Source organism: Erigeron canadensis, chromosome 6 (genome assembly GCF_010389155.1).
Source record: "Erigeron canadensis isolate Cc75 chromosome 6, C_canadensis_v1, whole genome shotgun sequence".
Classification (NCBI taxonomy): domain Eukaryota; kingdom Viridiplantae; phylum Streptophyta; class Magnoliopsida; order Asterales; family Asteraceae; genus Erigeron; species Erigeron canadensis.
In genome coordinates this window covers 37,670,841-37,742,929 of record NC_057766.1, presented here as the reverse complement: position 1 = coordinate 37,742,929, position 72,089 = coordinate 37,670,841, and the positions used below count along the sequence as shown (strand labels likewise).

Sequence of the window (72,089 nt, the reverse complement as noted above, 5' to 3'; positions counted from 1 at the left end):
TGAGTTGCTTTTTCCTCCGTTAACCATTTCCCTGGTTTATTCCAAGTGAGAATGACTTTATGATCATTTAAATTATCTGCAAAACTTAAGAGAGTGCAGTATTACCTGAAAGCAAGTTCTGCAACACGAGGACTTGGAGCCCCAAATGGTGCTCCTTTGTATTGTTCCATTATGTGACCATCATACAAGTGAGGCAAACTTTGAAACATCGCCTGTATAAGTCTGCCGCAGTGTCAGGGTAGGTTACGTAAAACTCCAGGCTCATGCAAATAAGAAAAGCCTGGTCATGTCATCAACCATGCGACCCACAAACTCGATAAGTTATTGATTGGTGATCAAAGCATGGTGATATGCTTCTTGTCCTTGCCAAAAACGCTCCTCCCATAGCCAAAGTATGGGTCGCGTTTGGGATCACAATTAGGAAACTCAGCTTTCCAAAGCTTTTGAAGAGTGGCAAGAGCAGCAGCATCCTCCTCTCCTAAGATGACTCGATATCATCCCCAAAGTATGGGTCGGGTTTGGGATCACAATTAGGAAACTCGTCGTCCTCCTCCTCCTCATCAGACGTCTGGCCGTTTTCTCCTAAGATGCTTTTTCCTTCTTCAAAGGGAGTTCCCTCCATCAACTCTTCAACGGTAATCCCGAACTGAAGCATCATTAATCCGACATAGGATACGAATGGATAATCAGGTCTATTGAATGATCCCGGCCTCAGAAGGTTTGGATCTATCCCTGTGTTCATCAGATGACTCGATATCATCCCCTTTATTTCGGCGCGCTCGTCCTCCCAATGTTCCATCTTTCGATCTTCGTCTCGATTTTGATCTAGGGTTTTCCATCTTTCGATCTTCGCGCTCGTCCTCCATCAATTCTCCGCCTCGTTTTATTTGATCTAGGGTTTTACTCCTATCGATTTTGATCTAGGGTTTTACTCCTAGATTTGTACGTGGTTGACCATCACCTTCAAATCTGACTCTCTGTCATATACAAATCTTCAAAACCGCTTCTCTCTTAAAATAAACCCAGATTCCAGCAAAAGAAAACCCAAAAATTATACTCGTATTTTTATATATATATATATATATATATAAAAACCCACAGTTAATCTAATTAATCTAATGAGAACGATTAAAACTAGATCCCTCTTGAATCATGTATCTTCAAACATAAACATACAATCTAAACCCATTCATCAACTACAACAATCTAAACATATAAAATCAAACACACTTTTAAAATTTTATCTAATCAAATTTCAAAATTCAAAAGTTAAGTAAGAACAAACCACAGAGATTCGCATGGTGGTGGGGGCCAGAATGGTGGTGATCGTCGTTCACTAACGTACACACCATAGTAAATTTTTATTACTAAAAATAGTAAATTGAATTTTGAACCATAGTAAATTAAATCTAATATTGATAGTGTCGTTAACCCGTCTATTGGAAACGAGCCTAAAATCTAGTACTATAACTAAAAGAGGAAGTTAGAGGTACACTTGACACCCCTTAAAACTCTTTTTAGGCCTAAAATTTTTCCTACTTATTCCATAGCTCTCTCGTTTTTCTAGATTTTTTATTTTTTATACTTATTAAATAGATATTTATATTTAAAAATTTGTCATAAATTTTCTTCTATCAAAACAAATCTTTATCCTTAAAACTCTCCCAATAAATAAATTATTATATAAACAACCTACGGTTTTTTATATCACTTTAATTTTACTTTTGGTATTTTATTCGTGTTTGTTTATTATTTGATTACTTGATATGTTATTGTTATATTTCATCTTTTGTACTTGAGTTGTTAATTCCTTTTAAATTAGATTTGCAAGACTTTTCGCCCCTTTGAAACATTTTTAGAATACCAAAAAATTTCCATGTGGTTTATCTCTTATTTCTTCTTACCACAAAAGAGTTTCTTCTTTTAAATTGTTTTATTTATGTTTTGTTATTTTTCACATGTTTTGTTATTTAGAATTTTTTTTATATATACACACATATATATTTTAGTTTTCAGGTCCATTCGATAGACAAATAGTTTCTCAATTTTAAATATATGAAATTTAAATATCAAAATAATAAATAACAAAACGAATGAAAAATAACAAAACATGAACAAAATAAATTTAAAAGACTAAACCTTTTATGGTAGAAGAAGAGTCACAATCAAACTAAAATTGAAACTAAATTAAAAAAGATGAAAAATCCCAATAACATTACAATTCAATATTAAATAATAAACATACACGAACAAAATATGAAAATAAAATTAAAGTGATATAAAAAAGGGAAAAATCCATAAAAAGGTAACCTATTTACACAAATTTCATATTAAGGTAACCTATTTTGTTTTCGTCTATTTAAAGGACCATATTTCTAAAAAATTTCTAATAAAGGGTATCTCGTTAATTTTTGACAGACGACGCCCGTTAAGTGCCACGTCAGCGATACCACTCATCAAGATTTGCTGACATGGCAGTTGACTTTGACTAACATATACATATATATATATATATATATATAAGCATGATTTCTTTTTTCTTTTTCTCTCTTTCCGCCTTATTTCTTCCCCCTTTTCTATTTTACCCCCAAAACTAGGGGTGTTCGTTAATTGGTTAGACCCGAAAAAACGTCCAATCCAAATTGATTTGGGTTAATTGGTTTTGGGTTATTTGGATTTGAGTCGGTTATTGGATCAAACTGAATTGTTTAAGTGGTTTGTGGTTTGGATATGGGTATAAAAATATAATTTCGGGGATCACCCGAAACCCGATATACTAGTACGCTAACGAGGAATCACTAATCAACACATTAATTCTAGTTTTTTATTCTTTTATATATTATATATCTATATCTATATTGCTATTGGTTAGTGAATTAAACTTTCAATAGTGACTGTAAGATGTTAATCCTATTAAATCTTAGCCATGTAAATTACTCCATTTAAGGCGGGTTGTTTGTTATCATTTTATTAACCATGTGACATTATCTATACGATAAGGTTAGCTTTTAAAATGTTGGGAACGGAGATATTGTTACACTGATAATAGAAATGGAAAGTGATAACTTATTTATGGGTAGAATGGGTCTAAGTGTCTAACCCACTTTCCACATCAATACTGTAAATTACTCTTTCAATCCCCTAAATTATTCTTCCAGCTACATGCATATATCTGTAACTGGTGTATTATATATACGTATCAATGCCTTGAATATGAACGTAGCTACATACACATATATTCAGATATACTATACAATACAAACACATATTTATGCCCTCTATCTTTTGTGTATTCTTCTTTATACTATTTATATATCATTGATTGAAAATGGTTGATTCTTGTATTATTGATCCACGCATATAACCCTTACAGTATTTTACAAATAAAGAATATGTGATAAAGCAAATAAAGCAATCAAAGCCTCTGAGCTGTCGGAATGTTGAAATTGTGCTATGAATCTGATCGAAATGTCATAATCTTGCTTTGAATCTGGTCTGAAGGTAGCAGTCGTGAATGATCGAAAATCTCATTTTCGTCGTGTATGTGATCTGAAACGTTCTGTCTTGTATCTGATCGACAAGATGGCCAGAAAACCTTCCTCGTTGTCACGGTAGATCTGGCGAGAATTTTAATGTTTAACTGCCGCCTTGTATAATTTACAGTTTTAGATCGAGTGATAAAAATTAAGAGAGATGGTGAATTGGTATTCTCAAAACAAGTATTATACTAATTTGTCGTAGGGGTAGGATCGCTGGGCTTTGCAACAATAGTGATGTGTATTGAATCAGCCCATTCATTTTTACTTCCACTTTTAATTAATTTTATTAGTTTTTATTTATTTGTTACTGCAATACATAGATTAAAATATGTTAGATAGCAAAGCATCTAAATAATACATATATATTATTTTATATTAATATAAGCTGATGTCACACCCGTCAAATTTTTAGTCATCACGTCTGTCCTAGAACCTCTCGTGTTTGTACCTGAAGCCGAACGACTGATCACATGTCTTAAAAAAATGCCAAATTAATATCCAAATAATGAAACAATTTATGCCAAAAGTATTCATTGGCAAAAGCTTCCTATTTTGCTAAATACCATTTTATTATGACAAACCTTAACTAATAAACATTTCATATTGTACATGCACTAAATTTTAGTACATCCGATAAACAACATAAACAAATAGTTATATCATATCAAATTTTATTAGTATTAGTACATGTAAAAGATAAGCACTAAATAACACTACAATAAAATATAAATAATACTAAGTATAAAATTATATATGTAATGCGATTTACAATAGAAAATGTAAATGACAAACAAATCCTAAAACCAAAATTTCAATACTTTGATTTATATCTAAACTAGATTATTTTCCCGCGTAATACGCGAGATAAATATGTTAAATATTTGTAATAACATACGGAGTAATTAATAATTAGAAGTTAACATGTAAAATTAACTATATTACCGTAATCTCATTTCTTTTAACTATAATACTCATAATACTTTTTTTCACATAAATTTATTTTAAATATTTTTTACAAAAAGCAATATTTCTACAGTTACATGTCACATTTACTATGAACATTTATTTGGGATAGATGGGGTAAATCTATCCACCTTAGACATTATAATGTAAACTTTGTTGTGACATTGTTTTATATTAGATAAATACATGGGATGATACGTTTTTTGAGAATTTCATTAATACATTAGATAAACATTTTTTTTATCTATATTTAATTTTATATCGTGATTAATACAAAATTATAACAAACATATATGTTGTTGGGCCATTGGTAAGGTCTTAGATTTTGTAGAAATCGATCAAGGTTCGAATTACATTTCCTACATTTATAGGAGTGGATTATTAGGGGGATAAGGTCTTAAATCTTGGAAAAATCGATCGGGGTTCGCATAATGCCCAATTAAATGTCACTGTGGTATCTCGAATGCTAATTATTAACTACTAACTCGTTTTTGGAAATATATATATATATATATGTTACAGGGGGACAATCAAACAAGAACAGTTCCCTTAACGTGATTTTTTTGATTTTGACAGATCAATGTGTTGTTAAACACTTAAATAATGATAATTAGTTATATACTATGTCAGTTTTATGGACTTTAATGCATCAAAATTTAGTTTTTAGGTGTTCTCACCGTTCTTATTTTAAGAGTGTAATTACTGAGTGTTATTCATATGTTACATATATAAATACATACACTATAAAAACTATTTTCAAACTGTATTATCATCACTTTTGTAGCTGGTGGTATCTCATTTTAAATGTTTTGAACGACATAACTCAACGGCATTATCTCTTTATATAATCAACTCTAATTTCAAAGGAAACCCAATTTATGCCAAGAAAACTCATGTCTTCCGCCCAAAGAGCATTTTGTACATACCTAAATTTGAACCCGTTCTTAAGCCCTCTCGAGTACCAATCTGCCTTCTCGAGTACCAATCTGTATATTATGTTATATTTATTGTAACATAATAATGAAATTATTTTTCTTCGTAATACGCGAGCTAAACATACGAGTATTAAGTTTTTATTATAGCATAATTAGTAGTTATAGTTAAGACATGTTGAAATATGATGATATTATCATTCAAAAGTTTTTATGTGTCAAAGTTGTTTAACAGGATATACATGTTGAGTACTAGTGTAATTGATTAGATTTTGTTAATAACAAAAAGTGTAAAAAATATTTAAGTCTTTAGTTGTAAGCCGGGTGAGTTTATGCTCCTTTAAGTTAGTCTAACTTTGATGTCTTTAGCTGAATGTTTAGGACAATATTTGTTTATTTAAAATAGAATATTAATGTTAACTTTGAGGGGACTAATATATACAAATACATACATTATATGTTAAACTTAGTTATTATTCCAACTTTATATAATTTTAATATGTATATGTCGAACTTAGTTATTTTTTATATGTATATGTCCAACTTAGTTATTTTATGTAAATTAAAAAGACTAATTTTGTTATAAAAATAGATTTTTAATGGTCCTTGGCAAATAATACTCATGAGTCAAAGATGGTAGGACAAATAAATATATCAACTAATACATTGCGTAAGATATATAATAAGGCATTTATATATATTAAGTTAAATACATAATGGTTAATTATCTAAAGTAGAAGGACTAATGTTGTCTACATTTAATAATAAATTTGGTAATAATGTCATTATTTTGATCTAAGGGTTGTGATTAAAATTTTGAACTCATCTAACGGTCTTTGCTTCTCCATAAAAGAATTTAGGACCTTGTTATATGTATATAGTAAATTATATTCCCGCGTAATACGCGAAATAAACATATTATATTTTCATATAAAAAATGTTGAAATTCAATAATATTATTATTCAAAAAAACATTTTGCATCGAAGATCGTATATCTTTATATAGTGATGATGTATGTGAACATAAATGTAGATACTACATGTCGAAGATTGATGTTATTACGATTTGAAAATGGCTTTTTATTGTATATTGTTTGAAAGATATGTTTTTTTTTTTAATCTTTTTATAATTATGATTTAAAGTTAAAACATGTTCATTTAGTGTAATACTTCATCCGTTTTAATTTAGATGTTTTAGTTTTTCTTTTCCTAACTTTAACGGTATATATTTGTGTGAGTTTATATATTTTTCATCAATTAATATAATTTGAGTATCTTATTTTAATTTTAATCTTATTTTTAATATATAAAACAACTAGCTAACCAATCACAACTCTTGATTTTTTTAAATTAAGTTACTAAATATGTGACTACATATTACTCCATTCATCATATTAGAAGTGTCATATTTTGAATATTTAAAGTCTTAAATATTAAACTTTGACTTTAGATATATATGTATTCTTTGTTATATAAAACTTGATAATAATTATACCATTACAACAATTTTAAAACACAATCAATTCATATAACTTTTAACAAATATTATCGAACACAAATATTATTATTTAAGGTCAAAGTTATAAAATTTAACTTTGAAAATTCAAAACATGATACCCTTAGAGGCACTCCCGGTTTTACTCAAGGTCTTGAGTTCGATTCTTATGGATGACAAACTTTGGGGTTTTTCCCTCTAAACACTTGTAACGGCCCATAGTCAATATCTCATTCTCTAGGGTATGTGCAAGGCTTCACCATTATACGGTGAGGTTTCCCTGATGTCGCATACCGATTGAATGTTCGAAAATAAAAAGTATTAATTATAAATTATAAATAAGAAAATCTTAATTTTATTTTAATCTTAATATATATTAAAAGACAACTGACTTAACCTCAATTCTGTAATCACAGTTCTTTATTTATCTAATTTAAGTTATTAAATATGTGACTAAATATAATTAAATATGAATTATAAGTTCTAATTTAAGTTATTAAATATGTGACTAAATATAATTAAATATGAATTATAAGTTAAATATATGGGTCCATAAAAAACTTTAAAAGTTAATTATATTGATAATCATAAAAGAATCTCATTAATTTATAATGTTTTGTTTCGCGTAACTAATTTGTTCTTTTTTCTCTTATGATAAATCTTATTAAATAATTTTTAGATACAATTAAAACATTTTAGTTTCTAATGATTATCAATAAGGAAAATTGAAATATAAGGTTGTCATATATTTAAATTTAGGTATAGAACCTCTGACATCTTAATATTTTTATTCATAAAATACATGAAGGCCCGATCATTTTTTTAAATATTAAAAAATTAGTACACGTGAGAGTTTTATACATAAGCTTAGATAAATCAAGCTCAATAATTAATTATTCTTTACATGATGATTGTTTTTTGAGTTATTTAGGTGCAATATTGGATTTTAGAATTATGTATAGACATGGATTATCATCTGTTATACGATTATGAAGAGATGTGAATTGTATGATCATATGTAGGTTGATCATACGTATCCAAGTATTTTGTAATTAAATTTTTCCATGAGACATGTTATGATCAAACGTACATAGATAGTTATATGAACATTTGTAACCAATTATATAGTCATATAAAATGTGTAAACAATCATATTAATTGTTAATTATAACTTAAAGAAGGTTCTTAAATATTTGTGTAATTTTTAGGGTGAGCATATGTATAATATTCGATCACATGTATGAAAGTATTTTTTTTAGATATATATATATTTTCATGATATAGGTGATAATAAAATATATGTATATATATAGTCATATGAACATTTATAAGCAGTTATAAATAGTACATGTGTTACAGTATACAATAAACGTAATGCTTCACGAGACAACTCCCGAATGACAAATATTGTTAAATTGAATTTATGAATATGAATCGAACTCAAGATTTCGGGTAAAACCATGAGTGCCTTTGACCAGCTGACTGGCCATCATTATCAAATTTTATTAAACTAAATAAAAATAGATAGTATAATACATACCAAACTATGTACATACATTTAATATGATAGAAGTTCTATAATCTTTAATCTATACTACCTAATAAAGTAAATCTCTCTCCCCCCATTAATTATTTCTAACTTTGAAATACCTTATTTGACTTTGGACATTTTTTATTCCCATAATAAAAGTTTAACATTTCATTAATTATATATTTTTCTTGTGTATTACACGGGTAATAATCTAGTTAGATTGTATGAAAAAAAGAAACACATACGTTGTATTTGTATCAAGCTTCGTCTACATAATATATAATGTTAACTTATTAATTAATTACATTAGATTGATAAAATATTATATTGTCATTTAAGGAAATATAATATATATATTAGAGATTGTACGAAAAAAAGCAAAGTATACATATACTTTTATTCTTTATATTAAATTAATATTTTTTAATACATAAGGTTTTACTTTGATTAGTTATACCAAGTAGAAGGACTAATGTCGTGTAAACTTAATAATAAATTTGGTAATGATCTAATTATTTTAATCTAAGGGTTATAGATAAAAGTTTGAACTCATCTAACGATCCTTATTTCTTCATAAAAGAATTTAGGACCTTGTTATATATATATTGGTAGAGATAGATTGGTAGAAATGTAGTAATGATCCTTATTTCTTCATAAAAGAATTTAGAACCTTGTTATATATATATTGGTAGAGATAGATTGGTAGAAATGTAGTAATCGACAATCAGTAAACCATTGATATTCTCTATTTTGGTAATTTTTATTTTTGTAATAAAGATAATACTTGTCATGCTATCAACAAGCCTAGGACAGATGTCATCTCTTAAACCAACCTTATTAGTTAGTCATTATCCACTAAAAATACTAACTATTAAGAAAATGCTTTTTATCTCATTACAACCATAAAAAGATAGTATATACTCCGTATAACACTTTTATCATCTTCTTGTGAGGAACTAGCACCGCGAAACATTCATTTAGTTCACTTAATGGATCAAACAGACGACGTTTGATCGCAGAGTAAAAAACTGAAAAAATTGACTAACATCCAGGTTTTTTTTTAAATTAATTCACTTAAGGGCAATAACTGAAAATTCTGCCAACTTGAGGGACTAAAAATGTAATTTTCTCTTTGGTCTTTTATATTCACTGAATCTGCCTATTCTTTCAGTTTAGGGTTTTTTTTTTGCAGGGATTGGAAGTAGAGAGAAACTGAATTGTTGGGAGAATCAGTTTATGGTCCCTCTCTCTCTTTCCTTTTTTTAGTGTTATTTTAGTTTAACACTAGATTATTGTCCCGCGTAATACGCGAGTAAATATAGTTTTATAGTCACATACATCAAAAATATAATTTTTTTAAAGTAATAATTAACGAATTAAAATATTTATTTTCCCTTTATTAACATTTGATTTTTTGATTTTGAAAATTTCACAAACATTTATTGTATTGTTCATTAAGTCTTACTGATTCAATAAATTATTCAATGCCAAAAGTTATTGCTTATCCATGTCATCATAAATATCTCGATGTCATTCGGATTTTCATGTCATGTCATGAAAAATGTGACACATGACACATTCTTTCGATAGTGCCAAGACATACAACCTTCTAAATTGAGTTGCAAGGTTGCCACCATTAAGCCAATGATCATTCTAGAATGTTTTCCTATTTTCACTCCTTCTTTAATAACATCTTAAGGGGTTAGCAATCGAGTGTGCCTCAAGGAATGAGGAACATATATTTGTCCATGTATTATTACCATTTGTTTTACATAGGAACGCAAACTTAAAAACATGAATCACATGGATGATTTTAAACCTCATGGCATCTAAGTTTTGAACCACATGTCATATTCATGATATATAAGCATGGATGGAGTCCGACTCCAATTTGGTACAATGTAATCTTTTTTAATGGTATATTTGTATTTTTTTTTCCTACAAAATATTAATAAATAAAGAATACATACAAACGTTGACTTTCTTGTCATAAGCCTCTTATTTAAAAGTGCATCACTTGGTTGAAAACATTAGTCTTGAGATAAACCTCTCTATTGGTAGAGTAAAAATTTTGAAAGTTTTGATTTTTAATAGAATAGGGAAAAAAATGTTTTTTTTTTGGTAAATGTACACTACATTGATAATATAGTTGTATGTAAAAACGTTATATTTTTTTCAAATTCTTTTATAGCAGTATTCACAATAGTCATGCATATTTACAAGTTAAATCATACATCATTAATTTCGATAATTTATTTTACTTTGTTAAAAAGAGCTCAATTTCTCCGTCACCACATGCTCCAAAATTGTTGATCAATGTTAAAAGTTGATATTTCCAAAGTTTTCACTCACCTAAGCAAAAATTGGCCGTCTCAACACTGTCGTTGATAATTTGACTAACCTGGACATTAGATATCAGGTGTTACGACATTATTAATATTCAATTTTACTTTATTATGGTTTGAAATATAGCATACTATTTTTATTAGTAGAAAATTAATCTGTATACTTTAAATGAAACATATCTTAGATATTTCAATTAAAATATGCTTTGTTATATATATATATATAGGTTTTAGGTAAAATAAAACAAATATTAATGTAAAACAAATAAAACAATAAGTTTTTCTATAGTGATAATCACCGTGCATCATAAAAATCATAGTACATCAATTGTTTTGTGAATCTTCGTGCATCAATTTAACCATGATCTAAGGGTCAAGATCTTGTCCTATTTGTTTTACTTTAATACTTGTTTTACAATACCCAACCCCTATATATACATATATATATATATATAGGGGAAGCTTACTTTAGGACTTGATGTGCAAAATCGAGCTTTAAATTTATAAACTAAAATTACCAAAGAACTCACTACTACGCACTCACGGGCAGTGGACTCGATCGTTTGTAATATAGTTGAGAGGTAAGTTTGAGTTCGTTCTCAGGGACCGTGAAATGATTAGTTGCTTGTTAAATGGTTTGGAAAACAGGTGTTGCTTCGAAATTCCCCTTTGACAATTAAATAAGTTGATTTGCAAGATGATTGCATAAATTTAAAAGACAAGTTCAGATAATGTAATTAAAAGTCATCCACTTGACTTCCCTTGACTTCAAATGTGATTGCATTTGATGAAGAACAAATTCTCTAGAGTTTAAAAGATAGTCGTGACAAGATTACACTACTCACGTGGTACCACCAACCGTGAACAATTATCGAATCACTTAACTACTATTCGAATTACCCAAGCCGGTACCACCAAGACCAAGACAATCCTCCTAATAATCAGTTTTATTGACTCTCAAATTATCAATTGAACCTATGCGACAATAACGTGGTACCACCAACCGATATTAATCACGTTGACAAATTTAATCTTTTCTTAAAATGATATTCACTATCATACTATGAACTAGTGATAATTACTTATAGACAAGTAACCGTCTTAAAATCACATACACATTCAACTGGTACCACCAACGAAGAATCATATGCAACCAATATCGAAGTTAATTAATTGAAAAGAATTAAAATCATCAAGATCACGGAACAACGGTAATTAAATAAACCCTTTTGAATTAAAAATATAGCAATCACATTATCCGTCTCGTTTCATCAAGGTGGATGATTAAACAGTTAGCCACTCATGATCAATTCAAAATAATCAATGAAATAGAAAAGAAACATAATGTACCAATTGTTTGAAGAAAATAAATTGCAAGACAATAATGTAGATACGATCTAGATGGGTGCTCGTAATATCTTCGATGAATCCGCCTAAGTGAAACACTTGATTGGAGAAGGAAGAATCCCGATAGAGCAGCTCCTAGAAAGAGTTTGAATGCCTAATTTTCGAGTTAGGGTTTCCTATTTATACCCCTTCAAAATCTGATGCAGAAACAAGTCAGGATCTGTTCTCCCGTGCACCCACTGCGGCGCAGTGGGGCTTAACTTCTCCTCACTGCGGCGCAGTGAGGTGTTGGTCAACTTTGACTTCGGCTGACTGCGACGTAGTGGTTCGTGTGATCACCACTGCGGCGCAGTCTTTCTGTTGCCATCCCCACTGTGGTGCAGTGGGGGTTTTCCTTTTATTTCCGTGGATCAGGACTGCGGCACAGTGGGCTTGTGCCTCCCTACTGCGGCGCAGTCCAGAGCTTGTACAGGACCAACTTGTTTCGGTCTCGATTACTTGCTAAGCTCTGCCGCCTCGTCCATTCAAATCGACTTTCATTACCATAATGTATTTCCTGGCCAATAATCAACCGAAAATGTACCAAATGAACGCGTAACCTGTTCAGAACTTGAAAACACTAACAAACACCATAAACGCGCCAAATGCATACAAAAACGACTTAAAACATCTACTAAAATGGCCAATAATGATGTGGGTAATGGGTATAAATTAGTCACATCAAATCCCCCCACACTTGAGCATTGCTTGTCCTCAAGCAAATCCAGAATTTAAGAAAAAGTAATCCTTGACAACCAAACTATCAAACACATGACAAGTATCAAAAAGAAACAACACCCAGCATGTCAAATGACAGAAAATGGGTGAAGCAGTTTTAATCTTAAATGAAACCTCGAAATGTTTGACAATAACTGAACAATCCACAAGCCACGATAATCAACTAAGCATAAAAGAAAACAAACGATCCTATCAATATCATTCTACTCCAACAAACTTACTTTCGGGGTCGAATATATGAAGAATCACTCATAGCTCAGTTGTGATGTATACTCTTTTACTATAGGCTTGAACCAGGATCGTCACTCCACCATTACGGCGCAAGGATCAAGCACATTGTCAAAATAGGCATTAAGGGTGGGTGTATAGTTAAACTAAGGCTATGTATATGATTATGTAAAATGGAATTTAGGAATGAAGGTTGATGAGAATTGTGGAAAAATGAAAAAGGATATAATGTATATGTTAAGTGTACAAAATAGTCTAATACAAACCCATACCATTGATTGTCATCAAACCACCAACCCAAAGCTGCCATCCGCGAACACCACCCCAAATTAGCCAAGCAAAACCCGACACCATTGTGGTGTATCAATTTCAAACAACTTACAAACAACCAAATCTTCCAAAATAATACAACACACTTTCTAGACATTTAGAAATGAGAAATATCTACTAGTAGCCCGAGTTCTCTCTCTGTTTTTTTTTATTTATATTTTTCTGTTTTTCCATTCTCTTTATTCTCTTTTTTTTTTTTGAACCATTTTTACTCTACTAGCAAATATCCTCTTACAATGATAAACATGTCTATAACACTTCACTTTCTTTGTTTAAACAATCCAAGATAATCTTCAATAACTTAACCCGTTTACGTATTCTCATAGACAAGAATATTCCACAAGATAATTAGTTTACATGTCTTGTAATTGTTGTTTTTTCGAACGTCACATATCCATTTTGCTTTTCGATTTGGAAGAAAATCACCAATATAGTTTGTTCACAATTGAACGAGTCATTCTAGAACCTTAATTATGATGTATTCACATTTGAACATCTCACTATTAAAATGTGTACAAATGAACATTAAATTTCTTACTATTCTAGACTATGTGCATATATGAACATTTTGGATTTTTCCTAGACCTGCATACATGAACATGTTGGAATTTCTTCATCTAGAATTTTGCTACGTTTGTTGTTAAGGTATGCATGTGTGAACAACTCAAGTTTTCACGTTCGGAAACTTACGGTCAACACACTTCGATCACTTTTTTTTTCCAGGATGAGATTAGTGATACGAATTATATTATATGAACATTTTCTTATAGCAAAACACATTTGATCATCTTAACCCGCATCTTGAATAGTTCATCATCATCATCTTCTTCGCGTGTTCGCTTATGATCAACACATCCATCCCCTTTTTTAAAACAAGATTTGGGATACGAGTTGCATACATGAACATTTTCTTATTCCGAATTGAAATACATGTGATCACCTAAAACCGCATCTTGAATAGTTCGTCATCATATTGTATTCATGTGTTCAAGTGTGAACGAATCTGCTCCTCTCGCCTCCTTCCCCATTGCATCATGATGAGATCCTTTCCTTCTTCAAATCCATCCTTGATCTACATTCACATAAACACTTAACATTTATACACTAGCATCTTTAAAGTCAAAAGGATCAATTTCATTGACTGTTCATCCACAATCATCATCACTTATATAATTGATTTGAATAAGAAATTACTTTGAGTCTTCATAACACCACGAGAAATAAAACTAAAGCATGATTGTAAACATGCGATAAAATGGTTATTGAGTAAATAGTGAATGATGACCTGTTCTATCTCTTTGTAATTAACTGTCCATGAATTAATATCTAACTAAAAGAGAAATTAACGGAATATTTTAATTTAAATATAAGAGAATTATTTAGATACTAAATGTTAAGTACAGATCTACCTCATGTATAAATTAAATGAAAAATGGTTCTCAAGGTTCTTGCAATTTTTTTGGTTCTTAATTTAGGAATCCCTATATATATAATATTAACTATTATTCTATTGGATAAGATATAAGATAAAAAGTATTATTTTATTATTATCTTTAAAAATATATTAAAGAGAAACCTTAATTCATTTTTGAAGAAGTATGGACCATTATATGAATTTTAACTTTTGATTTACATCTATTAGATCAAATGATGATGATGATGTATACCTTATTTAATCCTTTGATTTAATTTTATTTTATTAAATTTAAGTTATTATTACTTCCTTATATAAGTTGTAGACATTAATAATTAATGTTTTTAATGATGTAATTATGAGAACTAATATTTTTGTATTTTACATCATTTTTTTATCTTTAAATTTAATTTTTAATGTTATTTCAATAAAAAATTTTTTTTTTTAATGTAATACGTTTCTATTAAGTTATATTTTGTATAGGATTTTTATCATATAACGAATAAAATTTGGTTATAAGGACTTTTGTATAAGATTTTTATCATATAACGTTTTTATTAAATCAATGTTTTAAAAAGTGGACCGGAGTCAAACCAGCCTTCTTAATAAAAAAACTAAAAAACAAATATTGATTCTATAGTAAGCTATCACAATTATATATCAGGAAAATAGTTTTATGAAAACTGCAATGATATTATGAATAATTTTAAGTTTGATTAACACAACATGCGATATATAAATTGATAATTAATTTGCTAAGTAATTTTAGTGTATAACTAAATTATCCGGATGAATGAAAGATATTCAAAGGAACGAAAACCTTATTTAGCGAGACCTCTAATAAATGTTGTATCCAATTTTCAAAACTGTGGTTAAATAACGCATAAATATATATGAGAAACAATGACTAAGGTTTGTTACAAAAGTGAACTTTATGCCTAAAAACGAACTGTCTGATAACTGTTAACCAGAATTTAATCGAAGACTAAAATAACTTCATGTTTTCTAGTTGTTTAATTCTTACCTAGTTAAATATTTGTCAACTTATGATATTTTCAAATTTTAACATGTCATTTATTATATATGTTTCCCGCGTATTATTCGGGTATTAATCTAGTTTGGATATATATTAGCTATTAATATATTAATATATTGAATATATAATAATTAAAATTATTGGGTAAAAAGTGTAAATTTGTGATGGAAAACCAAAAAATATAAAATTAAATTTAAAGGGGTATTTTTTGTATAATCGTAAAAAGTATAAGTATTAATATTGTCATTTAAGAAAGATAAAATAATTAAATTTGATCTAATGGTTCTAAATTAAAGATGGAATTCATCCAAGGGTTCTTGTTTATTTAGGAATGAATTTATCACCTTGTTATATATATATTGGTAGATTCATTTTTATAGGTGATAGATGAAATCGAGATTCACTTTTTTTGTGGTTGCTGTGAATTTTTTTTTTTTTTTTGCCCCAATATACAGATTAAGGTCATATGTTTCCGTTTTCTCAATTCTTTACAAAGTTAGTCATAGGCTGAATATGCTTACAAGACATTCTATAGGTATTGTGTTACCAAGTAACAATGACTGGATGGGGAAGCTAACCTAAGCTCAGTAATGTTTAATATACTACCATGTCATTTGTAAGATTTCAGAGCTGTTTTATTCGAATCAATCTCTGTATATGTATAGACCAACATGAAACCGAACGCCCTATGAAAACTAAATTGTGAGAGTTTTTCAAGTTTAAGCTTGAACTTGAGAAAACCTCAACTCAAGTGACTTCAAACTTTAGCGGATCTCAAGTTACTCGATAAAAGCTTGACTTGTTTGCTATCCATGTTGATGCAAGCCGACCGTCATTATATTTGGTTGGTTTGATAGTCTATTAATTGGACGTCTGTTATACCATTTTCAAATTAATTGGACCGAACCAAATCAAATTGTATGATAGGTAAGTTTATATGATTTGAGAAGGCCATAAATTCTGTCCCCCCAGTACTTCTTTGGTTACTTTAATTTACATATTAAGAAGATAATTGATCATTATCAGTTTATCACTAAGGTTTTTGATATTCTGGCAGGATTTAACGAATCATCAGTGGATGAATTATATAGTTACTCATCGTTTTATATGTTTAATTAAAATGCTAAGGGATTTCTTTCGATTAAGGGAAACAACTACACATGCATATTATGTCAATAAGGTAGCTAGGATTACGTGATGGGCGGAACTTAAAAGAGGAATTGGAGACTATTGTGCCCCAAAAAAGGATTGTGACTTGCAACAATATGAATTAGATGTATAGGTCATTAAGAGAAATGTCATCTCATACTAGTATTTGTCACTGTCGGTTGACAGAAGAGACTAATAATTAGTTCATACAATTGCCAATGTCAATTTAAAGAGCTAAAAGTAATATTTGTCTAAGACTTGTGTTAGAAAGTATGTTTAAAATTGTCCGCATCAGAGTGTTCTTCCAACAAACATCCTAATTAGCATGCCATGTCAGCTTTCCTTTCCACAAACAACTTTTTATCCACAACGATAATATATCCATACTTCTTACAAACAACCAAATAATCATCAAAGTTAATTTTGTCATTTACATTCATTTCTCTCCATTCTTCTCCATCCTTTCATCACAAACATCCAAGGATGAACATCCTCCATGTTACCACTCATATTAATACTCTTCTCACAAACACCCTCCATGTTACTACAAATCTCGTATGGATATCCTTGTTGTGGATAGTCTAAGTTGTCTAACAATGCAATTAATAGACACATGTAAGATCAAAGATGAATTTATGATGAAGATATACAAGATGAATGGGTTAAATCTGTATTTACGAAGTATACATATTTTTGAGCTCAAATTGGTTATGCTAAGACTTGAACTCAATTCCTCCTATTATCTTCGAGGTGCATAAGTGATACATTATTATAGCCACAAACCAAATAAGATAAATTGTTACAGCTTGAATTTTTACTATGATCAGTTGATGCCTTTACATATTCTGTTTGTAAGTATTCTTGTAATATGAGAGTTACTCGTTTCTAGAGAAGCCTCTGGGTCAAAAAAATTTGTAGATATGAAATGATTTCACTCACCATTTTCAATATTGCATGCAGATAGCTATAAAAATGAATACATGAGACATATGTCCAACATATCAAATTAATGTTTTAAATAAATATATCCAAACAATAATTAATGGTAACATCCATCCAATTCCCTTGGTATCAAAATTAAGTACTATTTAAATATTCATTAAGATGAACATTTTTTACTATGCAATCCCTTGATTCCCAGCCAACATCAAATACTTATCTCTTCTAGTAAGATTTGTGCATTCAAACCCCAAAGAGTCAGCAAGTTTTTTCTGAATGTAGTTAGCCACATCATGGCTAGACTTTCCACCAACACCACAAGTGAACTCCTTTGCCAACTTTCCAAGCACCTTTACATGGTAACTTGGTCTTGGGTTCATTAAGAAGAAAATTGGGTCTAAACACTTGAGCCCGCTAGCCGTTGTGCCATAAAACATGGTTACGTGTGTGTCCATAGCAACGGGCACTATCTCATCGGTTAGCTCAGCAAACAACGAGCTAAATCTCAACAAATACGGCTCCCTACAAGTTGTCCCTTCAGGACACACAACCAAATCTCCTTCACTTAATAACTTGTGCATGGTTTCACCATCTTGTTTCCTGTCTCGTGTGAGCCTGACCGTTTTTAAAGGCGCAATAACCTCTGACATCTTACTAAGACTATAAGTCACCGCGGTCATTGACTTCCCGACGGTCATAGTTAAAAAGACAGGGTCCAAAAGGGTCCGATGTGTGCAAACAAATAGTACACCGGTGCGTTTGTTTTTGTTCTCCCATGAGTAATCACACCCTTCTATTGTGATATTCACGCCAGTTAGACCACCCACGATACGCGAAAGAGGATAAGGCAAGCAGATACCGACACCTAGCCTTATAATTGCTAGCAAAATCCCAGGAGGAAACCATAAAAACATGCATAAGGTAACTAAGGGTGTTGGGTAGAAAGCTAGTCTTCCATCATGGAAAACTAATGGTTTTGGGTACTTGTCTCTTGGCATAATCGTTGCATCTTCTTTGCTCACCTCATAACCTTCCTGTGATCAATACATATATCAATAAAGGGAAAATGAGATTAATTTGGACTTGTGATCTGCAGAGGTTCATAGTTAAATCATGAAGTTTATTGTTACATTACATAGTATTAAGTTAATTCAGTTTTTTGAAGGTCTAAAATATACCCAAATGGGAAAACAAGAAAGTTCAAAAGAATCCATATTTAAAGCATCCCAAATGGGAATTGTTGTGTGATTCGGACTTTTGATATTTAAGAGATAGTCGGTTAAAAGCATGTGTTTTACCAACATCCACCAATATCATTAATTAAATACGAAATGAGATTCAACCGCTAGCCTTTGGTCTGTTATAAATTTTTTTAACGACATCTATTGCATAAATACTATTCCCCATCATTTTAAGGTGAAAGCCTGCTCAAATGAGAATAGAGGGTCGTTTTAACCGGATCTGTTTAAATTCACGCTCAGTAAACATCCGAGAAATATATATCCACTTTAATTAGGTCCCCACTTTCGATGAGGGATCGAAACCCCAACTTCTAGTTTCAAAACCTGGTGACTCAATCAACCGAGCTGATATCATTTTTAATTGGTCTGTACGTTATACCAATTTGAATATTTCAATCCAATGAGTATGGGATCAAAGACTCAGAAATAGGAAGACGATCTAATGAAGATGCAAACTTTTTTTTTATTATTATTTTTGTTTTAAACTTATATACATATAGTACTGGTTAAAATGAGATAAACATATAGATACATTGAAGAATGGGTCAAATTAAATGATCACACATACCTTGCATTGAGAGACAAACAGTTGATCATGAAGACCACAACTTCCAACACCAATATCTGGTTTTCTATCATTTCCAAACCATTCTTTTACTGCTTTATGTTTCACAAGTACACCTGAACTTGACACAAAACCACTAAAATACCCCCCAACACTATGCAACTCAGTCCCCACCACATCATCCACACTCAAATATTCCTTACAAAATCCTTCAACCATCACTCTAGGCACTCTTGTAAAGACCATAACTTTAATCCCATGATTATTCTTCTTAGCAGATGCAAGAAATTCATGAACTTGAAGGTTTAGATTCTCAAGATAAAACTTGGGCAGAACAGCCCTGCCTACATTTTTCATGTCCTTTAACTTAAGCCCACAAAAGGTGATGAAAATCATCAACCTTAAACTTAGCTCATAGTCAAGAACAAGTAAAAGAGGATAAGATAACAATAGGAAAAATGCTCTAAATATACTACCACCTTCAAATGAAACTAACATGAAGTACGGAAAGAAAGATTTTGAGTTTAACAATAAGGTGTTTTGGATGTCACAAACTAAGGTTTCTTGATCTTTGTGTAAACAACATTTTTTGAAACTAGGGAATAATAATGGAAATTGGGCATGTTGGTGTGGTGATTTTTGAGATGGATGGTTTCTTAACAAGAAAAAGCCATGGTTTTTCACTTTCATTGCAGCTTTGTAACATGATTTTGCTAGCAGCTGGCATACTAGCCAGTATGCTAACTTGAGAAACACCATTAGGAAATCCATGTGTGTGTATGTTGTTGAGAAAATTAAGGAGGTATGGAGTGAAGCACATATATATATAGGAAGAGATATAAAGGGTATAGAAGAAAATTAATTGAAGGGTTAATTAAAAAAAGAAGTTGACGTAAACGAAATTGGTTTTGTGTTTTCTTGTTATTCTTTTCTTCTTAATTCAAATTAATAAAGGATTAAGGATTACACCACTTGGTTACCAACACGTACCTGTGGAATTTACTACATACTCATAAATCTTGTCTTTTGTTTTTTTAACATTAATTAAAATCTTGTCTTACAATCAAAATGGTTGACTTTAGATACACCATTAATGATGTATATGTTATACATATTACATATGCCATCCCTAATTATAAAATGTTAATACTATATTGAAAATTAGTAAGAGTATAACAAAATTTCGAAAATCAATAAGTAATGAAGACACCAAGGAAATGATTCGTATGATCATATCATCATTGGTAGAGTCTAAAATTGATCGATAACTCAATACTTAACTTGTTAATTTAACGACTTAACGCGCGACAATTAAACTTAATTTGAAGTTACATTTCTATATATATTTTGAAAAACTAAAATTAATTCGTTCTCTCTTGTCGATCTATTGAAACACTGATTATGATATATAAATTAAATAAATTTTTTTTTATGATGTAGATCCAATTCCCTTCCATTTTATAATAAAAAATTATTGTGAACAATGAAAATCCTGATCGAACGTACGTATAAACCTTATTTGTTAGTTAATCTCGGTCGATCGACGACGTACTATTATCGAGGTCAAATTAAGAACACAGATCGACTGATTAAATGATCACTAAGTATAGTTCTTAGGTTGCCAACTTGTTAACTTAGGTCAATTTATTAGTAGCCACCCTGTATGTAAACTTAAATCTCAAAGTGTATTTGATTTTATTTATTTTTAATGGTGGGTAGTTAATATTTGTCACTATGCGGAGCTCGAATCACGATTTACGATCCTTCGATACGACCCCAAAAAAACCTTAGGATTATTATTCTGAAATAGTTGTCCTGAGAGAGACTCGGACCTCAGACCTCGATCTCTTGAGGAAAATCTCCCCCAATCGAACATGTTTAATATTAATATTATCTAATTATATCTCAACAAATATTAAATAAAGTACCCATGTAATTAAGTATAGATGTAATGTTAAATTAGCGTTTTGAGACGTTTAATTTTTCTAAAAAAATATCATTATACTTCTCTAACTCCTACCTGTAAAAGATTATTGAAATAACAACTTAACTATTTTAAATTCATTTTGTAAGAAAAATAGATTATTGAAAAAATATCATTATACTTCTCTAACTCCTACCTGTATAGATTATTGAACTAAAGGGGTAAATCATTGCTAATTCCACTATGATCATAGAGTTTCTTCTTTGGAAGTTCCTTATATAAAGGTCAAAGGGTTCAAACTCCGTAAGATACACTAATGATATTGATGAATTATTAAGTTATTAGCAAACAACTAACTAAACCTACTATGCGGGGCCTCAGGGGAGTTACTCAAAGGTCTCGAATTCGAATCTTGGTAGGTTCTCCTCGACGGTATTTTCTAATTAAGGAGGTGATATACTGAGAAAGACTATTTAAGATCCGCTTAGTGCGGGACCCTTTCATTGTGTGATTATCACACATCATACGCATTTAAAATAAAATTTACTTTGTAAAAAAAAAAAAATCAACTAAGATTAAAAAGAAAGGAGTAAATTGATAGTAGTTCCACATATATTCTGCATAAAAGGAACTAATTAAAGTTCAGACCATAGGAGAAATAAATGAAAGAAATAACTTCACTATTGTAAACAATTAATATCATTTATATTATTTTTATCTTACCTTTATATACTCGTATTAAATTAAATATTCAATGTGGAAACTTGGTGAAACTATAAATTTCATTGATTGATCATTTAATATTAGTTAATATGTATATCGTATATGTATATACGTACAATCTACGTTATATAAAAAAAAAGGGTTTGCTAAATACAGCTTTTAGGGCTGTGTTTAAGGTGCATAAATTGTTTGTACATTTACCATGAAAATCAGGAGACGAGCTTTTAATATGAAAGGTACAAGTTTTATAAGACACGTTAAATAAGGGCTGTATTTAGCATTTTCCTAAAAGAAATGAGAAACAAGATATAATTCTTGGTCGATATTACCCATATATTGAAAATCCATTTCTATCGTTGTTCAGTACGGCGGCTAAATTGGTCATCTGCTCCTAAGTTTTAATTTAAGCCACCCAAGCTTGTTATTTCTTATTGTTTAACCCTCAGCCATTTGGTATTACCCATATATTAGATCGAAATCGTATAATTACCCTTTTGGTATTGCATAACTTTGGATTTTTATAATTTGTTACTCAACCTTTCACCGTTTTTTCATTTCTTATCGAATTTTATTTTTTGCGTACTTGGAATTTTGGTTTCGTGAAATATGTTTTTCTTTATCCGTCTTCTTAACGGTGTCAAATACGATATTTCACATAATTTATTTATTTCATCAATCCATTTTTTAACGATGTTAGATGATGCAAATACACGTTTCGAAATTTCAAAATTCTTTTATCCATTCTAATCTTTCATTCTTGAGGTTTTTTATAAAAGAAAGGAAATGGAATGATAGGAAAACTTAAGGATTTTTGGTCTTAAAAATTTTCTTGCCAAAATGGCATCATTTGAAAAGAAAAGAAAGAATAATTATATAAAAATACTATTTCACCCTTCAATCTATTTTTAATACTCTAATTTATATAAGAAGGGTATATTTGTAAAATTATATGTTTTTTTTCTTTCCCCTTTCCTTTTCATTTAAACTCAAGTAATTAATCCTTTTGATTATTTTCTTTTCTTTCATTTTTTCTTAAACTCAAGAATGTATTTATGCATATAATTTTTTTTCTTCTCCTTCGCTATCAAATCTTATCATCTCTTTTCTTTTAATTAAAATCTCGAGAATGCATTGTAAGTGGTTTTAATTTTTAGTCCTTGATTTTTACGCGTTAGTTTTTATTACCATATATATATATATTTGTTACCTTTTCATATTAACGGTATCAAATATTAATTTCGCTATATTAGCATTGTTACGCGCCAGTTATAACGGTTATGAAGCACGAGCACGATCTACCATGAGAAAAGAAAAAAAAAACTATGGGCTTCAAGAAAACCGGTCTTGCAACAACAAAGTATATATTTCTTCATATTTAATACTCGAGATCAATAAAGATAGATATATAGTAATTATCTCATTGGAGACACGCATGTTGAAAGAATTTAGTTGTTTTCATCATTTAGTTGCTTGAATTCAAAATTGTTTCAAACTAATAGCAAATATACCAAGATCATGATCTCCATCAATACGTACGACTAGAGCACATGATGACATGATCAACATGTAAACAATAACACTCTAATCATCAAAAACGTAGCTAACTAGCTAATCCAAGAACCAAGACTACCATTAGAAAATTGCAATAAAAGTTTCAAAAAATAACCCCACAATATTTGAAGTCTTAATTTGGATCAACAGAATACATAAGACCACTGAGAACAAATTTCCAGACGAAAAGTTAATTAATGACAAACATCCATTAAAGATGAGCCAAAAACTTAATTAATATATATAAGGTCATCATCGATAGATGTTTGAAACCAAATTCTTATCTAAAGTGTATATTATTCTTCTAATACTATACTGTACAACAAATGTTACACAACTTATATATATTTAATTATAATCCAATATATTACTAATTAAATCCACCAATGTTAGGAATTGAATCTTGGAATTTATCCTAAAAAAGCAAATGTCAGGCATATACATTAGATTTCTTAATCATCAATACAAATGCCACTATATGTTTTGACAAATGAAATCAAACACTCATTTAGTACTTGAGCTTATTTAAAATGAGAAACATTGAATTGATCGAAGAAACGAAAGTTGTTCGAAGAAGTATAATATAAGGGGGAGAGGAGTGGTGGGTGGCATGAGAAACGGCATGCCATGCCGCTGGGTCAACACCGGCGCCGTTATCACGGCATGAAGCCGGCATGAGAGTCGACGGGCTTTAAGCCCTGGAGGCATGGGAAGGAATATGACCATTAGGAGCGTGGGAGGTGGGTCCATTTGATCGTTTTTGACCGTTTCAACATGAAAAAAAAAAGTTCCCTCCACTAGTCACTGGTAACCAGATTTTTCAAAAAAAAAAATATACTCCTAGTAGTCGGCCAAGAAAGGGCCGAAAGAATGTGGGGCCGTCGTCGTCAAAGGGGAGGTTATTTTTCAGCTTTTACGCAGGAGTACGCGGAGAAGAAAAGTCAAAATATGGAGGAAGCGAACATAAAGAAGCAAGCATTGTTGGACTTACAACTCGAGCATCAAGGTACCAAGACCAAGAGGAGTGACTATAAGTTTTTCAACACCCCACACGCAACATCCGATCCAAAAAGCAGAGAGTGGGCGATTGAGCAAAAGCGGGAGATTGCGGCGAAGTATGGATGGGAGTTTAATGAGTGATTATTATGTTGTTTAATCTATCGTTTATGTTGTTTATGTGTCGAACATTTTAATTTTTATTTATCTAAATTTGTAATGAACTTTGTTTAATTTTAATATGTATGGTTTATGTTTTAATTTTAATGAAATATTGAAAATATGTTTTTATTAAAAAAGAAAAAGTTTGATTAAATTAAATGAAAAAGAAAAAAAAAATTTGGGAGGGATGGGAAAGTCATGAATGCCATTAAAAATGGTTAGGAGGGATGAAAAGGAAAATTGAGTTGGATGAAAATGATTGGTGGAATTTGAGATGGATGGAGAATTCAACCACATCACTCCCTTCCCCCTAAAGCAATGTACAATATTAGAATGTGTGAGGTCAAGAAAGAATTTATATATATATATATATATATATATATATGTGGAGTATTCATGATGGAGGAAGATTCCTTCAAGTTTCTCCAACTTGACTAGTCAAGTTGGGAGGATCTTGACCCTTTGATGAAAATCAAGGGCCAAAATTCAATGATACTTATTTAATCTTAACCCTTGATTTTCAATCAAGAGTCAAGATCCTCTCAATTTGACGGAGAAACTTGAGGGATCTCATTCCATTCATGATTGGAGAAAGATTCTCTCAAGCTTGCTCTGGCAAGGCATTTGACTTATTGCTATTTATCTATAAATCTAACTACAAACGTATGGATGTGAACAGGTTTCACGCCACAAATAAATACACTAGCTATAGCCTCTTCCAACATATGCGATCTTCCGGCCACTTGGTGTATATATATATATATATATGGATCGAAAACAGAGCTAGGGAGAAGAAACTAATCGATCGCAGAGCAAATTGTTTTCTTTTGTTAATTCATTTTTCATATCTAGTCATTAATTTATTAAGAGGTGACAAATTGACGAGGTGCATGGTTTAATTCAGTAACGAGTGGAATAGAAAAGTTAACATTATGTCAAAAATGATGTGCTCAATTCACTAGTTTGCCATATATATGTAAATTCGTTAATGAATTGATTTTTCCACGTGTATATTTTTATTTGTTTTTTTTTTTAATTTGATGATAAAAAACGGACTAACTAGATGCCAGAACAAGCGGTACAACATAAATAGAATTTAAAGAAATTACACCAACCAAACATATCAAAAACACCGACTTGAGAACGACTCCAAGTTACCTATTTTCCCTTTTGTGTTATAAGATCAGATGTTTTGAAAAAAAAGTCTCTCTCTTTTGACAAGAATACGAGTGTTTACATATTATCTCTTCCACGTAATGTGAAGTTATTTATTTGTGTTTGTTCGTTCAGATGTATGATTTGTTGGTACGTATCGATAATTGTAGGCCGGGTGGCTGAAAATGCTTTACTACTCCTTGAAAAAGGTCTGTTCACAATTACTGTACTAGTGTTTCTGAGACGAGCATGAATTTGACTTTTTTCCATCTTTCATACTTAAATGCTTCTTTTTCTCTTTGTCATTCACCAGTTAGTTGACTGTTCATTAATTATAGTAACTGTGTACATCTTTGATGCGGCTCAAGTCCCAAGTTTATAATTTTATGCTACTTACTTAATTGAGTAACTATACTATTTGACTTACATTCGTTCCATTTTAATTGTGATTTTGATTAACTTTGACCGTAAATAACTTTGTTTGTGTCATGTAATACTTGATATAAAATATATGAATAGATTGAGTTTTTAATGTACTTTTCGTCCATATAAGTTTTATCAACTAACATATAGTACAAACAAAGTTATTTACGGTCAAAATTAGTTTTAAAATATTAACTTTTTATAAGAAAGATTAATTATCCATCAAAATGTACTATGCAACTTTTTCTATTTTTTAAAATAATTGTTTTTAATATTTTAAAGTTCAACATTTAAATTTTTTTGATACATAAAACGAATAACTGTCAAACTCAAATCATTAAAGGCAAGTGTTAAATGAGTCATTTTCATGTTTTAAAGCTGAGAATTTTGTACGCACCGAACTTGTTAAGACACGATTTGTCACACCACCATTCAAAAATGATCTTCACGACCGTAAAGCAAACAAGATCGTCACCTAAAAGAAAAAATGATGTAGCAAAAACAACACAGTTGCGGTCTTCCCCTATTTAAACACACACACATATATATAGGGTAACACTCCGGTGAAAACACTTTTAAAATAAGAACGGTGAAAACACTTAAAAACATCATTTTGATGCATTAAAAGTCCATAAAACTAACATAGTGCATAACTAATTATCATTATTTAAGTGTTTAACAACACATTGATCTTTCAAAATCGAAAAAATCACGTTTTTGGTTTTGTGTATCCATCTTGGATGCATATTATCAAAATGATGCATCTGACAAAAAGAAGTATTTTTTTCAATTTTGACGGATCCATGTGTTGTTAAACACTTAAATAATGATAATTAGTTATGCACTATGTCAGTTTTATGGACTTTTAATGCATCAAAATGTAGTTTTTAAGTGTTCTCATTTGTTCTCATTTTAAGTTGGTTCTCATTTGATTGCCACCCTATATATATATATATATATAAGGTCTTTTTTTCCGTGCGATGCGCGACTATTTAAAAATATATATAGTTAAGTGTTGGTTGTTTGAAAATATAGGTAAGTGTTGGCTAAAAGTTTATAATTTAGACGTCTAACAATCATTAAGTCTCATCGTAAGTAATTGGCCAAACAATATACTAATCTGAAGAATAGAATTTTGTCAAAGCTCAAAACGATCGTTAGTATATAGTAGCAATAGATTTAGTCAATAGTGTAGTGTTGTTATTGAAAAAAAAGACACTCCGATGTTTAGCATGGGTCAAAGTTAAAGGGCCCAACATAGGAACTTATAAAACCCCACTTCAAAATAAGAAGGAAAAAATACAAAACAAAAATACTTTTAAAAAAATGCATAAAAAATGTTTCGGTATGAGGACACTTGTTCTGCCATGTTAACCAAATGTTCATGATCAATTCTACCATAACTCTTCACCTGAAAGAGGCTCTTTATGATCTTACTTCGACTCCATCATCACACAAAACAACGGACATTTGGTTTAATTTTGACCATGTTGACTTTTTTAACTCATCTAGCTAATGTCTACTTTTGACCATTTGCGATATTGATGGTTACCTAGACGATATTAACCTAGTAGTTAGGATTACAGGAAGTAAAATGATGATAAATAACCGAGAACCGTACTAAAAAGTGAAATAGATGGACGCAAAATGATGATAAATAAACCGAGAACCGTACAAAAGCTCATTATTAACCTATAAAAATTAAATCACAAATATAAAACAGTTAATCACAAAGGCGTAGTGATGATAAATGCAGGCATGAGTTAAGGCATAAGTCCGTAAACTAAAATTACTTCAAAATTTAAATAAGCAACTAAAAAACAAAGATACACTAAAATCTTGAACCATATACCTAACCGCGTGCATTAGAATCACGCCGAAGCTTCATATTTTCACCACGTATTAATACATGAAGGCTATTAAAAATTACATTGAATAATATATACTTTTAAAATAACTAAAAAGATACATACAACTCATTACACTAAATAATCACCCCCATGAAGCTTTTGTAGATGGCCAAATATAACCTATGCACATCGGAATGCCCTTCATCATCCTAAAGCTGTTTTGCAAATATCTATGTTTCAAAATAATGCTTCAAAAAAAGAGCTTTACATTAATCTATCTACATTAATATATAAATTTTTTTAATGTTTAAACAAATAATAAACGAAATCTGAAGACTATCTTAGATAACGTGAATGAATATCTTATAAATAAGGCCAAAACTACTACCTTTAGTATTATAATGTTCGTAGTTTACTAATGGAATAACTGGGTGTCATATACTTATTGTATATGGACTCCCATTGTCGTAATGTAGCCATGGTAATAAAATCGTGCAAAATTAACCGTGAATGATTTAGTTTTTTGTATATCCTAAATAGAGTTTTAGTGACGATTACATGTTCCTCAAAGGCTCAAACAATTAAAAATAATAATTAATCAATCAAAAAACTTTTAGATTTATATGAAATCCTTTAATATAAATAAAATCGTCAAAGAATAATAATTTAGTTCTATCAAAAAGCAATTCATAAGAACTTACAGATTTAATTATAATGTGTCCAGCAAAGAAGAAATATGAGAGAAAAAGATAATCTCAAAAACTCTTGATCGGTATAGATAGGATACATATAAACATTGTTGTGTTTTTTGGATAAATGATATCATGTTTCTAATTATAAAGATTTAAATTCCTATAATATAATTATATGATTATTATTATTATTGTTAGAGACAAAGGAAAGAATAATTGCCAAAAAATTAAATATAATGTACACAGTATATTCACTTTCTTTCGTTTGTGTCCTACGATTTGTTTCAACTTTTTTTTCTTTTCTATATTTCATATTTTATTATTATATAATCATATTTCTTTCTATTCTATTATTAGAATTTATTCCATATGAGTTAAAATATTGAAAAAATGTATGAGAATGTCACATAAGTTATAATTCTAGGTGGCAATATTATAAATTAGGTTTGAGTTTTTAGAAGCCCTAGCTAGAATCGTCCGGATTCCTACTGTTTTAATAATTATATAGATAGTTAATCGGCCTCACATACTACATATGTTAGTTTCATTCGACATTTGCTATGTATTTTAGGAAATATGGACTTGCTCAACATTATTTGTTTAGTTAATACTCATCAACATATTATTATGCAATATATATATATATATATATATATATATAGAATCAACTATTTATATCTTTACTAGAAAACAGTAGTACTACTATTTAATCCAGAGAAATGCTGAATGTTTCAGGCATGAGAAACGCTGATTATTTTGGTCAAAAAGTAACAAAAAAAGGTTAGCAAGATCTCAACGGTATTCACCAACACAAAGGGAGCTGGCCCTTATCTAATACTTGTAGTGCTAGTTAAGAAGAAAATTAATTCGACAGAAAAAAGTAGTGCCACCTCTTTTGTACCTATAACCTGCCACAATCTATATTTTGTGTTATTTGAAAGTTTCTTTGGATTCTATATTATGGTCCAAATTAAGTGGTTCAAGTTGGATCATGCATATCTTGTTATTGGTTGGTGAACCTTCTTCCTCTTCTTCTTCAATCATAATTTCATGTGGATATATATGCAAAAATAAGCTATATATATAAGTACACGTTTTAATTCAGCTCAAGTTTGAATAGTCTATATATGGACTCACCTACTTCATTACCTTCGCGTTTAATTTCATGCTTTTCTTGTACACTTCTTCATCAAAAACACAATCGTGACATTTATTTTAATTTGGTTATATTATTTACTTGGCCTCTTTAGTTAAATAACGGTTTTTGGAACACTTTGAGATGTTATCCGAAATTATTCAGTGGAAGACTCGGTGGCCATTGGGTTATACTATATTACTATACCTTAATTTGATATGATCATACTCAAAATTACATATATGGTTATTATATATAGAAAGAAAAATAACGAAGACAGTTTTAAACTTGTTCAACCGGTCATCAATTGTCACATGTATCATTTGTACGTGTATAAAATCATTGGACCGGACAATTAAACTGATAAGACAATCGTGCTATTTAGGTCCATTTAAAGTTAACGGTACTATAATATTATTTATTATCTTTGATAAATAAAAGACATTTTTCTTATAAATGATGATGACACTTAAGACTTCATTGGCCTTCACTTTTTTGAGTATTCACAAGTATAATGTGTCCTCTTATGCCGTGCATTTCATCCACCTGTTTGATTCAAATTTGTACATGTTAGTTAGGTTACTTGTTCATCACCAACAAAGTGGTTTTATGATTTGTTTCACTTTATAAGATTCAGTGTTGCGTAAACGCTTTCATACCATTTTTTTCTTCCTTTTTTGGACAATGGACTTAAACGAACAATTGCACATTTTTTGCCCTTTTTATTTTAGATGTATGTGGTTGTAGGTGAGGAGTTTGTTAACAATTGATATAGAAAATAAAGGTTAGACTATAGGCTTATACAGCCTTTGGTAAGAGGGAAATAAAAGACTACATTGTGAATGATTATTGTGATAATTGTTACAATGAATCGTAGCCCCTATTTATACATGAATTTTATACGTTAATTATGGAAATAAAATCAAGCAATGATCTTGCAACGATTCTTGGTTTGCTGCCTAAGATGAGATCTTCTTATTTTGGGAAATAATGATTTGTTTTGATCCAAAATACTTTCTTCTTTCCAACACTCCCCCTCAAGTTGAATAGTGGGATCACCAATATTCAACTTTGGATTAGTTTTGAGTTTGATTTGAACTACCGCCTTTTTCAGACATGGTAGCTTTGATTTGATCTACCGCCTTCTTCAGACATGGTAGATTTTGGTTTGGACTACCGCCTTTTTCAGACATGGTAGTTTTGATTTGATCTACCGCCTTTTTCAGACATGGTAGATTTTGGTTTGGACTACCGCCTTTTTCAGACATGGTAGTTTTGGTTTGATCTACCGCCTTTTTTAGACATGGTAGATTTTGGTCTTGATCTACCGCCTTCTTCAGACATGGTAAATTTTGGTTTGAGTTACCGCTTTTTTTTCAGACATAGTAACTTTGATTTGAGCTGCCGCCTTTAGACATGATAGTCGTTTTTTTTTTGAGCTGCCGTCTTAAGACATGGTAGCTTTTTGATTTGAGTTACCTTCTTCACTTCTTTATATACCTATATCTCCCCCTAAAAAAATACAGGTATATTTTTTATTTTTTTTAACACTGCCTCTCAAGTTGAAGTGTTTATTTTTCTTGCGGATTCAAAACAAACCATCTCAGCTGCTACTTCACGAAATCCAAAGTAGAGAACGAAACCAACTTTTGTCTTTTGCGGCTAAATAAAACCCACTGAGCTCCTCTAAATTATATCGATGGATAGATTGATTATATCCTCTTCTACGAATAAATTGTGATCCCCTACTAACCGACCTTTTGCTCCCAATTCATCCTCTCTAGCCGACTTTTTTTTTTCTTTTTGATGTTCCTCACGAAAGAACAACAACACCACATGACAATCAATTGCCAAGTACCACAATATTAATTGTGATCTTTCCAATTGATTCCTTCCACTAGCCGATTTTTCCTTCAAATCTCTTTTATTTTCTTATTCGATAGATTGATATGCTCCTTGTTTTTATGACTGATTTTTGGTTTGTGTTTTTATGTTTTATTGAAAATTGTTTATAAGGTTTTGTGGCTCTGATACCATGTTAACAATTGATATAGAAAATAAAGGTTAGACTATAGGCTTATACAGCCTTTGGTAAGAGGGAAATAAAAGACTACATTGTGAATAATTATTGTGATAATTGTTACAATGAATCGTAGCCCCTATTTATACATGAATTTTATACGTTAATTATGGAAATAAAATCAAACAATGATCTTGCAACGATTCTTGATTTGCTGCCTAAGATGAGTTTTTCTGGAAAATGATGATTTATTTTGATCCAAAATACTTTCTTCTTTCCAACAGAGGGTTGTTGTGGTCATGGCTTTACGACGGTGCCTACTTTTATGTACGATCTATTGACCATATCAAAACTAAGAATATTAACTGTACATTTCCCTCTAGTTTATGCATGGAAATATTTTTGAAGTCTTGTACTACATTCATTACCTAATAGTTTGGAATATATCATTGTATCATTCTCTCTTTTTTCATCATACGTCTTTATGACAATATTAAGTATCATCGTTATAGTCATAATCATTTACCATATTAAGAAGTTCATAATTTCAAATTTGACAATGTTCAATAGTTTATAGTCATTATTTATTTTTTCCTTTCTTTTGTAAGAAAAAAAACACATCTATAGTTAAACGATCTATGTAGCTAGGCTTAAAGATGTATACATACACATGAGAGGGTGCCTAGACCAATTGATCATCCCCAAGGTTGGCGTAACCTTTTTAGAAATTTTAGACGAGATTGATTTTGAGGCTTAATTTTAAGTCTACAAATTAAATGTAGCGGAAGTTCAAGATTCAAAGGTGTAATGAATTTCATTTCATAAACACATTAGGACAAGAAAAAAACACGAACATTTTTTTTTTAATTAAAAACAATAGCTCTAAAATTGGAAAATAATCAACAAAATAATCGACAAAAAATAACCTTCAATATGATAATCTGAGAATGACACGATACAAATCAACGAAAATAACTCTTTAATTGGATAATAGTTGATTAAAAGTTCAAAAACTAAAAAAGAAAAAGCTATATGTGAGAATTTGAATGTTGGAGAACGGGAAAAAAAAAAAAACTTATTAATTACCTTCAATCATATTTTCTCGGCTTAAAAGGGAAAAAGAGAGTTGGAAATATAATTGAACATTGGAGAGTAGAGAGATTTTTTGAAATTTTCGTGTTAATTAGAATATGGAGGGACTTTTGAGAGATAATGTAAAAATTGTTTGAAAGATTGAAAAAGTATTGACATGCAACAGCGATACATCTAGTCTCATATTCTAAGATTTTTTTTAGCCCAAACTTAAGCTTTTTAGGCCCAATATTCTGAAAATAAAGGTCTTTTATCACTTGGGGGCTCTAAGCCATGGCCTAATCCACTTCAACTCTAAAGCCGGCTTCCCCAACATGATAAAACCCCATATTTTTTAGTACCTAACTATGGAACGACGACTAAACCAACTAAGCAATTAATTAGATCCATCCTAAATTCCTGCACCTTAAACTCCAGTGTCCTAATTAAGTTCGTTCAACAGACATTCGACTACATAAACAAAACACCTTATTATTCTTATTGTTATCTAATTATCTTTAAGTGTGTATCATAAAATAATTAAGTTCTGCTTGAACCAAAAAAACGATACAACATATATCTCAGTGGTTCAGTATGTATGAAAATCACATAGCCGCGCGACCACTTTAGTCTTAAGACTTAGCTCTTTAAATTCTTTCGTTTTATGTAGGTAATCATAAGGATTAGTAAATTAATTAAGGTGGCATGTAAATCAACCCCTAATAACACATGCATGATAGATTATGTCATATATCGTATGGTGTAAGAGAATCGATTTACCAAAACAGGCTCAAATTTCCCTATTTTATAAAAACCTTATCGAATTTATTTTAAAATCATATAAACATTTGAGTTTCTAAATTGGCCCAGATCCATTGGACACGCTCACTTTATTTTTTTTTTAGTTAATTTCAAAAATCGTTCTTGTTGTTTTATCAAAAAATCATGTTTCATCCTTTAAATTTCAAAATAACACTGGTAATCCTTTATAAGCGGATAATGGTCATGTTTCGTCCTTTAGTCGACCGTATAAAGGACTAAACGTGACCATCATCCGTTAGATTAAAGGATCAAACGTGACCATCGTCCGTTAGATTAAAGGACGAAACGTGACCATTATCCGCGTTTAAAAGACTACCAGTGTCATCTTGAAGTTTAAAGGATGAAACGTGATTTTTTGGTAAAACCACAAGGACGATTTGTGAAATTAACTCTTTTATTTTTGTATAAAAGTTTAGGAGCCAACTATCCATCAGTAAATATCAAATCCATTGATATTCTAGGGAAAATATCATATATGCCATTGGTAAGTCACAAAATGGAATATATGATATTTTAAAATTTAATTGGGCAAATATGATATTTTGTGACTTAAGAATGACATGTATGAAATTTTTATGATATTCTATTTATATACTAAAAGAGGCGACTAGCAACAATTAATACACCAAAGAAATGTGTGCGACTAGTATATGTAATTTACAGAATAATATTATCTAACAAGCTACAGCCTGCAGCAACTTAATTGCTATGGAAACATGTCCATTTAGCAACTATCAAAAATATGATAGTATTTTGACAGAACACAACCAACATGTCATTTCTACCGGTACATGTAAGATGTGTGTCATTCTTTTGATTTAAACTTAAGGTTAATAGGAGCAAGGTTTTATGAGGAAACCCCTTATACGGGCATCTTTTGACAAGTGGAAATCCACTCATTAAGGGGCTTCTTCTCATTTTATTTTGGAGCAAGGCTTCACAAAGAAAGTCTTTCTTGTGGGCCAGACTTGTATTTTTTATATTTTGTTTTCTGTTTTGTTTAATAAAATTTTGTTTTTTACAATTCTTTACCCTTGAGTTTTTACGTTTGCAAAAAAGAATCATCAAAATTTTAGATTGGAGATGTTATATAATTTAGTGCAAAACTTTAGAGCATATATCCGAAATGTCAAAATAAATTAACAAGAAAAGTTGTAAAGCTACTTAAGACTACTTTGGGAGAAGAAAAATATATTCACAAGTGGCTACAATGTTGTAAAAAGGCCATATCAAGTTACATAGAAAATATATTGGATAGCCATAGATGAAAGATAAGGTAAATAATTGTGTGTAAATTGTATAAAAATTTGTAAGAAAGATAGATAGATAGATAGATAGATAGTTGTGAAAATATGGTTGTGAAATATTAAATATGTGTATATATAGGAAACAAGAGGGGTTAAAGTGAAAAAAAAAACATTAAAAAACATAGATAGCTGTTTGGAATCTGCACTGTCGCACGTCTCTTTTTTTTAAGCGCCTTGGAATCCACGCCTAGAAGTTTTTTTATCAATAAAGCTTCTTAGGGCAATGTACATGGCTTCTTGAGGCTTTATAGGGCTTCTTGTAGCAAAAAGATATAAAAAAAACGTCTTAATTCGGAAAGCCTAAGTTCAAATAATATGGTTGAGGTCAATATGGTTGAGGTCAACGTCTTAATCCGGAAAGCTTCGTTGATCGCTGGATTTATAAGGTGTGGTACTATGATACTTGGATAAGATTAGAAGATTTATGCTAGAAGTTACATGTAATCTAGAAATCTCATCTGTTTTTGTCATATATGTTAACTTTTTTAAATAATAATTTTTGAAAGATTACTTTATAGTAGTGTTAGTTAATAGTGAAATTAATATATAAGTCAAACAAGTCAAATAATTTATTAGCCAAAAAAGTGGCCGTATATGACATAAAAAGTATCCGATTAATAGGTATGTATATGAGTATATCAATACTAGCTTATGTAAACATTGATCAGCAACCATAATAACGGAAATTTAGTATGCTTATCGAAATACTTTGAACAATAATTGAAATCGATATATCTATAATCAATGTCTATATCTATACTATATTATAAATCAAAAAGTCTCTGTCTAAATTTAAGTTTCAACATTTTACTTTCCCAAAATGCCCCATATGTATTATATATTTACCTAAAATAATTATATTACTCATTCCCTCTCCTCAAATCTCAACCAATCATTTTTTTCTCTCTCCTCCATAAATCATTTATTCTCCCAATTCATTCAAAATCTTTCTTCTCCATAAATCATTTATTCTTTCAATTCCTAAGGCATTTGGCTATCACATTCTATGACCTATTACTCTTTATGACCTATCACCCTCACCATCTCACTGCTACAATGTGTGGGTACTTAATCTCGTTAATATTAATACGTTAAGTGCCTAAGTGGTGCTTCACCAGCCCATTGCCCCATTGTGACGAACTGACGATTATTTACCAGATCTAGGCATTTGGCCCAGATTCGTGAAAGCCCAACTTCTTTTTGATCAAAGAACCAGCCACGTTCATCTTAGCCCATAGTTTAAAAATGAAAACCAAACCAAAAACCAAAAAATCAAAAAAAACTTAAAAGCAATGGTGGTTTGTATGTACTTATTTTTAGTGGACACAAAAAACCAATTGTATGATTTCAGCGAAAAGAAACAACAAGAGCAATTCGGTTTAATAATATGGATATGCAACTAACGCCTAAAAAATAAAATTTGTTAATCAAAACCTTTTTAAATATAATATACTGTATTTAGATAAAACTTAATTATATTATCCTATGTCCATCTATACCTTATACGAACATAACACTCACATGATGAAGATTGCGTTCTTATATTGGTACTTATATAACCAAAAATATTTATAAAACGTAAAAAGGTATTACATAACCTATCATATAGTTGTTTTAACGAGAAAAATGTTGTCACTTATAACTATTTTGCAACATTTTTTGTAAAATAATGGACAATAGCTGATACAGTACATTATTGTAATAAGTTTTTAGAGATAGTTTAGTAACTATAATCTACTTAAATATTTTAACATGTAAGACTTTTAGCAAATTTATCATAATTCATAAGATAGTTTAGTAAAAAAAAAAAAAAATTTCTTTAGAATGGAGACCAATATTATAGTAGTTGGACTTGACTAGTCATATAGAGGAGAAGTAAAAGGCCACATTTCTTCTTCATTCTTGAAAATCCAAGATTCAGATTCACATCACACCCCAAAAAAATGCAAACATCTTGTACTACAACCAACAATTACACTTGTTCATCTTCTTCATCATCAATCACTCACCATTCAGCCATTGCGTCATCTACAGCTTCTTCTTCATCATCATCTTCATCATCATTCTTTCCATCATCATCACCTTCTTCTTCACGGTGTATAGGTCTGAATCTACTTGTGAAAGCAATCCATCAAGTTACAGCCGGATCAATCATTGGTGTTCCGTACATTCAGCACAGAATTCTTACCAGAAGAAAAAGACCCATCCATTTCGACAATCTCATCATCACTTCCAAAAAGATTTCGAAATCCAAAGGGAAAAGACAGAGTGGAATGCCTTCCAAGTTTAAAGACTCTGTTTTTCAGCCCAAAAGACGATCACAGAGAATTTCTTCTTCTTCTTCTTCTCCAGTTCAGATCACTGCTAATGGTGAATGATTCTTTTTCTAAGAGTATGGATCTGTCTTATAGTATAATGATATCATATATATAGATATAGTGGTAGTAATTTTTTTGGTGAAAGTATTTTTACTACCCTGATCTGGTTTAGACCATTTATGATGGATGTGATAAATCTTGGATTTTTGTTTGTAGTTTCAATTAATTTTGTATCAAATTGTACTGTAATATTAGTCAACAAGTTGTGATTTTTGGCTATGTAAGATTTTTACTTGATGAAATTTAGTATCTTTGGGTTGGAATTGGAAACTCTCATCACATGTGTTCTGTTCTCAGTGTTAGACCATGATTAGTACAGTATTTGTTATTCGAGTGTTGGAAACTCGCAGCTAACAAGGTCGGAATTTGGCGATCCATGGTCCATGGATGTTCTTACTTGCCTTCAGTCATTGAAGGTTAGGAGTTTCGGGTTTGTTGGATTTTATAAAGTTTGGATTATAGGCATTTTCAAGTGTGTGATCTTGTGTTTTTCCAAAGCCAAAACCAAGTTTCAAGTGTTTGATTACTAGCTGCATTTTATTTATTTTAGCCAGAAAACACACATGAAGTTTTTAAGTCAGAAAAGTGTTGGTTATTTTGAGCACAATTTTTAAGTCATGAATAAAGTATGCAATCGCAAACACAGTCTAGATTTCTGGTAATAATTATGCTTTCTCTTTTCATAAGCATAAGGATGATGATGTTGGTGATTGTAGTGAATTTCTTCATAGTAGTTGCTTATGTTTCTCATAACCTTTGCCTTGATTGTGTTTAGTCCTCCTAAGTAAAGGCATAGGTCTTTTTACTCCCATTTAAAGTTGGCTTTGTCGAATGCAAATTTCTTGTACTCTTAAAACTTTTTTATAGAGAATTTACCTGGTTATGCACATTCCAGGCATTTGTGACATCCTTTTTAGTTTACTTTATGATGATACATTATAAGGAATATCTTATTAAATACTGTGATTCCTTGACAAGTTATACCAATATTACATATATATATTAATCTCCCACAACAGCGGATGTAAGCACCAAATATACAAGCTATTATGCATTAAGATATCAGTTGTTGCATACTCTAGCAAGAAGTTGCAGAGAAGTTCACAAATTTCAACCAGAACTATTGATACATAAAGGTAACCAACTATATCACAATACCATTGATAGTAATACAACCACTATGTGATGAATAAATTATGCAGCAATGCATTTTTATCAGTTATACCCATTAAATTGACACCTACCATATAAAAAAACAGAACTAGCAGCCATGTCCTTTTAAGAGTTAATATAGCCAGAATACAGATGAATTGTAGAATATATAATCCCAACAATCTGTCACACAATCAATTTGGTAATGCTGAAGACAACTCCAGTAATGTGGTATAATAATGTGTATGGTCATGAAGAGTATCACTACGTGTTTGATTAATCTTCTTGTAGAAGGCTGCATTTGAAAAGCTTATGAAAGTTTAGCAACCACATTATGTCACTGTGTATTTAGCATTAATGATAGTTAGAGTTCCTAAACGAAGCAAAAACGGCGAATTCAGCATTTTACTTTCTGTCCATCTTATGAAGAGATTTTGGTGGATGTCGAACCAAATATCAATTCATTACATCCGGAGAGGTCCTAATTTTAACATTGACAAGTATAATGAAGCAATATAACTTTGCATACATAGATATTGGTTGATATTACAAAGACTTGTCAACTTTAATATAAATTATCCAAAAAGCAAAATGGATTCAAAATGAGATTACATATAAACCAGCTTCTAGTATTCACAAGCATAAAAAAAGGGAATGTAAGACTAGAGATGAAAACACTGTCATCCCGTTTATTTAATCATCATGCTCAAAAAACAACAGAAAATTACTGTACTTTTAAAGCCGCCCAAACACATTTTATAAGGTAACCTAAACAGCAGTCCTGTCAAATGTTCTATCCAACCGTCTCTTATAGGGAGTAGAGTGACAGCTTGATGCTTTCTTCTACATAAGATGATATACTTGATCAGAAGAAATACATTTAAAGTTCACTTAATGTGGATTATGTAGAGGTGGCAATTCTGACCCATATACTTAAAATTGATAGAGAATGGGTCAAGCAGGTAGGAAAAGTAATCCGTAATGTATTCAAATGCATTAAGTTTTGAGTTACCATTGCAATAATATATTTCTGTGATTAAACTTAACAAGTTAGTTCTTTATAGATTTTTAAGATCAAAAAGTGTTTACTGATTTGGCCTTGACCCATTGCCAACCATTCCATTTTGCCATTACGAGTCAATATGATAGAAGCAACGCAAAATAACAGTATATTACCTCTCTGTTCCTTCTCGATTTTGCAGACATTCCCATGGGAGATGTGCTGCAGGAGTTGGAAAAATCTGTAGCCTGTCCGGTATGACTCCAGTAACTCCCAACAGTTCCTATGATCGGCATCTCATCATGGTCATGGCTAGGTGACTTTCTTGGAGAAGATCTTGCAGATACCTGCCGCACTTCCTTAATGGTCCAAGCTCCTAAAATGGGTCTATCTTCAAAGCTCTTCCAAGAAGTTGCCCCATCAGAGTATGCATACGAATTCCCAGCAGAATATTGACTCTCTTCCTTGCTTGCTGTTGACTTTTCAGGTTCAACCAACCAACTTGAAAGACTTGTAGTTACTGCAGTGTCGTTCTTTCGTTTCCCCTTCATATCAGAAACTTTAGAGATAGGCTCTTCAGTTAATTGGATCGGAATATCTTCTTGCTCTAAACAGACATTTTCTTTTTCTAGGTGTTGTTCCAAAATAGGCATTGGTCTTGCCTTTATTGTTTTCCATTGAGCAAGATTCTCAATTGGATTCAATAGATAATCAATAACTTGGTTCTGATCATCCACCTCAGGCCTTTTGGGCGAAGAACTTACTTTCAAGGGACTGTTGACCTCTTTATCATCATCAACTTCAACCACACCATACTTTTGCTTTCTCCTTGGATTAATTGACACAGAGAATAAAGACTCGGATGACGATTCCTGAATCACTACTACCTGATCTTCACCTTCTTCTTCATCTTCATTGATTACATAATTATGGTATCTATGCATTGGTGGATAAGATATATAACTTGACACACTAGATTCTGAGACCACTCGACTTTGAACCTCATTTTTTCGTTCTTCAGTTTTCACTTCCTTTTCCTCATCATATTGACTTTCCTCTTTCTGCTCGATCTGCTTATCGTTCTCAACCAACGTATGAGCCCTAAGACCTTCATCTGCTTCTTTCGGTTCCATCTTCCTATCCTTTACACTCTCCACCTCTACATTATCAATTTCTACATTTATATATTCTAAATTCATCTCCTTTTCATTCCCAATCTGCACAAGAGCACCCAACTTTCCATTTCCTTTTTTCGTTTCAATCTCCCTCTCTTTTTCACTCTCTAGATGCACAAGAAACCCTAATTTTCCACTCTCCTTATTTTCATTTTCAAAATCTTCACTTTCAACATCTAAATTATTAATCTTTATATCTAAATCTATAGCAACCTGTTCACCACCACTATCATTGACCAGCAGATTTTCACTATCCTCCCTAAAATTTCAATTACTAAAAAGTAAAACACGCAAGCAAAGTGTTCGATAAAATGCTTCAAAAGGAAATTAATTAAAAAAAAAAAAAGTACCTGGCTTTCGAAATGGGTATTTGAATTGAACCAAGATTAGTTGATCCTTGTGTCGGAAGCTTGATTAAATCAGACTCGCAATAACTCTCTTCATTTCCCTAAACAAATAAAAAAAGATTATTGGTCAGAAAATAAGCTACAAAAACTTGGCTTGTCGAAAATCGATAAGCCAAACACCGGCCTAAAAAGAAAGAAGAAAAAAAATACAGGATTGAAATGGGGGTACCTGATGTACAGAAGAAGGAAGAGATGGATTGTAAACAGATTTGTTAAGATTTCGTTTGTTGAAACACGGAAATAATGAGAAGCAGCCCATGAGTTAAGATTATGGAATTCAATGAAGTGGGGGAGATAGAGACAGATGTGATATAGAGATAGAGATAGGAGTGAGGAAAAGCAAGTGTGTTTCCGAGAGGTATAAAAGGAAACGATGGTCAAGTTGGAGAGCGTTTGAATAAAAGTGACCGTTGGGTTGATTAGGCTCTTATAGGGGCCAGGGCCTTACTTTATATTTTGGCTTTTTCTCATCGATCATGTTTAGTAGGTTAATGATAATGGATTAATCCATTCTTGTGAGAATATGGGAGAAAGAGTTGCGATGGGGCTAAAAGATGTTTTGGCCATTAAAAAGAAAAAAAAAATTGTTTTCTTTAGGTTATTAAAAAAATTTTGTTTTCTTTGTGAAAAAAATGTATACTTGGTAGTGGTCTGTTTTGAGAATATAGTAAAATATAGATTAAACCTTACAAATATCTAAATTCTTAAGAAAAAGTTATAATAATTCAAAAGGGAAATCTAAATATTGTGTAAATATAAACATTAAACACATCCACTCATATACATCGAACGTTTACAAAAACATATCAAACATTTACAAAAATAAATAATAAACGAATTTTTTATGTATTTATTCGCTTTTAGGTTCAAGTTCTTTTAAAAAAATGTAAATCACAAAAATAATTAAACTATAAAAGTAGATCCTACAATTAATTTTTTTTCTTCTTTTACCTTGAGTTTTCACTTCCAAGTTACTACTTACTAGACAAGCCAACTCAAAAAAATATATTTCAATTAACCCCAATGTCCCAAAGAACACTTTGTTGGCCCAGCTAAAATGTAACTAGGCTAACGGACTCGCTAAACCAAATGGGCTACATTTCATGGAATTAATAAACTAAACAATATCGATTGTATAAAACTTATTAAAATAGAAAATAAGATATTACATCGAAAACAATATCTTACAGAAAGAAAAATGAAAAATAGAACATCAAATTGTAGTACTCATATTGCTAAACTACATAAATGTTAAAACACTCGATAATCTATCTCTACAAATGTAAAAAGAGAAGCTCGAACTCAAATGAAATATAAGGTGAAAAACCGTAATAACATGTCACCAATTCGTTGACAAATTTTATGAACTTTTAAATAGTTTCATATTAATTAGTTATATTTTATTTTTTCTGTCACAAAAATGTCATAGTTTACCACTCGTTATCATCATATTTCCATCTGGAATAATCTTTTACGAGTACTTACTATTTAATTTTTATTTAATCATGCTTTTATCTAAGGGAAAAAGCTGGACCTACTAAATTCCCACCCTTAAGTCCTTAACAATAAGAACAACTTGATAACAGTTGACGTCTTACATTGAACGCCTACTGATATGGTGTCATCGCTATGCCAGATGGCAGATGCCTAGCGATCTCTACGATGAACCACCAAGTGCACCATACATATACTGCATTATTTATCATTTATGTCTAGAATCACCAGTCGTTTTTTTGATCTAATTAAAAAACTATATTTTCGTTTGATGTCTCATTCATACTTTTGCATGTTTTGGTTTGTGTCACCATATTACTTCTTGTCTTCTAGTTATGTGCTGTCATATCCAAACAACCTTCTTCTTCCCTTTTCCAGCTTACTTTTGTCACCTCGCATTCAGCTAAATAATGTGATCATAAACTTACTTTATGCAGGAAACTTTTTACCATAAACTATATGTCTTTCTCAAACATAAGTTGTAAACAAATTTTTACATCACCTAAAACAATAACAAATTAACCGTACATTGTTACATTAACATGCCGAATACAATTTAGCTAAATGTTTTTTAAAAATGAAATTTAATGATTGTTTGCACGCTTAGAAGGCTCTTGAATCTTGACCAGTTGACCCACTAACGGGGTGTTTCGTGTTTGTTACGTACCGCTCGGTAGTAGTTTATTTTATTATGAAAATCGGTTAGATTAATCTAATCAAGCACTATAAGTATTAAAGAATTTGCAATTCAATTATTGTTAATGTAACAATTAGATATATAACTGGTTGTCGTATCCACGCTTTGTCATAGCTAGGATATGTTTTTTACACGACAAAGTTTTGGATACGAACAATATATAATATTATTAGTTTAATAAAAATACTTTTATATCAAATCCTCGAATTCACTTTTGAAAAAAAACAAAAAAAAAAGCAGAAGAACATGTAGCAATACTACAAATTAATAAGAATAATAAAATTTATATGATTATATTAAAACATAGAATAACAAAATAATATATTAATACAAATAATGACATTTTAACAACGGTGATCGATGTAATATAGTGTTTTGGTTAAATTAAAGAGAAAAACGTAATTGTGTGAGAATAGTTTCATATAAATATGAAAACTCAAAAGTTTAGTGTTAAAGGTAGTTTCAGTATTATTGAAAACCCCACAAACCTTGATATAATTTATCATTCAGTATTTACATTTAAATATCTCAATTCTTTTTTAAGAATATTTTTATATTTAATGTATAAGTATTTTTTTATTTCATATACTAATTCTTATATTAGTAATGTTTGTATATAACAACGCTGGTAATTGACTAAAGATACAAGGACATACTTTGAGGTTATATGTAAATTTTCCTTTTATACATAGGATATAAGTTATAAAGGATCATACTAGCCGAGATATATTAGTTTTTATAAATTTTATTTGTTTTTGTCCACAAATAATATCCTCTTCATCTTGGACGGTCGAATGGAAAAATAAAAAGTACGATGTGATGTTCATACAATGATACGTGAAAATTGTTAACGCCACATTTGAAGAGATTTTATTTGGTTCACAAGAGGATGATGACCGTCCACGTGGTCTTTAATGCACACGCGGCACATGCTTATTCAGGAAACATGCACATGATCGTGTAACATTAAAATTTTTCCATACCAATCATTCCACAATCCACACCAATAAGGCTAATTCAGTAAGAGAAATGGTAATAATAAATATATGTGAAAAAATAAAATTAAAAAAAGGTTAATTAAATATACCCAACAAATTTTAATATTTACGAGTATTATTTATGCACACACTTCACGTCAAGGTTAGTTGATAGAAGTTCACCTGACTTGTGTCAATGCGGTTATAAATTAGCAAGTGAGTAAGTAAATAAGTAACATGCAATGTTGTTTTGAAGGTCTTGGTCTTAGTACTACGGTGTATAAGTGAGATTGAGTCATTGAGATGTAAACCGTCGTATCCCAAACTAAGTAAAGAGACTGTTTCTCGCTTTTATCAATGTTGTTTTACAAGTCTTGAGTCTTGATACTTCAACGGTGTATAAGTAAAATTGAGTCATTGAGATATAAACAAACATATCTCAATCTAGCTAAGTAAAGAGAGTGTTCCTAGCTTTTATCAAGATAGGATAGAACCTCCAGTTTTACAAGATGACAAAGAAAAAAACCCATCAATGTTATTGTTTCGGTCAAAAATTACTTAAGATAATTTTAGAAAGGATTTTAGACAACTCAAGAACCAAAAATTTGTAAGTGGGGTTTGGTGTTTAATGATCTTCAACTAAAAGGAAAGTTTTAATACTGCGAATTAACACTGGGATGTTAGAGAAAAATAGAAAAATATAACGACACCATAATTAATCATAGAAAATCATAGAAAATGCAAATGATAGGGAAAATTAATCAAAGAATTAATAGACATAATAAGAGAAAAACAAACAAACAAAAATACATAGTTTAGTTACTTGATCCTTTAATAAATAATCTAAGTATATTTCATGAACCAAATCAGAACAACAAAAAATAAAACAAACATTTTTCATTCTCAGCTCACTTTTATTTTTTTTACAATTTATAGGATATAAAGAATATAAAAATTCATTTTCACTTTAATTGTGTTTTTCCTATTTTCACTTTCAAATCAGACAAAAAAAAAAGCCTTTTTATTTATATACCAACTTACATTATAATTAATTAGGATACAATTAGTTTTGTATTGGATGTTATTCATAAACGTTATGAATATCAAAAGTTTTTGTTTATTACGAGTAATATTGTTGTTTTTATAATATATGTCCTATGCAAGATTATTTTGGGAGGTTTATATATTTTTTGTCTGAACGGTAATTAGTCCTCGTATGTGATTATAATCAGCTGTGAGCTAGATATATCATTTGCGAACCTAGCTAGCTAGCTTGAAAAAAGAATTAGTCTGAAATTACCCAACCCCATGTTTGACTTGATGCAATGCAATGTGTAAATAAATGGTTTACGATATTTGCGGCTAGTTATCTACCTTTACTATGGAATACAAGTATTATAGCACAAATTGCAAGTGATTACAACAGAATCATCTTGACTTTCTTGTTGTTTCAAAACAAAGATATAGCACGCACTACTATAGCACATAATGTTGAAAAGTTCATAATGTTAATTACAAGAAAATCATAATAAAATTAATCCAATCGTAACCCTTCTCGATCGGCTGTTTATCTATAATATGAGTTCTATATGTGATTCACTCAACGATTTTGTTACGGAGTGTCCGAATAAAGTTCGAACTTGAACCCGATAAACGTAACTTAAGTGTGACAAAAATGTCTCATTCATTACGAAATATATATGCATGTACACGTTAATTATCGGCAATAACCAATAACACTTGATCATTTATAACTTCAAATTAAAATAAGTATAAGGTAACTAGGTAAGTTCGTATGATATGATAATCAATAATAATACGAGTACATTGGAAAAACGTCAGAGATACAAAAGATTTCATCAACAACCTCAAAATTAGCTTCTATTAATTATTTCTTTTTTACACAACTTGATTCCTTTGGAGTTGTAAAGGAAACCTTAAAGAGTAGTGAATGTGATGTTTCAGTGTAAAGAAAAAAAAAAAAATGTGGGTCCCACATATCCATTGAAGAACATATTCCCCTTAAAATGTAACTACACATGATACCACCTAATCCTTTCTTCTTTCTTTCTTTCTTTCATATACACCAGAAGACTCTTCTCTTCTCTTCACTTTGGTTGTTCTATAGATAGAAGAATTGAAGATTTGAAGATATATATTTTGTTTGTTCAAAAATTCATCATGCACATATAGAACTCTTGATTTGTATGTGGTACTGTAATTAATTAAGACTATACTTTCCCATACACATGCATACATTGAGTATTGAGTGTATATATTATATTACTACATCAGTTGTTACTAATTAATTATGTCAATATGCTTCTTCTTCTTTTTTTTTTTTATAAAAAGTTATGAATCATTATGATCATCATCTTAGCTCTGGTTATTAGTTATCTGGTATCATTTTTAATAAAAAGATTACATATTTCATGTGCGTGCTAGTTGGCCTGTTTTGCAATCTATTAGCGGCTCTGGTTAATTATTGATCTGATATCATTCTTTGGAATTTTTTTCTGGTAGATTATTGTTTATATAGGAATAGGCCGGAGTTTTCTTTGTAAGAAATATAGATATACCAATCTTGTAAGTTCTAGATTATTAATCAAAGTATGCGTTTGAATATTAGTTCTTTTCTTCTAATCTGTAGTAAATGTATACTATGATATATTTTAGATATGTATAAAAACATGAAATGGATAACATGTACGTATTTTATTTTTAAACCAGGTTTCTGATTTATTTTTAATTTTTGTTGTATTTGTTGGTGTTATCTTTATTTTGAATTAATTAAACTTCGATAAAATTTTACTCGTATCAAATTTCTACTCTTTACCTTATACAAAACTTTCAGTATAATTAAAATTATCAGTTTACTATTGTTACGTATATGTTGTTTACCGAATTACTTTAATATGCAGGATGGTAATTAAAGAAAATTAATGGAGGTAAATGGGAAATCATTGGAGAGGATAGTGTCATTGAAGGCTCTACAAATGGGGAATTCATTTTCATGCAAAATATGTGTGTTTGGATTTCTATGTGGAGTATGTCTCACTTCTCTCTTTCTTGCTGCCCTCACTTCTTTTGGCTCTTTTGAGTTCACCCCTAATTCCACTTCCTATTTCCTCAGTAAGTTAACTCATTTCCTAGCTTCTAGTTAATTACTGTACTACTATACTTCCATCATCAATTCACTTTGACTATTTGACTGACGTGCTAAAAATTAGAGCATACGCGATGCTATGACGAAGTCCATAACACTCTCACATTACACCACATCAGTTATTAATAAACCATCATTTTTCATATAACCATTTTACATTTTTGTTGTTTAGTTAAGTATATTTTTTCAAATTACTATTATTTTCAATAGTCTACAAACAACAAGTTTGCATGATGAATGGACGTGTGCCAATATTTTGCAGGTTGGGTCGGGTCAGGGTGTCGTTTTTTAAAAAGATTTTGTTCTCTACTACTTTTGTTAGTCTAAAGGGAGTGCCATGTTTTTATTTTTGATTGGTTATGCAATAAATGTAGTACTTTCTTTATTGACATGTCTACATTCATATTTAGTTATTTACCTTCTTTTTTTCAAGTAGTAATTCACAAAACATCAACGTTAAAAAAAAAAATGTCAAAATATTCGTAACTTAAATTTCACTTTGCTTATTTATTTGGTTTATATTAAACAATGTTTTAATAATTACGTAGTTTATAATATAGAGTAAAATAATTATGGAGTATGTGTTAAGTTGGATAATGACATTTGTGTAATCTATCATAATAATGGTATGATAAACAGAAACTTCATTAGTCAAATTTGTACAATTGAGTAACACACAAGGGTGTGTGATTCAAGCAAACTAAAGTTGGTACTACCTTATTGGCCTCATAATTTTCTTTCCAAAAAGAAAAAAAAAAGAAATTACTTTTACATATTCAATCAGTATAACTTGGTGTATAGTCGAGTGATGTCCTTGAGCTAGAATTGCATATGATTAATTGATTATATCGATCATGTTAGTGGTACGTGTCAAGACTTTTTATTATGTTTTACCTTTGTACAAACGCACATACTCCTAGCTAGCTAGCTAGCTAGGTATAACATGTTTTCTTGAAAAAGACATTCTACCAAATATCTGTGATACTGAGAATCTTTTTTTTGTGGGTCGATCTTCTAAGTCCAAGAGAGGTATACAATATCTCTCATTATGTGTACAAGTCTTGATGCTAGTTAGATCTGGATTTAAGAACTTTAACTCTAGAAATGGGCATGCCATGTTCATCCTTGTGACATAAGATAGCGACTAGAAAAGTTTGTTTGGTTTGGCCACCGTATAAAATTTATAATTTGGTTTGGTTTCATTTGTATATATCTAATCAATTCACTCAGTATGCATATTTTGGAAACATCTGGATCAAAGACAAAACAGAGCCATTAAAAATCTATCTAGTTGTAACTTTTGGTTTGGGCTTTATAAAATACGAATCCGGGGCGCAACTCCATAAACAAACTCTTAGCCTGTCCGTAGTGAAAACTATTTTGGCTCCATACCTGCCTGTAACCGTAAGTCAATTGCGTATCAAACTAGTGTTGTCACTTGGGCCTTGACAAACACCTAACAATCTAACATATACGTATGTATTGCGAACATCAGCAAAGTTAGGTACTTAGGTGTGACAAATACTAAAAAAAAGGAATTTTATTAGAAGTTTCATACGTTATCCCCTTTTAAGTGTTATTCATGCTATGACACTTCTTAATCAACTTATTATTGATCATTTTCCATGAATTAATATAACGTGATCATCATCATTTAAATATAAAATGATACATTCACTATTTATCATAGAGGCTCATTCATGTTTTTGCTACATGTTCTAATTGTGAAATGATAGATACTTATGTTCTTTGAATTGATATTACTTTTTAGATGCATTTACCGGCCGGGAATGTGACACTAAACAGCAAACAGGCAAAAAGATGTTGATTTCACAAAATGTTATCGAGCTCCAAGTCAATGATCCAGTCAACACAATCTACTCGGCTTGGAGCGCAATGCTAAACAAGTCAAGCACCGGTGAAAATCTGTTCCAACAGAACATAAAAACTGACGGATTTAAGGTACCTACACCTCCTCATTTGGAAAACTGTAAATCAACGAATAAAGCCAACCGGCTTCTCGATAAACGTATGGAAAATGGGGAATTACCGCCATGGACAATGTGGAAAGGTTTCTTGAATAACTTCCCTTTATCAACTAAAGATGAGCAACAAGGGTATAATAGTCATCAAGTCATCTCCAAAGGTGCTTACCCTCCATGGGTATGTGTTGGTTACATCAAATTTGTTGCTTTTTGTTTTTCGTTTGGTGGAACCCATTTGAAGTATTTACTGGCGGGTCATTGCAGATAAAAGGGTCTGACGAAGAAAATTATCCGCTAACAAGGAAAGTGCAACGCGATATATGGGTGCACCAACATCCTGTGAATTGTAGTGATCCAAATGTGAGGTTTCTTGTTTCAGATTGGGAGAGAATACCGGGATTTGGTATGGGCGCCCAATTTGCTGGCATGTCCGGGCTTCTTGCAATTGCCATTAACGAAAAAAGGGTACTTGTCACCAATTATTATAATCGAGCTGACCATGATGGTTGTAAAGGTGAACAAATTATAGATAAAAAGCATTTTATATATCAAATGGTTGATTTTGGTTATGTTTCATCTCTAACGGGTCAAAACTGAAACGAGTCTAAAAAGTTTACTTTTCGTTTTTTTTCTCTCATTAGGTCCATCGAGGTCCAGTTGGTCATGTTATTTTTTTCCGGAGACATCACAAGAATGTAGGGAGCGAGCGTTTGAGCTCGTGAACGAAAAAGGGGCGTGGGAGAACGGAATAGTCACGGTGAAAGAAAATTACACAACAAAGCAAATATGGACTGGCTCTATCCCACGGTAGATGCTTATAATGAGCTTATATTTTGTTGTTTTCATCATTTTTTTACCATTAACTTGGTAAATTCTTTGATAGAGTATGGGGCAGTCCTTGGAGTTACATGCAACCAACAACTGAAATCAATGGCAAGTTAATTGGGTATCATAGGAAAATGGACCAGAGATGGTGGCGAGCACAGGTAGCTTAAGATCATATCACAGAATTATTTTAGATATTTCATCAAATGCATATAATACCTTTGAAAAGTTTACTCATTTATTCAGGCTTTGCGTTACCTTATGCGGTTTCAAACAGAGTACACATGTGGTTTACTAAACATAGCACGACACTCTGCATTTGGATGGGAAGCCGCCAAGTTGGCTCATTCGTACCGTATTTCAGAATATGACGAGGTACATTTAACTTGTTACTAGTTTGTGTATGGAAACGATCATCGCGAAGACTTGAAAATTTAGAGATTTAAAATTACGATCTTTTCTGGGTAGACAATAGAGCTCATGTTATATTACTCGTTGACTGTTGTCACTATGATGACTTCGCTTTTGTTTTTTGGATATTTAAAGGTATTATGGGCATTTAACTAATAAGTGAATGCAGGAGAACACGGAAGCTTCTAGGTCTGCAATAGAAGAATACGTATGGTCAAATCACGAGCCATGGACACCAAGGCCGTTGGTGAGTGTACATGTAAGGATGGGAGACAAAGCATGTGAAATGAAGGTGGTTAAGTTTGAAGAATACATGCGTCTTGCTAACAGAATCAGACATCGTTTCCCTCATTTGGAACGCATTTGGCTCTCCACCGAGATGCAGGAAGTGATTGATAAGACACCACTGTATGCAAATTGGAAGTTCTACTTCTCTGACGTGAGACGCCAAGTAGGAAACATCACAATGGCAGTATATGAAGCAAGCCTCGGTAGAGAAACCAGTACTAATTATCCGCTTGTTAACTTCCTGATGGCAACTGAAGCTGATTTCTTCATTGGAGCATTGGGTTCTACATGGTGTTTTCTGATAGATGGAATGAGAAACACTGGTGGGAAGGTAATGGCCGGTTACCTCAGCGTTAACAAAGACCGGTTTTGGTGAAAAAGAATTTCTCAATGTAGCAAATGTTGAACGTGGTTCGTAATAGTCGATAGTCTAGTTAGACTTAGGATATGTACGAGTAGTTGTATCTTTCAGTTTCCTCTTGTATAGTGTACAAAAGAATTATGCATAAAAAAAAAAATTTACAACATATATAATAAATGTTATCATAGATTGAGGAATTCATTTTCATGTCGAGTATGTGTGTTTGGATTTCTGTGAGGAGTATTTCTTGTTTCTTTCTTTTTTGCTACCATCATTTCTTTTTTGCCCAAATTCCACTTCCAATTTTCTCAGTAACTTTTTCTCCTTCATTTGCATATCACTGGTTTGATTGATGTGTTAAAGAAAAGATTTTAACTTGAATTACATACAACCAATTCCTGATGTGTAATGAATGGATAGGTAGTGCATTAACAGGTAATATACTACACATATATCATTGTGATATACTCGTATGTATTACTGAATTGTACAGGCTTTATGTTGCCTCATGAGGTTTCCAACAGTGTACACATTTGGGTTACTAAATGTGGCGCGACACTCTGCATTTGGATGGCAAGCTTAGTACATTCAACTAAACATTTACTAGAACACGTTCAAAAAATTGACCTGGAATTGAAAAAATATGTGTAGTCAAATCACGAGCCATGGACACCAGGACCGTCGCTAAGCATGCATGTAAGAATGGGAGACAAAGCTTGTGAAATGAAGATCATCAAATTTGAAGAATACATGAGTCTTGCTAACCAAATAAAACACTGTTCCCCTCATCTGAAACTATATAGGAAGGGATTGATAAGACCTGAGTTATATGCAAATTCAAAGTTTTACTGGTCACACGTGAGACACCAAGTGGGAAACATCGCCAATTCACATTCGCAGAATATGAATCAAAGACTTGGAAAGGAGCATAAACTATCCACTTGTTAACTTCTTGATATCTACAGAAGCTGACTTCTTCATTGGAGCCTGGGTGCTTTTCTTTTTCTCTTTATTTTTTGAACGTTAAGAGCCTTGGGTGCTACATTGTGTTTCCTCATAGACGGTATGAGAAACACTGCCCGAAAGGTAATGGATGGGTAATCGAGTGTTAACGAGCATCAGTTTTGGGAAAGTAAAAGGCTATGTTCTAGAGTGGCTTAATTGATGTCAGATACAGTTCTTAATAGTCCACAACTTACATGTACCGCGTGTATGTTGTCTTAAAATGCAGTAGTTAACTAGTTGTGTAGTATCAGATATTTCTTTCAGTTTTCTTAGTTATATAAATGACACGGTATAATTTAGCTTCTTTTGTCAGGTAAGATTTTGTAAATCTTATCTTTTCTAATTTTTATTCTTGTTATGGTAGACGGGACAATTAAACGCGTAATACCGTGTTACCAAATTTACCCAATAAGTCCATTTTGTCACCTCGAGAATTTTATCCCATGGATAAAACTAAATTACTCCAGCTGGTATCTCTCAGTTAAACTTAAAGCAATAATAAATAATTAAAACATTGATACACCATGTTGACGCTGTTCCTGAGAGAACTACCAAAACCACTGGAACAAACCATTATAAGGAAAAAACGATTGCATATGACATTCAACAAAGTTGCATATGACATTCAATCGAGCAAGAACCCTAAAAATCAATTTTATCACACATATTAGATCCGGGACTTACCTGAATCCAAGAACAAAATCCACCAACAATCACTCCAAATCTTCACTCGACTGCCTTACACCATTTTCACTGCTTCTAGCTGCCGTTGATGCTGCAGATTGCTTCTTGTGTTTCCTGATCTTGGCTTTCTTGGCCTTCATTCTGCGTTTCTTCTCATTGGCATCAACCCATGTGTAGTCGGACGGAATGTTAAACGGGTCCATCTCGTCCCTGAAGCTACGACCCTCGTTGTCACTTGATTGGTCACCACGGTTCCCTTTCATCCATGAGATCCATGAAGTCGATCCTTCAGATTCTTTAGATTTTGAATCTTGGAAATGAGCTGGGCTAGAAAGTGGCGTTGAAAATTCTTCTGATGAAGCTTGTAGTTCCTCGAATTTTGTAAATGTTACTAAAACTCTGATCGTTGGCACGATAGGAATCGCAATCTGCAGTCACAAATGGATATTATATGATATTTGACAAAGTTCTATCATCACCATTATAAATGTCAGCAAATATAGGCTGTTAAGATGGATCTACATTCTACACTCATTTTCTAACTCGATAGAAGTTCAGCCAGAAAAATGGTCATGTTTAAAAGTCTGCCAACCTTTGATTTTTCAAGATATTAACAAACAAGATGACTAAAATGTTGTTCTTGGGAAGAAAAAAAGATACTTCGTGTGATATAAAGGTAGAAGTCTCTCGAATTAGGTTCGAAGAATAGGTATATAATTTTACCACTTGGTAATCAGTTTTGTTGCAGCTAGTATGAAATTGATGATATCCAAGATTCCAAGACCCCTCAAATAATCACACAGTCATTAGTACAAACACACCTGTTTTTTCCTTTTCTTTAGGCAATTTTATGATATAAATTGGGCATGAACTAGGAATCCGCGGATATCTACAAAGGAGGTGATTTGTACTTTAACAGAGAACAAAGTAATGAATAAACATGTGAAAAAAAGAATTTACCTTGACAGGGAACGTGCCGCTTGGTAGTTTGGTGGTTAGAAGCTCTCTTAATCTCCTAATGGCCTTAACCTTATTGGCTAAGATGTCAAGTAACGGCACAAGCTCCTCTGTTTTCAAAGGAAAATCAGGTGTCAACCAAAGAACCGGTCTCAACCCTTTCTTGTATTCACTTTCGTGTTTGGCATCCATTGAGGATCCTTTCTTTTTCTTCTTCTTCAGACTCTTATCTTTCCCTTTCTTGGAGTCACCACTCTCCTCAGCAGGAGTTTCATTAAGTTTCGAGAACTTCTTTAGAATCTTGGAATCCTCGGGATCATTGCCACCACTTTTTGAACCTTTTTTGTTCCAACCAAACCAACTTTTTTTATCTTTACTGTTGGATTCAGAATTTTCTAGTGAACCTGAGTCACTATTTTCATGGTTCATCTGTTCTTCATCTTCGCAAACATTTTCAGAATTTTCCATTTTAAGTGCTGAATTTAATTGGATCTTTTCTTCGGGTGTCAAAACATCATCATACTCATCATGTTCATTGTCACCTCCATTTTCCACTCCCCTTTCATTAGAGAACAACTCCTCATCCGTCATAGCACCAGGGACTCGTCTTGATTTCACGCTCACCATCACATGAAGCATATCATACACCTTACTTTTCCATGGTCCCACGGGTTCTGTCCTCTCTTGTCGTCTCCAGTTCAAATGAGGCACGAGCTCGGCCTGAGTCACATCAATTCCGGGCCTGTACATGTTAGTTTGAGACATCAACGCTACTTCATGTGCAACTTCGGCTTCTGATGGTTGCGCCCCAGCTCCTTCTAAAGCATTTGTTATCTCTTTCTCTTTATGAGAAAGAACAATTAAAGAACCTGGAGGCAAACAAACACTACCATCATCACGTGAATACCCATCTCCAAGAAACATAAAAGTTTGATCCGACCGTTGAATTCTGAACCCATCAAACCCCGCAAGTGTCATATCAGCCCTTAAATTCGACCCACGTTTCCAAATCCTATAAGTATCCGAAGGAGCAATCCTTCCAATAAACGGAATAACCGAACTCTCAAAATGAAAAGTTATCTCCATATAAAAATCACGAATCCTATTAGCAGAAGCCACAATACGTGGAAGCCTACGACACCATTTAGCCCACGCAAGTGGCTGATAATGTCGAGCAATAATCATAGCAATATTCTCTTCTCTATTACAAACAGCTTCTTGAAGAGCACTCCATCCATGCTCATTCTGAAGACTCCAATCAGCACCAGCCGCCATTAAAATATCCGCAGACACTGCATCCTTCATACGAACCGCAAGATGCAGAGGTGTTTCCCTACCCGGAACATCTCTCCGGTCAATCACAGCTGAAACAGCATCAGCATCTAACTCAGCAGCTACTGACTCAGCCTCACTATTAACCGTACCGGCCTTAGCTAACCTCGGAAGTCCAGCAATAAGCTTCTTAAGACCGGCATGGTCTCGTTGGACAACGGCTAAATGAGCCGGACTATGGGAATACTTTGAAAAATCTTCCATTAACTCTCTATGTTCTTAATTACCCAAAAAGCTTAAAACTTTACTATTTATAACCTAATTTTAGCCCACATTGTGAAAAACCCTAAAAATCTTGTAACTTAATCACTTCTGAAGCTAGAATCAAATTGGCCCTAAATCTGAGAACAAACAAAAACCCAGAAATTAAATTGCTAATTTTAACTAAAATAACAACGCCAACAACTTAAAATCAAAGATAACAGATCCAAGTTGGTAGCTTTACTTTATTACAGTTAATTAGTAGTAAACTGAAAGAGATATACAACAGTAAATAAATTTATAAAATAAAAAAAAAGATACCTAAAGGGGATAAATGGATCCAAATAGCTGGTGGGTATTGTTTGAAGAAGATCTTTTATGTGATGATAAGTGCATGTATATATATCTTCAGAGCATGTTACTCTTGTTCTTGTTGTTGTCCAGAGTAACTCATACACACAGCTCAGATCTCTCTCCTTTTCTCTTTCCTGGATTATTATATAAAAAGATACAGTATATAAATATGAATATATAATTAATATTAATATTAATATATAGATATAAATAAATATAGTAAGAAAATATAAATGTATAGATTTCACAGGATATGTGATGCGAATGAAGTTTAAAAGTGGAATATAAGGTTTAATTATTAGTACTGTTTTTCCTTTTGAACAAATTAGCTCTGTATATTTTTGACTTTACTGTTTTCCAGAAGTCAGAGGACAATAACTTGGATGGAGTATAGTAGCCTAGCATGCATTATCTCTTACGAGCATAGTACTCGCGTAATATGAGGACAATGAAAGTAACAGTGATGTGGTGACATCGACGAATGATGACGGCGGCGGCGACCGTTGGTGGCGACGGATGCATAAGTGGTATATGTATTTGACATAAAGATATTTGATTTAAAAGAGTATTTGATATCTTTTAGAAGATAATAGAATGATTGTGTAAGTTAATTCATTGAAGGTAAATAGTAATTTCGTATGTCTTAAAAATCTTAATTTTTTAACATAAAGGTATAATTTTTATATAGCAGTATAGATGAGTTTTTTTAATGCATCCTTTCATAATCTTATTTGTCTTTCTTGTTCAATGTTTATAGTAAATCAGTACATTATGAATTGTCAAGTAAACGCATCACTTGTTTTTAGCCTAGTCTATCAAACGTAAGCTAAATATATAGCCGGATAATTTTCGTGGTTTGCCCAATTTCAATAAATGTTCTTACTTTAAAAATTATATTGATCACTTTGTAGTCATCACTTCGATATACAAGAAGTTTAAAACTAGGTTGTTGTTAGTTCTTGTCACTTAAACGCCCACATGAGTGGCACGTCTATTTTTAGAGTATGAAAAAGTTATTTTAACTGAATAATAACACGTAAGATATTTCTCCTTAAATTTACGCCTCAGCTTGTCATAACTTAAGGATATCATCTATGTACTAACTACTAATCAAGTTCTCATTCCTATTCAATCACTTATGAATAATTCAATAATTTTATGAATATGTTAGTAAAGTAAAAGTACCATATGATTTGATTCTTTTAAAAGAAATTTTGATTATCACTTATCGATGATTAATAGAAGAATTTGTGTCACTGTCTTATTATTTTGGCGATCAAAAATAAGTGAATAAAGTTTTACTTGTTTCAATTGTTTATGAAATATGAGTTTTTATCTTGAAAATCAAAATATTTGTGCGACAAAAATTTTTTTTACCTTCTATTAAGTATCTACTTAATAAAAGTTTATGGAAAATGATATATCCACTTAAATATTACGGGGAGTTTACTCTAAGGTCTTCAGTTCGAGCCTTGGTAAGTTCTCCTCAACTGTATTTTCCAATTAAGAAGGTGGTGTAGTGATAAAGGCTATTTAAGATCCGTTTAGTAATGGAACCTTTCGTTGTACGATTAGCACGCATCATACGCGTCTGAGATAAAATTCACTTGTCAAAAAAATATTAGACTAAAAATCATTCTAAAACCATAAGATATTGACGTGTGGATTTCATCAAATCTCTTTCTTAATCTTATTCTTTAGTTTTACCATTTTTCATCATCTTATGATTTGGAGACTTTTTTGTTACTATTATAGGTTAAGGGTAAAATAAAATAACTATTATCATAAAACATGTAAGACACACTATAAATTTGACATGTGTCCCTTAATTATTTTTATCAATTAATATGAAAAGTTATAACAATAAAGGTAATACGGTATTTTGCAAATTAAAGATTTCTTACAGCTTTACTTATCACTAATGGATCCTTATTTTTCTCAACAAAGATTAATCCATTTACTCCCTTATTCCAATTCAAAAACAATTTTAGATCCGTCCAATCCATTCTCATCTCCATATCCTTTTTTTTTTCTTTTCTTATTTTCATATTTGCTTAAACAATTTCAACTTCTTTTAATATTATTATTAATATTAGATGAATGTGGAAAAAAAAATGACTGACATCGAAATCACTGTTGCTTCACCACCGTGACAACCTTCCCCGCTGGCAAACCACCACCACAGTAACTCTCTCCTGCCGAGGTACCACCAATAGTCGACACTCTTATCTGTATCTTTCATTAAAAACCCTCAGTATATCTCTATATATATCGTTACTGGTCTACTTCAATCAGGTTATTCTATAGTTTTATATGTTGTTGAATAATTTCCTATTTGTTATTGTTTAAATAGAGGATGATATATGAAAAGTGGAACCATTTGTTTTTCAATCTACGGAGTGAGACGCAAAGTATATGAATTTGGATTTGGAACATCAAAGTTAATCATGGTGCATCTTTTTTTTCTTGTATGTCATCAATGTTAATCATGGTGAAGGTTGAAGATGGATTATCAAAGTTAATCAAAATGTATCAATGTGCATCAATTAACTCATTGATAAGATGTCATCAAAGTTAATGTTGTGCATCAATAGTTATACATTAATGGTTGTGAATCAAAAGTTGTCCTTGTGCATCAACGATTTTGTTATTTCATGTCGTGCATCACAGTTTTTAATCCACATATGTTATTCAAAGTTCTTTGTTTTTGTTTCTTTATTTGTATCAAACTTCTGTATATATATTTTTTAATATAAAAAGAGAAGAGAGTAATAATCATAAAAAAAGAAATGAAAAATTAAGAAGAAACGGGGGAGACAAATAGAGTAAATGACATATATGTCCTTGATTATTAATATTTTAATTTTTAAAGATTTAATTAACTTAAATTTTGATCTATTTGTTCTAATGGCTAAAATATTATCTTATTTGTTTTACCATAATAGTTATTTTATAATAACTAACCTCTAAATAAATAATCATTCATCATTTTCCAAAATTTAAATATGAAATTTGAGATCACTTTTTGACCACTATATAATTTAATTCATTCATTATTATTGGCAATCGAAATTTATAATTTATCAAGTGAGTGCAACCGTGCAAGTGTCACCATGTGGCATTGGCATCAAACTTTCACCAACCAAATTTTCTTTCACTAAATAATTGAGTATGAACAAACTTTAGGTAGCAAGTCATCCAAATTACTATAGATAGAATGTTGCATATAAATAACCTAAAAATAAGCAGGTCACACAACTAAATAAATGGGGACAACATTCCAACATCAATATCCCTATTTACTTATTCTTATTTTTCAAAGAACCTTTCAATTAGGATGACTCGTAACAATTGAGATGGTTGGGTCATCCCTTTTGGAGGTATTTTTGCAAAAGTAAGAGTGAAGAAAATCTTAATCTTAATTTTAATATATATTATAAGACAGTTGAACTAATGACTTATTAACTAATCAAATCGTTCAATTTTATCAAATTGACTTCCGCTTATGTCATTATTTAGATAAACTATAAATTAAAAATCCTAATAATAATTATCCAATTATATTATTATAATATTATTTATATTAATTTGTAGAAAAAGTTTCATTAATTTACACTTTTTTGTTTTCCATCAAAAATTTACACTTTTTAGCCCTCAACACTTAATCTATATTTATTTTTAACCATCAACTTGAGAGGATTTTTTAAAATTTTCTTAAAAACGTTACAAAAAGTATTCATATATATTTTTTTAAGTTACAATTGTTACTTAAATCAAGAGTCCTAATTGTTATCAAAGAAATTAAAAACAATCATAATTGTTATCTAATTATCATAAGACAGAAGATTGAAAAAAGAGCCTGCATCATGACCACATACATATACTTAAATGTCAAGTATAAGATCACAAGTATAGTTATATTTTAACTCTTAACTATATTTTAATAATAATATTACATTATGAGTATAACTGGTTTCAAAAACTTTTATAATAGGAAAATTATTGTAGCATATGCCTTGTGGAATGACTACGTTAAACAATTCCATCAATATGTCTCAGCTAATAATGACAGTGACGAGCATGCGATTATTGTACTACAACTTGCACATTATAACACTTAGAATCGTATATCTTCAAAATTATAAGATTTTATGAATTAAATGTATGAAGATCTAATATTGATAATATCGTAAACCTCGTGTCCAGTGTTGGACACGGGTCTAAAATATAGTATAACATGTATCCGCCTTAAGTTAATAAATGTGCTGTTAGCGAGTTACTCAATACTTATTATCTCAAAATTTGATTTAATATCATCACATCGCATACGTATAGAACATTAAACTTAAACTCGTAATTGACCGAACAATAAAAGTAACGGTAGACGCCAAATTTATCTAGCTATAAAACAAACGTACACATGTTACTCGAGTTGGTAATAAAAATGTGAATTGTCGCATACTTTTGTACTATGACTTGCAAGCCTCGGGAAAACTACATGTATCCAATTTCTATAGAATTTTAAAGTAAGGGATAACTGCAGAAAATAGAAAGCACATTTCGACCAATTCTTGAAAATAGCAGTGACCTTTAAAAGTTTTACTTTTTAGAAATGAACTTTTATTTATTCCTGAACCTAAATTTTGATTATATAGATTTCCGTTGAATCTCTTCCTATTTCAAGCATTGAAAAGCTGTGTATGAAGATCTTAAAGAAGACATAGATCTGGTTCTAGTTCATCTATCTCAAGATTAAAAATCTTTGAAATTAGATGCTAAAACGTCATCATTTTAGCCAGAGGAAAATCCTAGGGATGTTCAAGGTGAGACGAGAGTTTCATAGGCCGGATCTGGACCGTTTAAGAATAGTTCGTCGACAAATGACATAGATCCAAATAGCGCAGGTCCAGTGGTTAGCTCGAACTCGAACAGACGGCTAACGGCTTCTAAAATTAGTTGAAAAAATCGAGAAGAAACCACCTCCAACAATGCTGTCGTCGGTGTTGGAGTAATCCGACAATAAATGAGTTTATTACTAGAAAGTAAAACTTTTAAAGGTCATTGCTATTTTCGTAAATTGGTCGAAATGTCCTTTCTATTTTTTGTTGTTATAACGTATGCCACGTCATCAGAAAATGCCACGTAATCGAAAAGTGTCCATGTCATCATATACGTGTGTCAAATGTTACTATTTTCGGGAATAAATGAAAGTTCATTTCTAAAAAGTAAAACTTTTAAAGGTCACTACTATTTTCGTAAATTGGTCGAAAGGTGCTTTATATTTTTTGCGGTTATCCCTTAAAGTAACTATGGGTATGTTTTATAATTTCTAGCAACTAGCTTATAACTTATGAACTTTTCGAAGAAAAAAAAAAGCTTACAAGTTATCAATAATGCCATGGAAGTACCCAAACTTCCATCCACAATTACAAGCACCCAAACTTCCATCCCCAATTACAAGCACAACGGTGAAAATGGGTTCATCGGCTTTGCATTATTGAGTGTTTCAGAGAATTCATCAAACGTGCTGAAAGGTAGATTTGCAGATTGTGTAAACCAGAATGGGACGCATTAAAATTTTATACATTAGCCAAAACTAATCATATATATGATCCAACAAAATGATTTATGCACGTACGAGGGGGAAATAATATCTATACAAGGGGGTCACATTGTAAGAAAATGGTCCAATGTACACGTACCCAAATGGCAGGTCTTGATTAACAAAGTAATGGACCAACAACAGTACAAAAATCAAAAGGCCCCCATTAAGAGCACTCACTATGTATGTGCCGATTTGTATAAACATATTTACATACATATGTGTATATTCATTTGTGTATGTACATAAAAAAATAAAACATAGTGTTATAAGGATGAAGGGTGTCTTCTTCTTCTTCTTCTTCTTCTTCTCTTGTTAACTGTTGTTAGGCCTGTGCTTATAGGCAGGCCGTCTTCAGGACTTCTTGCCTGCCACATCAGCATCACATTTCTCATGACACTTACTACCTATAAGGACAACTTCTTCAAAACTTCTTCACCACATTATCAATTCTTTTAACATTTTTTTATAACTTTATATATATTTAACATTAAAACACACTTAATTAATTGAAAAAACACATTTTATTATTAAACCACACCACACTTAATTAAAAAAAGTTACAACAAGGATTAAAAAACATAACGATTGTTCATAACGACAATTTATTTTAAAACATAACAACAACAACACAATAACATAATAACTACTCGTTGCTCTCGTTCTCGTCGTCACTGCCACCCATCTCTAGAAACTCATCCCCATACTCATCCATCAAAGACTTACGATAATTAAGAAGCGCTTTCAACTGCCTCCTAGGCATACATGTGGGCACCGGGTTCTGAAGAAAGTTAAACGCATCCATAACTTCCTTCCTGCGACGAGAAGCTTTCATTGCCTTCCGATCCTCTTCAAACTTCTTTCGATCTTCCTCTGATTTCTGTAGCGATTCCCTCTGTAACTTAAGCATCTCGTCGAGCTTCAGTAGCGCCTCTGACCCGGTGGATGATCTACTAGAACCTGCATCAGAACTTTGGGATAACTTTTTGCTAACATTACGCCCCAATGGTCTCTTAATGGGGTCATCTCCAAACAAGTCGTCAACAGCCGGGTTTTGTGTCCCCGGCTCACCGTCGTCACCCACGCCGCTTGCTTTTGTAACCCGTGGTCATTCCAAAACGTTGGAAAACCTTTTAGGATTTCCCAACACTTCTCAAACGCAAATCTACTCGGCCCATACTCCCGCTTGTCTTGTTCTTGGACGACATCATAAATATGCTTCTCGTCCGCCCCGCTTTGACGTCTTTCGTCACTAAACCTTTTAAACACAGTCCCAAAGTTCTTACAACTGGATTTGATTTTGTTCCATTTGCCATGAAGTTGACTTATGTTACGGTAACCTTCTTTTGATGCGGTGTTAAAGAACCTCTCAATTGTTGTCCAAAACACGCTTTCCGTTTGCCCATTCCCTTTGATGGTGTCCTCGGTAGCATGCACTCAACTCCTAGTCAATATCACACATTCGTTTTCGCTCCACTTCTTCTTCTCTGCCACCTCCTTGCCTTTTTTCGTCAATTGCTTTGCCGATTTTGCGATTTCGTCTTCTACAGGTTTGGCAGAAGCGACACTAGTTCCCGCTCTTTCATTTTCAGCTTCGTCGTCAACGGGAATCGGTTTCTGTTGTGGTGGTAGTGGTGTTTCCGCGGCTGCTGCGTGTTACATCATTTGAGCAGCTTGCCATTGTTGCAATAACAAAAGATTGTTGGCACTATTTATACCCTCGATTGGGTTGTACCCAAGATTATTGTAAAACGAACTAGAATACGGGTTGACATTATACGATGGTGAACCGTAGTTGAGTGGGAATTGGGAGTTGGAAGATTGACCTTGTGGGTTCGAGCTTGACATTGCCGGTGATGGTGGTGTAGGAAAGTCAAGAAGATTTTAAAGCATGTCATCGCCAATATTCTTGTTTTTGTGTTGATTTTGGGTGTTTTTCTTAGGCATGGTTTGGTTGAGGATTTTAGGTGTTGATTTTCGGTTGTAAAATGTGAAGAAGGAAGAGGTATGGTTTGTTTTTTTTTTACAGTGGTATGTGCTAAAATGAAGAAGACGATCAAATGTAGCCGTTTAAATTTTGAAATTTTTTTTTTTAATTGGACTACACGTGATTAAGGTGGCCCACAAGGAGCGTCCAAGAGTGTTCTCCGTGAAGAAGTTTTGGCGGGATGCAGAAGAAAGAAGATGGCGTTCAATAAGGAGGTTGCGTCTTGGGAGCATTGGGACGCACGAAGAAGGTGCTATAAGCATCTGCCTTATGCTTTTCCTAGTCTGTGGTCACCTTTTTGTTGTTTTTGTTCTTGCATGCTAAATAAGCATAAAAGTTTTTCTAGCTAGATCTGCCCACGGCTGGCCGGCTTCTACTCTGAGCTTGACTGATCAAGCTGGGATTATCAATTATGCATTCATCATCCATATCCATTTTGGTTCATCCATGATCCTATCGACCAAAAATGAATCGGATGAAATGCATGTCCACTGGTCGGGGCCACCCAAATTTGTATGCATCTCAAAATAAAAATTTACTATTAAAATCAACATATTAATTTCATAATATTACTTCGAACACTTTTTCGGTTTTTCCTGATAATTAGAGTCTTAAAATCCCATATAAAAAACTAATTATAAAATTGTCATCTAGTTAATATCATACATTGATAACACAATTCTAAAAGTACATATTTAATTTGAACCGGATAGAATATAAATGAACATCTTACTAAATAATAAATAAGTTGGTCAGAGAAACTATGTATATGTGCAATTTAAGCATCCATATCCGCGTAGGATTAATGTCAAGCCACTTCATTTCCTCGTCACGTGCATACTACCCGACTCTTTCTTGACTGATACCGACTGAACAAAAATGTACCATACACACAATTTTAACCAGTTAATCGGACCCTTTGATTTTGTTGGTAACTGTTTACGAATACAATACAATACAAAAAAAAAAAAACATGTTACTTGAAGTGGTTATCGAAATGTGAGATCCCACATAATTTTCATGTTAACCCCCCAGAATGAGCTCATCGTATCCAATATATGTAGAACAAAGAGTAAATATTGGGCTTCTCAAGATTTTCTTGCAACTAGCTCACAGGTGATCATATCCTCTATGGAAGTAGCAGAACTTCCAGCCCCAATTACAGGAACAACATTGAAAATGGGTTCTTCGCAAGTCTTCATCTTTTTGCTCGTTTCAGCAAATTTATCGTATGATCTTTTGAAGATGAATGACAATGTTTCATGGGAGATAGCCTGGCTTGTTGAAAAGTAAATTCGCATGTTCTGCAAAACAGAACAGGGATGTATAAGCATTACATTGATATTGGATATACTTGCACCGAAAGAATCAGCCCCGCATATTACTACTAATTATTATTATTATCTATAGATATACAAGGAAAACATTATAAAATGGGGTCAGAATGTATGAATGTACAGTAACGATCCAACGAGGTCTGGACAAAGTGAAGGACCAGCAAGAGTACACATACATCAAAAGGCCCCATTACGATTTACGACTCACACTACGTGCATTGTTGTATAAACACATCTACTTTCAAATCACCATATACGTCACCCCAACTTTCAAAAAGAATCGATTAAGTCACTTTAACATTTTTTAAGTTTAATAAAATCACTCGACTTCATTTGTCTTATTTCAAAAAATATATATTAAACACGAACCAGTAAAGAAAGACGAAAAAAAGGTCTGTGCCCGGAAAAATGAAATTGACAGAGTGACAGACTATTAAACACAAAAGTTGTTAAATTAATTGATCGAACTCTTTTCCAAAGTTGGGGAGATTTATTTTTAAGGGTTTCCCTGTTCATGCAGATATGAATTTGTGTACTTATATATCCACATACGTGCGTACCTATGTGTACTTGTCATTTCATCTACACGGTGTTGGGGCAATGGAGGTGATTAAGGTCATACTATAATGGCGTGGCTTGTGAGTTGAACTGAAAATGTAACGTTAAGAAGACACTTACCGTTACATCGTCCCAAGAGAAGTAGCTCTGTAAGAGAACTTTATCAAGACGGAGTACACAAAATTTTGCAACTCTTTCCATTTTCTCCTCGATAGTAATCGCCGGAAGATCATCAGCATCGGAACATATCTTCTCAGCAATTTCAGATGTAATGGACAAAATGACCACACATATTCTGCCATGAATAAGACACTTTTGAAGACACTCATCATGCCATTTTTCTGATTGAAAACAAATATCAAATGGAATCCCTTTATGTGTTAACATAACATGATCGTCATCAACTTCCTCGGTTTTTGTAACATCCTCAACAAAGAGCATGGGCTTCACCTCAACAAAAGCTCTACCACATTACAACCAAAATAATTTTTAGTTTCATATACCTGAGAGAGTTTCCATTAGCCTTTTGTTAGGCCCTTTATTCCATTTATAAGTTCAATTCAGAAACAAAGGCGCACCTTTTTGGCAGATCAGGGACAAACACATACAAGAAGACTGGATTTAGGACTCCAGAAAGACGTTTTTGATCCAAATTTAGTAGCTTCATCTGACCAAGAATAGCTTTTTGCTTTTCTTCCATGCTGACTCTGTCCAGGGTCAAGGTAGACTTTGAACAATAAATGACAAACGATATGGCAGATGTACCTATTGAGCAGTTGAACGACTCTGCAATAGCTTCACTGTTTACCAGGGCTTGTTCTAGTTCAGCAGTGGGGCCCCCACTACATAGTGACATGGTAGGAGGGTCAAGTCCCAATTGCCCGGCCATGTGAAGTACCTCTTTATGCAAAGTCGCCTACAAAAGAGCAAATTGTAACCACATAAGGAATTTCTCAAAGATATATTATGTTACCAATGAAGGGTATTGTAACAGCTATGTTACCTGGCTATAAGGTCCAATGCAACTAGGAGCCCATGAAGAGATGCTTTGAACATGAAGTACTTTCTTAGTTTGATCATTTGCTACCAGCACTTCCACATAAGCCTTCCCGAGACCAACTTGATGAAGAGGAAGTTCGATTGTACTGCGGGATGGCACGCCAAACCGACATTTCTCCTGAGTTATGAAACTCACATATGTTTCATTTGCAATAGCAAACATATTCATATCTGAAACGTACAGGTGAATGTAAACTACATTCTCCCAAGAAAAACCAATTTCGCTAAGCTGTGATTCAATTTTCAGTAAAATGATCTTCAAATCCTCCTGCAGACCTGCCTCAACAGAAGATATACATTCAAGATGTTAGGATAAGAATTAAGGAAGCACAAGTTAACTGGGTAATTTCTAATTATAAGAATAGCTCACCCACTGAAGTTCCATTCGAGTCCTGCAGCCAGCAACATATAGAGAAAGTATTCTTCATTTTAGTTTTTGACATATGAGGTTTATGCTTTTCAAGTTCAGCCACATCATAGGCAAAATCGGATGACTGGCTCTTGAGTTCAGATATATCTGGAGATTCGTTTTGTACTTCAATTATAGAACCCATATTCTCCAGATTGAAACCATTACTTGTGTTAACATCACTTACAGAAGCAGATTTAGATTTATCTTCACAATGGAAGGTTAAGGGGTGAAGGATCCCCACAGGAGCGATGGGATTTGAATCATGAAGTACAAGTTGAAACTCATCTAGAACAATTCGAGCATACTGGAAGAAATCAAAGGTAAAAACACAAAGATGAACAGAAAGATACATAGATACTATGAGTCACCAAAAAAACCACAATTCATATGAAAGACTTACTTTAAAAAGGGGACAATCAAGAGTCAATGTTTCATATTCTCCCCCTTCACCACATACATTACTACCATATAACCTGCCAAAAAAAAAATGCTAATTACTCTAAAGACTGGTAATAAGAGCAAGTCAAAAGTCATTCAAGCAAACAACATACTCATTTAACTTAAGAAGGTGTGGCCATAGGTATGACATCTCTTTTCCCAAGTGCTTTGAAGGATTTAAACCAACAGCTGCAACCTACAATTGTTTTAGGGGATTGATGTCAGGTTAGATGACTACTAGAAGGGGAGCAACACGTCTAATAAAGAGTAAATTCAGAGTGAAAAATCAGAGCATTATACCTTTACTGTGATAGCGATAATGCCAGTTTCAATCTGATTTTGGCCCAGGAAAAAAGAAATTGAGCAGAGAAAATGCTTAGTACAGGTAAAGATCATTTTACAAGATATTTCATATAAGATAAAAAAAAACGCGTAGGTACCATTTTCTGTAAGAGCAGTGATTGATCCAACTTCCATAAATATGCTAGAGAAATGAGCCCAAGTCTTGAACAAACATTTTCTACTCGTAATCTTTGATAGTCGGAAGCAATTGCACCAGACGAGACTGCTGTTATAGAAGGTATCTGTTTTTTAACTTCTTTTAACAGGATAAACATGTCCTCTACTTCATCACCTGGAGTCGTGTCGTAGCTTAGGTCATGGCGCCTATATATTCAGCAATTTTTTAAATAAGAAGAGATAATAATAGAGTCCTTTGTTAATCTAGACAGTGCATAACATAAAATTCAGACCATAAAAAACTTTGAAGATATGAAATCAACACGCAACTACCTAATGCAAACCCCAAGTTTCTAAATGCCATAACCAATTAAACTGAAGAGAAAATCATAAAAGAATGCTGTGGAATACGTAACATTACGACAAGTTGATTTAATGAACAAGATATTTAAACTCAAGTGTGGCTTTCTTGAGATAACTTTAGGTCTTGCTTGCCTCTTTTTTTTAGTTTAATTTTTCGGCACAATTAATAGTATATCAAAGACATTACAGTTCTTCTGTAGATCTGTAATGTCATATACCTGTAGAATTGGTCATTTCACAATAGTTTGATGACTGATTGTATGATAAAACAGGGATAATCAGATTGAAGTACTAAGTTTTTAAGATTATAAGTACATATAACTCTACCACTTACCCAACAAAAAAAAGTTACAGTTAAGAAGAACAAGATAAACATGTAAACGATATATTTTCTAAAGAACTTCCATGCATTTCTTTGGAAGCGTATATTTACCAAAAATATAACTAAAAATAGCACTGCTGAAAGGGTTCCACTTAAATAACTTGCCTGGTGGATCCTTGTATTCTCCGTCTAAACAAAGGCACTCCCATGCAATTCGCATAACTGACAACAATTTGATGGCCAACCTGAGACATATCAAGCAATTTGACCAAGTAATTAGTTTAGCACATAATAGTAATCAAACTGTGTTGCAATACAATCTCAAACATGTTTGCCTCAATATTAATGTGAATATCTTTTATGGTTAGTCCAAAACATTTGAGGTATGGTTATCTTTAACAATGATAGTCCCTAAATAGAAATTAACGATTTTTCTTAAACCAAATGGAGTAAAACTGCCCGACAAAATCGTGAAAACATAGTCAAAGATAATACAAATGTTCCTAAGCAACATAGGTAATTGTATAACTGGTACAAAATTGACATTAAGTACCAATTCATGTTCCCATAACTTTCAAGTTTCAAAATGAGGGCATTCAATCTTCATGACATAAAAGAGTGCAGACTATTTGGCCGTGTCTTCATATCCTTTTTAACCTAACCTTAACAAAGATTCCCAACCTATGAGAGTCATGATCCCTTCCTAATTGGTAAGATATGCAAGTTTCGTTTCCAACAAGCCAACTTTCCCTTGGTATGGAAAAATAACAGTACATCATGAACAGGAACATGAATATCTAACATTGACACAATAGAACTGGTTTGTATGTAGGGAGTACACTAGGCTTACTAGAGAGGAAGATGTTTGTAGATGCCACTAACGATTGTGCAGATGTAAGGGATAAATCTCTTGAAGCCCCCTTCCATGCTCTACATGCAAGGATACTAACTAAAATATTCACCAGATTATCATTTTAGATACTACATAAGGTAATTTTATTTACATTTTTTTGAACAGCACATAAGGTATTTGAGCTTGGCATGTACAAGAGAGATAAGAGATTGACTTGTTCAGAATGAGGTATTCATAGGATTAACATTCTAAATACTACACGAGGTATTTGAACTTGGCATGTACAAGTAAAATATGAGATTGCTTTTTTCAGACAGGGTATTAAGACCAATATGCTATCATGTAAACCTCCTTATGGTATGTGTGTGTGTGTGTGTGAGTGTATATATATATATATGGGGCCAATCAAATGAAACATGGTGTAAACACTTGAAAATTTTATTTTGATGCATTAAAAGTCCATAAAACTAACTTAGTGTATAACTAATTATCATTATTTAAGTGTTTAACAACACATTGATCTGTCAAAATCGAGAAAATCATGTTTTTTGTTTTATACATCCATCTTGGATGCATATTCATCAAAATGGATCCACAAAACAAAAAACGTGATTTTTTTATTTTGACAGATCAATGTGTTGTTAAACACTTAAATAATGATAATTAGTTATACACTATGTAAGTTTTATGGACTTCTAATGCATCAAAATGATGATTTTAAGTGTTCTCACCGTGTTCTCATTTTAAGGGTGTTTGGGGGGTGGGGTCCCAATCACCCGTAATCATAAGCAATGTTTCCAAATGATCCTGAATCCAATATAGAGTAGCTTGGCCCAACCCATGACTCCTGGTAATCATGTAGCCTATAGTACCCAATTGCCATGTCTGTACATAGAGCATACTATTCTTATACCAGAGATACGATATCATACAAACTCTTATCATTATGAAAAAAAATATTTGTGACCTCATGAGAGGAGGACTTACAGTTTGATACATGTAGCTATCAAGCTCATCCACAGAATCATTAGCCGGTAACAAGTTTGCCAATGCAACAACCTACAGTACACGCATTTTATATGTAAAATTAAAATTCGCTACATATATGCACCAACATATAGACATGGAGAGTGCCAGTAAAGCAGATGTACCTCGTGGCCATACTCGATACATTTCATCATGGCAAAGCAGCTGTCTTTGCCACCACTTACTAACCCTACCACCTTCATCTTCTCTTCACAATACAATTCAGCCAATGATTCCAACTAAGCTAGAAAGTTAGCAGCATCGTTAGAGCAAATACTATGCACGTGTATATGTTTTACTCATGAACCCTACTTTCAACTTATATAAGTTCAAAATCATATAAACCTTTTTAGTTTCAAATCACACTCCCAATTTATTTATTTTTAAATATCGTCTTTCAGCTATTTAAATCATGATTATGAGACTGTTGTCACACCAGTTATCATTCTTATTTCATCATTTTGATACATACATACATACACACATACATACAGTTTGATATGTAAAGTTATTACTAAACTCAGAAGTAAAATTAAGTTTATAGAACAAAACAAAAACAAAAAAACATACTTTGTAGAAGTTAAACTAGTGATCGGAGAGACAGCAAAGCAGGCGGAGCAACGGCGAGTGGAATTGGGAGATTCGGGTATTGGAATTGAAATGAGTGATAGATGTTGAAGGAAGGATTAAATTCTGATTCCTGCAAATATATTAATAAAGAAAGAAAGTGTGCTTGACTGCTTTCACTTGACAGTGACCGCCATATTTTCCGGCGACTTTGACTGACCAAAAATAATAAGGGGGGTGTTTGTGATCTCGCTTCATTTATGAAAATAATTTTTAAAAAAATTACCACACCATGAAAAAAATGTTACTCGATTTTTACGGGAGAATTTGATATTTACTCAAAAAAAAATAAAAATACACCCTAATATCATATTTACCCAAATTTTATTAATAATTTCATATTTACCCAATTTTAATTCACATTTTATCAAATCTATCCAAACAACTTATAAAATAATTTATAACCAAATTTATATTATTAAATCTCTAGAGAATAAATAACATAGAATTAATGAGTTATGTACACAGATCGTTATGTACTCATGTGCAACAAAAAACAACATTAAAAAAAGTAGCACTATTTTTTTATTTCTTT

The 72,089-nt window shown here is 31.9% G+C and overlaps 5 protein-coding genes and 1 pseudogene across 8 annotated transcripts; 1 reads left to right on the top strand and 5 right to left on the bottom strand.

Annotated features, from left to right (window-relative positions):
* LOC122604818 overlaps positions 1–799 on the bottom strand; it is a 2,839-nt pseudogene extending 2,040 nt beyond the window's left edge.
* Positions 800–18,085: 17,286 nt separating this feature from the next.
* Positions 18,086–20,607, bottom strand: LOC122605361 (glycerol-3-phosphate acyltransferase 1-like). The gene is made up of 2 exons (XM_043778287.1): positions 19,835–20,607; positions 18,086–19,059 (listed from the first exon to the last, which is right to left on the bottom strand). The coding sequence occupies exons 1-2, from the start codon at positions 20,600–20,602 to the stop codon at positions 18,205–18,207; spliced, it is 1,623 nt and encodes a 540-aa protein (XP_043634222.1). The 5' UTR covers positions 20,603–20,607; the 3' UTR covers positions 18,086–18,204.
* Positions 20,608–39,784: 19,177 nt separating this feature from the next.
* Positions 39,785–42,145, bottom strand: LOC122605359. 2 transcript variants are annotated; one of them, XM_043778285.1, is made up of 4 exons: positions 41,944–42,145; positions 41,718–41,815; positions 40,369–41,626; positions 39,785–40,032 (listed from the first exon to the last, which is right to left on the bottom strand). In XM_043778285.1, exons 1-4 carry the CDS (start codon positions 42,031–42,033, stop codon positions 39,961–39,963), a joined length of 1,518 nt encoding a protein of 505 aa, XP_043634220.1. In that variant the 5' UTR covers positions 42,034–42,145; the 3' UTR covers positions 39,785–39,960. The 2 variants fall into 2 exon arrangements, with proteins under 2 accessions (XP_043634220.1, XP_043634219.1); XM_043778284.1 differs by having other exon boundaries at positions 39,785–40,035; positions 41,944–42,138.
* Positions 42,146–47,018: 4,873 nt separating this feature from the next.
* On the top strand, positions 47,019–52,179 carry LOC122603391. Of its 2 annotated transcripts, none has more exons than XM_043776076.1 (8): positions 47,019–47,147; positions 47,864–48,074; positions 49,880–50,271; positions 50,358–50,607; positions 50,735–50,900; positions 50,977–51,079; positions 51,165–51,293; positions 51,499–52,179. In XM_043776076.1, exons 2-8 carry the CDS (start codon positions 47,885–47,887, stop codon positions 51,991–51,993), a joined length of 1,725 nt encoding a protein of 574 aa, XP_043632011.1. In that variant the 5' UTR covers positions 47,019–47,147; positions 47,864–47,884; the 3' UTR covers positions 51,994–52,179. The 2 variants fall into 2 exon arrangements, with proteins under 2 accessions (XP_043632011.1, XP_043632013.1); XM_043776078.1 differs by having other exon boundaries at positions 47,019–47,154.
* Positions 52,180–53,464: 1,285 nt separating this feature from the next.
* On the bottom strand, positions 53,465–56,666 carry LOC122603961 (ankyrin repeat domain-containing protein 13C). The gene is made up of 3 exons (XM_043776828.1): positions 56,479–56,666; positions 54,628–56,297; positions 53,465–54,095 (listed from the first exon to the last, which is right to left on the bottom strand). Exons 2-3 carry the CDS (start codon positions 56,158–56,160, stop codon positions 53,697–53,699), a joined length of 1,932 nt encoding a protein of 643 aa, XP_043632763.1. The 5' UTR covers positions 56,161–56,297; positions 56,479–56,666; the 3' UTR covers positions 53,465–53,696.
* Positions 56,667–64,837: 8,171 nt separating this feature from the next.
* Positions 64,838–71,704, bottom strand: LOC122605943 (diphthine--ammonia ligase). Of its 2 annotated transcripts, none has more exons than XM_043778910.1 (13): positions 71,498–71,704; positions 71,053–71,171; positions 70,889–70,960; positions 69,214–69,293; positions 68,345–68,570; positions 68,205–68,237; positions 68,018–68,100; positions 67,867–67,939; positions 67,425–67,770; positions 66,999–67,330; positions 66,574–66,911; positions 66,116–66,458; positions 64,838–65,404 (listed from the first exon to the last, which is right to left on the bottom strand). In XM_043778910.1, exons 2-13 carry the CDS (start codon positions 71,128–71,130, stop codon positions 65,189–65,191), a joined length of 2,220 nt encoding a protein of 739 aa, XP_043634845.1. In that variant the 5' UTR covers positions 71,131–71,171; positions 71,498–71,704; the 3' UTR covers positions 64,838–65,188. The 2 variants fall into 2 exon arrangements, with proteins under 2 accessions (XP_043634845.1, XP_043634846.1); XM_043778911.1 differs by having other exon boundaries at positions 71,053–71,166.
* Between the last annotated feature and the right edge of the window lie 385 nt (positions 71,705–72,089).

Coding starts and splice junctions, on each gene's coding strand:
- LOC122605361 (XM_043778287.1), bottom strand. CDS start 20,602: ATGGATTTCCTAATGGTGTTTCTCAAGTTAGCATACTGGCTAGTATGC. Junction 19,060..19,834: donor TGTTTGTCTCTCAATGCAAG/GTATGTGTGATC, acceptor TATTGATCACAG/GAAGGTTATGAGGTGAGCAA.
- LOC122605359 (XM_043778284.1), bottom strand. CDS start 42,033: ATGGGCTGCTTCTCATTATTTCCGTGTTTCAACAAACGAAATCTTAAC. Junction 41,816..41,943: donor TTCCTTCTTCTGTACATCAG/GTACCCCCATTT, acceptor TTATTTGTTTAG/GGAAATGAAGAGAGTTATTG. Junction 40,036..40,368: donor AATCGAGAAGGAACAGAGAG/GTAATATACTGT, acceptor CATCTTATGTAG/AAGAAAGCATCAAGCTGTCA.
- LOC122603391 (XM_043776076.1), top strand. CDS start 47,885: ATGGAGGTAAATGGGAAATCATTGGAGAGGATAGTGTCATTGAAGGCT. Junction 48,075..49,879: donor TTCCACTTCCTATTTCCTCA/GTAAGTTAACTC, acceptor ATTACTTTTTAG/ATGCATTTACCGGCCGGGAA. Junction 50,901..50,976: donor TGGACTGGCTCTATCCCACG/GTAGATGCTTAT, acceptor ATTCTTTGATAG/AGTATGGGGCAGTCCTTGGA.
- LOC122603961 (XM_043776828.1), bottom strand. CDS start 56,160: ATGGAAGATTTTTCAAAGTATTCCCATAGTCCGGCTCATTTAGCCGTT. Junction 54,096..54,627: donor GCGGCACGTTCCCTGTCAAG/GTAAATTCTTTT, acceptor TTGTGACTGCAG/ATTGCGATTCCTATCGTGCC.
- LOC122605943 (XM_043778910.1), bottom strand. CDS start 71,130: ATGAAGGTGGTAGGGTTAGTAAGTGGTGGCAAAGACAGCTGCTTTGCC. Junction 68,101..68,204: donor TTATCGCTATCACAGTAAAG/GTATAATGCTCT, acceptor AAACAATTGTAG/GTTGCAGCTGTTGGTTTAAA. Junction 67,331..67,424: donor CTCGAATGGAACTTCAGTGG/GTGAGCTATTCT, acceptor CTGTTGAGGCAG/GTCTGCAGGAGGATTTGAAG.